Source organism: Bradysia coprophila (genome assembly GCF_014529535.1).
Source record: "Bradysia coprophila strain Holo2 chromosome IV unlocalized genomic scaffold, BU_Bcop_v1 contig_5, whole genome shotgun sequence".
In the NCBI taxonomy this organism is placed as follows: Eukaryota; Metazoa; Arthropoda; class Insecta; order Diptera; family Sciaridae; genus Bradysia; species Bradysia coprophila.
Window position 1 is genome coordinate 8,940 of NW_023503374.1, and position 72,089 is coordinate 81,028.

The following is a 72,089-nucleotide window of genomic DNA, read 5'->3' on the forward strand; positions in this document are numbered from 1 at the left end:
TACACAAACTAGGAATGGGTCAAATTTTAAATTTTATTCAAAAATGCAATTGTCTTTTCATTCTGCGCGACTACGGACTTCAAGTTAATACGTAATTTTGATGTTTACAGGATTACAGTGTTAAAGAAAGTTCAATTTTACGAAGCTAATTATGTTTTTCTTTCTTTCGTTTAACAATAATTTCTGCAATAAGTCACTACTAGTTATCTATTTACCTGCTTTGGACGATTTATTTTAATCAATTTTGCGAATTGTAGGCCGAACGAAAGGGCCTTAAATCAACCTTCGCAAACAGATTCACATGTAAGTTTTCATGCGACCGAAAACCCGAAAAAGTTTGAAAAATTTCCTTCATTTTCGGCCCCGAAACATTAAAATAAAAATTTATTAAATTTTTGTAGACGCCAAAAATAAATGGAATGTATGTGGAATGGGTGGAATGTGGGTTAATTTAAAATTCCTGATATTGGCTGGTATTTGACTGTTTAGATTCAGAACAGATCTGTTGATCCTTTGTTTCCATTCCCGGTCATCATGTAAATCATGGTAGCCTTCCTGTTGCCAATAGAAACCTGTCTAAGATGTCAGGTCCTATTGCAGCAATTTCCGAATGAACCACCTCGTAGTCTCCGAGCATCCTGCGTCTCAGTTGAAGAAATTTGGGGCAGTCACATATCAAGTGTGCACACGTTTCTTCTTCTAGATCGCAGGAACATCTCGGAGTGTCCGAGAGTCTCAACTTATTCATGGGCCGATTCAGCTCGCAATGTCCCGTAATCGATCCTACTACTCTTCTAATGCGATTTCGGTCCATTTTGAGCAAATCTTTGGCCCATTTTTTGTTAGGCTTAGGGAAGAAGCATTTCGTGTGAACGCCTCCATTATACGCTTCCCAGCGTTCTGCGTGTTTACGCTTAACCCAGTCTTCCAGTGCTCTTTTACACTCTGACTCGGGAATCGGAAGGTACGGTTCTGGCCCATTTGCCTGAGTCGCCGAGCCTTCTTTGGCCAGCTTATCTGCTTCCTCATTTCCCTCTACGCCGGAATGTCCTGGTACCCAGACCAAATTGATCCGATTGCTCAGACCAAGAAGGTTCAGGTATTCCTTACATTCCTTCACCAGCTTGGAGGTGACTACGGGCGATACGAGTGCCTTGATCATTCCTATATTGTCAAGACATATAAGGACCTCTTCGCCTTGCGTCCCTATAGGCAGAGTTTCATGTGCTCCCATGAGTGCCGCATAAAGCTCCGCCTGAGGTACGCTGGCGATCTCTCCCAGGTGGAAGGAATTGCCTAGCCCCGTTTCGGGGGCATACTCTCCAGCTCCTGTTCCATTTGGAGTTTTCGAACCGTCAGTGAATCTGACTTTACTTTCCCTTGATAGACCAGTAGGCCAGCCGTTAAGCCAGTCTGCTCTGCCTAAGAAAGTAGCGTCGAATCGCTTCGTGAAGTCAATCACCGGCGTCATCCGGTCTCTGGGCATACCGAAAACTGGGCTTTCTACCACGCCACATATTTTCCCATGCCCTGCCCGGAAGTTAGAGGTCCACAAGCCATTTTGCACCAACCGATCCGCCGTGGCGAAGGCTCTAGCCTGAATTATCAGGTCGAGCGGTGGTACATTCAGCAGTGTCTCCATGGCCGCGGTAGCTGTGGTCTTCATAGCTCCAGTTATGCAAATGCACACTAGCCTTTGAATTTCCCCTAGCTCTTTCCGCGCTCTCTCTATATCTAGTCGCGGCCACCACACCACCGACCCTTGACATATCATGGGTCTGATATGTCAAGCGAAACTGAAAACAAATTCAGAGGGTTTTTTAGCGTTACAATTTGGCAACGGGCTGAGGATACATACACAATGCTCAGGGACGAGGACAACAACGAATAAATAATCAAAAACTCCTTTTCATATTTTAATTTGGACATCATCTGAGACATTAAAACAAAATTGCTTTAGTCTTTATTGTATATTGAAGATCCTGTGTAGATCAAACGTTGCTTCCTTAACCAGGACGTTTAGGATTACTGAAAATACCTCCAGCTGAAATGCCTACAGACAAATTGCTAAAAAATCAGAAAAAATCAAAACAAACAGAGAAACCGATTCTCTTCCCTCCCACAGTTCACGTTAAGTGAATTTTGAGACAGAACTGCTGTTTCGACCTCAGGTGCTGACATAGGTCACTGGCCAGTGTGGTCTGACCATCTTTCGTTGCTATGTCAACACCCTTCACAAGACAGCATAAGATCGCAACGTTGAACAAGTTGTTGACGATTTTATTTAGAAAAAGTTGCCATTAAAAATGGAAATTCGGATTAAAGGGATGGCTGCTTTGAAAACTTAGCGAAACTGAAAACAAATTCAGACCAACCCCGTCCCCCGGCCACATGCCTGAAGAGTGTATATATTATTGGTCGGGGACGGGGTTGGTCTTTGTCCTCTTCAACGATGGAAGGGGACAAGTTTCATTTTATAAAGAGCTACAATCATTTAGCAGCTCATTACTGAGACTAGAAGCCTTATTTACGTCAAATCCTTTAAGCGCTGCCTCGACCTGCGCTGGAGTGAACTCAACCTCCGTCTCTCCAAGATCTGAACCTTGCTGATATACGAACGGATCAAAAATGATTTCTTCGGATCTGCTATCAATGACCGGGTTATACACAGAGTCAAAGTACTTTGCAAACAAATTACACACCGATAGCCTATCCGATGCCTCGTCTCCTAAATACTTCATGCAGTTAGGAAGTGAATTAGTCTTTCTCAATGACTTAGTAAAAGCGAAGAAGCACTTCGTATTGGTCTTCATCTTCTCTTCACAATTTTTTACGTAATCATCGAAACAACACTAGATGTCAGCTTTCACCGTCTTACGAAGCACTTCGAACTCTGATCTTAGTTTTACCTTAGCCGACGGACACTTCTCAGTTTTAATACTTAGCCTCAGTCTTTCCTTTCTCTTAATCATCGAAATGAGCTCATACGAATAATAAGCAGGGTAGTCACCAGCATGCACAAACGTTTTCGGGATGGTAACAATGAATGGCTCAAGAATGTCATAGAATCGGTTAACCGCTTCGTCAATGTCCAAGCCAGCAAACTCGCATCGCCAATCAACTAACATTAAGCCTGCATTAAGCCGATCATAGTCGGCCTTGTAGAAATTGACTTTAGGTGGACGCTCTTCGGCAAGGAATTTGCATCGCGACAGATCGAAACACATGTCAAGGGACTAGTGGATCCTTAGACCTTACAATACTCAGCTTGTCGGGTTGCAACGAAGTTACACAGAGGTCTAATGTCCTAGTAATTCCGTTACGAATTACGTTGCGCTGACTCAGATCGCACAAAGACAAAGTGTCTAGAAACTCGTTAGGGATCGAGCCACTCACATTCGAAGCATAATACTCACCACTGACTGTATCACAGCACCACGTTACACTATCTCCAAGATTGTAGTCTCCACACATAAAGAAGGTGTCGTTAAAGTTAGCAGATAATACAGTCTCAGCCATCTTTCTGAAATGATTTCTGTATTCGTCTAAAGACGTGCCGAGCTCAATGTACTTAACGTTGAAATACGTCTTGGCGCCATCAACGTGTTCAATCGATACCCAAAGATCATTTAAAAGTTCAAACTTTTCAACACGCTTCGAAAACAACTTCTTGTTCACCGCTATGAGACATCCACCACCATCTCGTTTATCTATGGCTACGTTATCGCGATTTTTCCTATATACAATTTATATATAATTTTTCGGTCTTTCGTTTTCGATCTTACAGTAATGCCACCATTTGATTGTGAATTCCACAACTTGGTTTTTCATTTGGTTTTTCAAGTAAAATTTATAAGCAAATCAGATTCTTTTACAAAATAATAGAAATGGAAAAGGTAATACCTGATCTTTCAGCAATTCATCCATAAATCCTTGCACTTAGTTCACTAAACAGGTTCGATGATCACAACAGCAGTTCAGATAGGGGATGGTAACCTTTGATCTATACACCGTATGGAAATCCGTTGAATGTAAAATTGAACGATATTAAATTGAGGTAATAACGACTCATTCGAACTGCGTTATATGGAACACCCGAGTAGAGTTTTCGTCGTGGCCTCAATTTAATTCAAATGCCAGTCGAATCGCAAACACATTAAAATTTTAGGTTATGTAGTGGGCTTCACAAATAAAACTTGAAGAAAAGTTGAGATCACTGACTATAATCCATGAAATTCACACATTATCAGTGACCACTAATTACAGTAATTCAGCTTATATCGAATTTTTATAACTTTAAATGAAATTAAATGAAAACAGTGAAAAATAATTATCAGAGCCAAAAATCGCGTGCGTGTTGCGTCACTGTCACTCCAAGGCCTCGTTGTAATAAGACACATTAATCTCGTCTGGGTTATAAATTGACAGAATATAAAGGACGAGTTGGCGAGTACTTGCTACTGATCATAATCAAGATGGAAGTCCAATGTCATTGACACTTCGTATGCCGATACCACCGTCTCTAATTGGAAGACTGCAAATTTGCCATTTCTTTTCATTGAATTCTATGTTCATTATTGATGACATGGTTTCTTTGGAATAAGCATCAAATTCAGAAACTATTTCTGGTGTCGTTCGAACTATGTAATTCAATTTCGGGATGCAAAAGCAGTTTTTAAGAGGAAATATGCAACGTGCGATTTCAGTGCTTTGAGTCTTTCAACCGAGCGTTTCAAAACATTGAGTTTTTGAAGAAGACTCTTCTCATATGCGTTTTCAATCAGAGGAGCACCAAGTAGCTCGACATAATCTCGAATGCCCGTATTACAGGGCAAATATCATTAAAATTCTCCAAATAATTGAGAGATTCGTTTCCGCAGAAAAATACATTTTGAAAACGCATTTTGATGGATTGATTGATAGACCGACTTTTGCACTCTTCTCGATTATGGTTTTGAAGTTTATTCAGATTACTACCTGTGATAGATAATCTTTCCCCAGGTAATGTAATTTCTCAGGCAAACGCCGTGCATTGTAGCATGTTAATTCCAAATCTATGTTTAAAAGTAGTCCAATGAAAATATTCGTCCATTTACGCGGTAGCCACACAATTATAAATTAATTTTACGACCATTTGATGGTGGAATAAAATGCATTTTTCCCACAAAGAAAAAAAATCGAACGCTTGCTTACATTATACACGGCTGCGTAACATCAAATAGCTTTTATCACCAACTTTATGATTATATTCTCTATGAAATTCGAAAGTTTCATGTGCTTCTTCCGATATATATTTTGGTTGATAGTTATACATACTCTTCAGTTCTACTTTCGTACTTCATTTATCTTTGGCTGACAAATTGAAAAGCTTGTGCAGCATAATTTTGTTGCCAATTTTGATTTGCATGTAAATAGACTTTTAAATAAAGTGACTTTGTAACTTTTACTTTTTGAGTTTGATGTGAGTATCGCAGAATGAAGTTCTTAACTTTTCCACTAATTAAATATAATTACGAGAGCTGAATTGTGCACATTTTGTATAGGTAGAAAATTACATGAAAAATTTATTAGAAGAAAAAAAAAACTAAATTCATCGACTTTTCCTGTAAGGTGCTGAAAAGTGTAAAAAGAAAAAAATTCGTCTGTGCGGAGTGAATGACATTATTTTCTCTTCTTAAATGCAGTGAGAAGATGGCGTTTATTGACACTCAATCTGTCTGTCTGATAACAGTTCAGGTGAGAATTTTCTATTATTTTCTCAAGTCTCGTTTCTCCCATGGGAGGTAATGGTAGGTGATGTTTGTTTCGTGAATAAAAACGGATATTTACGCCATGAATCGATGAAAAATAATGTATTCACCGCGGGGAGAAAATAGCAAATTCAAACTTGAACGAATGGCTTGCACTCGCCTTGCTCTGTGCGCAAACTTTTGCCTTGTTGGAAATTTTCTTATTTTCTCCCCTCGATACACAAATAACCATTTAAATAGAAGATAACGGCTGCTCACATTTTCTTACAAATTGCGTTTAAATTACAGCAGTTGAAACCTAAATTCGGCAATATATCAAAAAGGTTGCACATCAGATAAATTTTGAGAGTACGAGAAGAATTTTGTTACTATTATCTCTCATTCACCACCTTAAGGTATGTACAATCAAATTTACAGCCTTTCAGGTATACTTTCTATGGAACATTGAATCTCAATTCACGAAGCTGAAATGTAAACTGGACTCCCGAACTAGGAAAATATTTTAAGAACCTACGTTGGTTACTGAATTTGCATTTTCGACGTTGTCTTAATAGCGATATTGGGATCAGGTTTACGTATGATTCTGAGTTACCAACGGGTCTCCCACAAAGCATATGCTTTCTTTTATCAACAAATTTAAAATATTTTCTAATGTAAATGGAAAACGTTCCGAATGCCATAGGCATTTTTTCACTAATGCGAGTTTTTAAAATAAATTTTCTGCGCGTTCTACCGGAAATTAGGTCATGGAAGATAAATGTACAATGTAAGTTAAACAAACATGCACAAGATAAGAAAAAATAACAAAAATGTGAACATCTTCTTTAAAAGGTCACAAGAAGGTTCGTGATTTTGTTAACCGAGCTATGATCTAGATGCACGTGACAATTTCATCTTTTTTCATAAATTCAATTTGAATGTATCAAGGAAATGTAAACAGAATTATGTTTCAAAATACGTATTGTTTGAGAAAGCAGACATGTTATTCGCATCGAAAAGTATATTTGTTTGACACAGCGATAAGTACACAAAGCAGAAAGTCAATGAATAAATTGAAAAATTTAATTAATGAAACCGACGCTTTCATATCCGAAGAGTTCTGGAAATTCATTATTAGGAAAATATATATTTAGACTAAATGAGAGACATTTCTAACTTATTACACCTGAGGTACTGAGGCTAAAAAATCACCTTTAACACCAATTCTTTATATTAACAAGGCATCAGAACAGTCGGAGCGTTTGCTGCGACTTAGCCCCGTACGACCCGTAATCCTATTTCGTCCGTAACCATAATACGTCCGTAGCCCCTAATAAGCCCGTAACCCATATTCGTCCGTTACCAAAATGCTTCTGTAACCTTATTGCGTACTTGACATTATTGCCCATTTTTGAAAGTGTTCATCTTTAAAATTGCGCATAGCGCAATTACAAAAGCCCGTACGAAGTACTTCTCAAGTAAAACAAAAGTTTACGATGTAATTTTAGGAACCCGTATTTGCAACTTTTTTATCAACTTTCTTTCGGTATTGAATAATCTGACAAACGAAACAAAAAGTAGCAATATAACTCCTGTAGGTTCAGAGATAACCCCAAAACATAATTGAAACAGCCAATTCCAAATTCCCGACTTTTTCATGAATGCAGCCGTCTTCTACTCTCAAAACTCTAAGACTTTGCCGAAGAAACCAATATTCCATCTGTCATATGTCATGAGATAATTCTAAAAACCTGATTGAAACACCAATGTCCAACTTTTCGACATTTTCATGAATACAGCCGTCTTCTACTCTCAAAACTCTAAGACTTTGCCGAAGAAACCAATATTCCATCTGTCATATGTCATGAGATAATTCTAAAAACCTGATTGAAACACTAATGTCCAACTTTTCGACATTTTCATGAATACAGCCGTCTTCTACTCTCAAAACTCTAAGACTTTGCCGAAGAAACCAATATTCCATCTGTCATATGTCATGAGATAATTCTAAAAACCTGATTGAAACACCAATGTCCAACTTTTCGACATTTTCATGAATACAGCCGTCTTCTACTCTCAAAACTCTAAGACTTTGCCGAAGAAACCAATATTCCATCTGTCATATGTCATGAGATAATTCTAAAAACCTGATTGAAACACCAATGTCCAACTTTTCGACATTTTCATGAATACAGCCGTCTTCTACTCTCAAAACTCTAAGACTTTGCCGAAGAAACCAATATTCCATCTGTCATATGTCATGAGATAATTCTAAAAACCTGATTGAAACACCAATGTCCAACTTTTCGACATTTTCATGAATACAGCCGTCTTCTACTCTCAAAACTCTAAGACTTTGCCGAAGAAACCAATATTCCATCTGTCATATGTCATGAGATAATTCTAAAAACCTGATTGAAACACCAATGTCCAACTTTTCGACATTTTCATGAATACAGCCGTCTTCTACTCTCAAAACTCTAAGACTTTGCCGAAGAAACCAATATTCCATCTGTCATATGTCATGAGATAATTCTAAAAACCTGATTGAAACACCAATGTCCAACTTTTCGACATTTTCATGAATACAGCCGTCTTCTACTCTCAAAACTCTAAGACTTTGCCGAAGAAACCAATATTCCATCTGTCATATGTCATGAGATAATTCTAAAAACCTGATTGAAACACCAAGGTCCAACTTTTCGACATTTTCATGAATACAGCCGTCTTCTACTCTCAAAACTCTAAGACTTTGCCGAAGAAACCAATATTCCATCTGTCATATGTCATGAGATAATTTATAGTGAATCACTTAGGGCCGAGTAACGCCCTTTGAGCCCTCCCAGCAAGCCCACGTTGCATCCTACCCAAAAACAATGTTCAGCAACTTTGTTCTACTCGTCAATACCTTTCATTTGATATATCACAAGCAGCTACTGCGTGCGTATTTCTGTAGATATCGTCAAAAGACTGAAAAACACCTATAAGGCCCTAGCCCTGGAAGGGCCGGCCCTACCATGCCCATTTTCGAACTTGACCTTACTTTTGTCCATACCAATCAGGGAAAAAAAAAATTTTTAAGATCGGACACTTTTTACTCAAGTTATAGGGGTCACGGACGGACGGACGGACGGACATTTTTTTTATTGCGGATTCGTCATCTTTGAACATAACCAAATGCTTTGCCCTTACTGTCTGCTTCCAATTCGACGTGTTACAAACGGCATATTAATCTTATAAGCCCCCAGTACTTCGTACGGGGCTAAAAAAATTGCGTCACAAATGGCAGATGATTTCGGTTCTATTTCTGACGTAATTCTAATTTCGCCTCTACGAGAATTCAGTTTTCTCTATTTCTCTTCATTATTTATTTTCACTCATTTTGTTAAGTTTCATTCGATTTGGTTGGGTTTTCATATTCCGGTGGAGTAATCACCAAGCAAATACAAAATATACGAAAACTTTATGGTAAAAAGACGTCCACAACCAATGACTGTTGGCTCGACTATTGGTCACTAATATAAACGAACTAGTAGATTTCGTCAGTTTGGGCTGATCATCATTAAAATCTAGAAGCCCTTTTTAGGACCTAAACGAATTAAACTAATTATTTTCTTCACGCCATACTCGATCACTTATCCATTCATTAGATTCCTATGATCAAATTACATATTCCAACAATTTTAAGGAATGGAATGCTTTAACCTGTTGCTGAAAGATTAATTATGGTATACTTTTGTTTGTTCTTTAAACAAATTGAAATTATAAAGACTGAAGTTACACGATTTCAAGGAATCTCAATGGATATTCAAAGTCTTCGCTCTAAAATTCGAAGGAACCAACTCTCCATCTGTTACACCTACAGATGTAGCCTGCTAACATCTAAAAGTCTAATTGAAACACCAATGTCCAACTGCCCAACATTTTTGAGAGAAGCCGTCACTTTCTACTCTAAAAACTATGAGACTTGATATTTTCCACAAACAAACAAACAAACAAACAAAGGTTGGTAAAATTCATCATTTCAAAATGTGTAAAATCTAGATTTTGAACTGCAATATCTCGACCAAATCTTAACCAAAGGGATAAAGTCAACAAGTTGCTGTTCGTTAGTCCCTAATTTTTAGACCCGTACGAAGTACTGGGGTCTTATAGGTTTACGCATAAGTTTGTAACACGTCGAATTAGAATCCCTGAGTAAGGGGAAACCTATTGTGGTTGTCTAGAGATGCCAAATCCGCGAAAAAAAAATGTCCGTCTGTCCGTCTGTCTGTCTGCACGATAACTTGAGTAAAACGCATCCGATTTTGAAAATTCTTTTTTTTCCCGTTTGGTAATGTCAAAAGACAGGCTAAGTTCGAAGATGAGTGATTTTGGATCGACCCCTCCCGAGCTGTGGCCCAATAAGTGCTTTACGGTTTTTCGAAGATATCTCCGGACATTTAAACGTTAAACTTGTAAGTGATACGTCAAATAAAAGGTATTTACAATACCGATCGACAAAAAAAAAGTTTATGGAAATCGGATGACCGACTCGTGAGTTAGACCCCTTGGTGTGGAACAGGCACAGGGCGGCAAGCAGTTTTTGCTTGTAGGTCGGCCACATTTGAACATATTTCGTCTGTTTTAGCTTTATTAGATAGGTATTGACCGTACCAATCAGGGAAAAAAAAATTATGAAATTATGTTCTCCGGAGCGTGAGCTAGGTCTCTTGGAGTGAGCTCTTATCTGGCTACTCGGAAGTACAGTGAACGTGGTGTATTTTGACAATATCTCGAGTAAATTTTGACCGAATTTCATGAATTTTTTTTTGTTTGAAAGGTATTAACGAATGTAAAGCGTCGGTACTATTTCCGGTCTCCTAACAAAATGGCTGCCGGCGGCCATATTGGATTTTAGTAAAACGATATAAAGTGGGAAAAATGATGCTTAGAGAGTTTCTGTTAACATGGAAATAATGCGTTAAGTGTGAGGGGTTTCAGGGATTCCATATATGGACATCTATATATACCTATATACAGCTATATTGAGCTATATACAGGCATATAGAGCTATATAATAGCATATTCCTCTGTGAAATGTTTATTTACAGTGAAATATAGGTAAATATAGCGGTATATAGCTGTTTAAATAGGAATTTATGAAATTTGACTTCGTACGGGGCTGTCTATATTGCCTCCGGCAATTTAATTGTATATGATAACAAGGCAAAGAGTGGATAATGTAAGTGATTTAAAAGGAAGAATAGTTTTTCAGCAGAGAAGAAAATGAAGTAAGAGAAATGAAGAGTTTCACATTAAAGGCTTTTGATACGAATAGGTGTTTCGTACGGGTCGGCGTTAGCTATGTTTTTTATTATTTTTTGTAGTGTGGACTTGCGTCACTGCGCCTTATTAACGTGGCGCCATGATAACAACAGCCAGACACCACCGGATTTGGTATCTCTGGATAGCTCCCACAATAGGCTTCACCAAATTTTGGGACTCAAATTCACGTGATATTAAATCTATAGGACCGCTGTACTTCCGAAGTACTACTTCGTACAGGTCTGAACAAATTGATAATTGATTGGTAACGGACACAATAAAAAGGATTAAGCTCATCTATTCATGCTTATGCTACTAACGCTTCATAAAATATACATTTGTGCAACCAAATCGATCAACAAATAATTTCCTCTTTAAGCTCATCTGTTATGCTCATGTTTATTTTTGCATAATAGGCTGAAGAGAAATAACTAGTACAGAAAAATCTTATAGTTTTTGTCGATAATTTTATATGTATTCAACAGAGAACAGAATTTGTAGAGCGGGCATAAAAGTAATCAAATCATCATGGTTCATGGTTGATTTGCTAGATAATAAATGAGAAAATGTCAAATGTTTTAAAGAATTTAAAAATACAGAAAAGAAGATTTTTGAATTCATTGCTTTCACAGATGAACCCTTCGTCATAATTCAACTTTACTCGGATCCATAAAATTCAAAATGGAAAAATAATGAAAAAGAAATATTCTTATTGTTCTGAAGGAACCGGCTGAATACAAAGGTGGAAAGAAGCAGATCTTTAAATTTGTTACATGAAATGGAGAAACCTCGTTTTGGAAACACTCTCGAAGTCGACTGAAAGCAAATTGCTTAAAAAATGTATTCTCCAAAAAATTCTATTGAAGAGTGAGCAAGTAGAAAATGTTGATTATGAGTGGAATGTCAATAAAAAAAATGTCAATAGCGCCATCATTTAGATTTTCTCTGAAATACTGCTTCAGAAGCTTCTGAATGAACTTAACTTAGCGGAAGTCAAAACCACTGCATATAATTTACGAAAATGTATCTGGTGGACGTGATTTGCAACGCAGCTGGGATAAGTTAGTCGTATGTTTTGATGTGTTTTCAAAAGATCAAATTAAACTTGTCGTTTGTGTGTTATAGCATTTGACTTCACACTAAGGACTAAATTTCCACGAATTTTCACGAATTCCTCTCACATCTGAGAAATCACATTCTAGTACTTTCCTAGTACAAACCTAAAAATTTGCGACGAATCCTGCATGCTAGGATACTGAAGAATGTGTTTTGGGATTCAATGAAAAAATCACTGTGGCTGCTTTTCTAGACATAGAAAAAGCATTTGACACAATGTGGGTAGGATTGATTTATAAAATGATACGCATGGGATTCCCTAATTATCTGATAAGGATAACCTTTTCCTATCTCCAAAAAAGAGAATTTAGAGTTAAACGAGAGTCTCATCTATTAAATCCTGTCTCGGTGAATGATGGGGTCCCACAAGGGACAAATTATTAGACTAAAATAACAGAAATACACAAATTTTTATAAAACTTTTAAATTTCACCGCTTTTTCATTTTATGTACAGTTATCTGAACGCTCATTTGAGAATGTCACTATGTTCAAAGAAAAAACATATGATTTGACAGAGGCACTACATTTTTGCGTCGTTTTGAAAACAACAAAAAGAGCTGTGATTCAGAATTTTAAATACTTAAGATAGTCTTATTAATGACATTTCCCTTCGGTTTACAGGAAACAAAGGAAGCACAAATAGGCAGATGTGTGAACGTTTGTTTCAAAATCTTTATTAGTTGTGTCGGACATCACTAAAAACAACAATGTTGTGGCTTCTTGTACTAACACTGGCGGCTGTTGCCTTAGTATATCAGTATTTAACATTGAAACTTTCATATTGGGAGAATAAAAGTGTGCCTTACATTAAGCCACAGTTGCCATTTGGTAATATCGAAGGAATCGGACGGAAAATCCATTCATCACAACTGATGCGCAATTTCTACAACGAAATGAAGGGCAAAGGACCATTCGGTGGTATTTATTTCTTCATCAAACCTGTGGCTCTGGCATTAGACTTGGATTTTGTAAAAAATGTTCTGATCAAAGACTTTGCCTATTTTCATGATCGAGGTGTTTATTTCAACGAAAGGGACGATCCACTGTCGGCTCATTTATTTTCCCTGGAAGGAACGAAATGGAAGCATCTTCGATCGAGACTTACACCAACGTTTACGTTAACGAAAATGAAATTCATGTTTCCTACAATTGTGGAAGTAGCTGGCGAGTTTCAGAAGTGTTTGTCTGACATGGTAAATGATAGCAACGAGTTAGAAGTACAGGATATACTCGCCAGATTTACAACGGATGTAATTGGAACTTGTGCGTTTGGAATAAATTGCAACAGCTTGAAGGACTCCAATTCCGAGTTTCGACTAAAGGGAAAGAAAGTTTTCGAAGTTGGTCGGCAACGAGCTATTAAACAAATGTTTATGTCGTCCTTCAGAGACTTGGCTCGTTCGTTACGTATGAAACTGCTTCACGATGATGTATCCACTTTCTTTATGAACATCGTCGAGGAAACAGTCAAATATCGCGAGGAAAACAACGTGAAACGGAACGATTTCATGGATCTACTGATTCAGTTGAAAAACTCGGGCTACATCGATGGCGATAATGTTGGTCAGGTGACATTACAAGAAATCGCAGCTCAGGCATTCGTGTTCTTTCTCGCCGGTTTCGAAACATCGTCAACTACAATGGCTTATTGCTTGTACGAGTTGTCGCTAAGTCAGGATATTCAATCAAGGGCCAGAAAGGAGATTGATGATGTACTGACGAAATATAATGGAGAGTTCACCTACGATGCTATGAAAGAGATGCATTACGTCAATCAAATTATTAATGGTATTTAAAGGGAAATATTTTTTCACACAAAGCTTTTTTCTCACGACTTTATTTTGTCTTTTAGAATCTCTTCGGAAGTATCCTCCAGGTGCAGGTATTATTAGAGCTGTGACTAAGGACTATGCTGTACCTGGAACAAATCACTTACTTTCAAAAGGCACTCTCGTTTGGATACCAGTATATGCAATCCATCACGATCCAGACATTTACCCAGATCCAGATGTCTTTGATCCAGATCGGTTTCATCCCGAAGAAGTCCAAAGACGACATTCACAGTCATTTTTAGCTTTCGGTCAGGGACCTCGGAATTGTATTGGTCTTCATTTTGGAATGTTACAAACACGCATCGGTTTAGTAACTTTAATTCGCAATTTTGAGATTACTACCTGTGCGAAAACAGTTGTTCCGCTTAAATTTTCCACACGTAAATTTGTGCTGTCCCCTGAAGGGGGTTTATGGCTACGGTTGAAAAAAATTGAGAGATGAAATTGATAGAAATTGTGTTTAGGGAATATCTGGCTCTTATAAAATAAGAATTAAAACACCGACGTGTTAATTGTTCTACGTTATAATTTCAACTAAATTGCACAGTACAATGCTTGACACTTGTAATTTAGAAACTTAATTGACTGTGCCAACTATTATGATAAACAAAAGTTCAGATTGTTCTGAACATACTCCCGGCCAAGACATTGAAAAATCGTCTTCAAATAAAACTAACACAAAAAATTCAAATTGAAATGAAATTGGCTCGGAAGATAAAATGAATGAAACGGAAAAATTGACTCAAAAAATTCAAAACTAAAGTCCGACATCCAATTCATCGGAGCGCAAAAATGGCAACCTGCAGAGCTTATGAATCGGTCTAGTTAGAGTATGATGTTTGCATTTCAAACGAACTGTAACCGCTCGAACTAAATTGTCGCCTCCTGGATGCACCTCGATAACACGACCCATGAGCCATTTAGTTGGTGGTAAATCGTCCTCCTTCAAAATAACCAGCTCGCCAATCTTCAAATTGTCTTCGGTATCGAACCATTTCGAACGATCGCTCAAATTCGACAAATATTCCTTCGACCAGCTGCTCCAAAAGTTCTGATACATTTGCTGAAGCCGTTGCCATTTGGTTAAGCGATTCTCGTTGATATCGATGAAAGATTCTTCAGGCAAAGTGGTTGGGTTCCTCCCCATGGTAAAATGTCCTGGCGTCAAGAAATTCAAATCGTCTACATCATCGGTCAAGCTGCATATTGGTCTCGAATTCAATGCGCACTCGATTTGATATAACAGTGTTGTTAGCTCCTTAAACGTAAGATGTGCTGATCCAACAATCCGTTTGAGGTGGAACTTCATTGATTTCACTGCTGCTTCCCGAATTCCTCCGAAATGACTTGCTGTTGGAGGATTTAATTCCCATTCAATTCCATCATCAGCCAGTAACGCGGCTATTTCTCCCATCTGTTGACGCATTGCTCTTTCTTGTGCCTTCGTTAACTCAGTTGTACAACCAACAAAATTGGAACCATGGTCGCTGTGCATTTTCGAAGGCTTCGCCCGACGACTAACGAACCGCTTGTACGTTTCTATAAACTCGCGAGTTGACAAATCTTCAGCAGCTTCCAAATGGATGGCTTTTGTAGATAAGCAAATGAACACAGCTATGTAGACCTTCGACAACGATTGATTCTTTCCACGTCCCTTGTCTTTAATGTTAACGGGACCAGCGAAATCCACTCCAGTAAAAGTGAAAGATATCGACGGTTGAACTCTTGGACGCGGTAATGGAGCCATTTGTTGTTTTTGCTTCGTGCTTGGCCACTTCAGACACGTTTTGCATCGATTCTTAATAAATGACCGAACGATTCGTCGCGAATCAAAAATCCAGTAATGTTGCCTCAAATATTGTAACATCACCTGAACGTTACCATGCAACGTATGGGTATGAGCGTCGGCAATAAGTAACTGAGTCAAAGGACCATCATTCGGCAAAACAATCGGGAACTTTTGGTTGTATGAAATGTGAGCATTTGTTAAGCGGCCTCCGACTCTGATGACACCTTCTTGCTGATCGTATTTTGGATTTAACTTCCTCAGCTTCCCACGGCGAACGGGTTTGCTTGCTTGTAATCTCTTCAATTCTGCACCAAAAGCAGATTCTTGAACCACTCGGATCCAAATATTGAGTGCATTTCGCAACTCAACAGCGCGAGCGGTTAGGAATTGAACCGAATTCAGATCTGTGTTCGGGTGTCTGGACATGCATTTCCTCAGTCCCCCATGATGCAGGTTTTGTTTTCGCAGCCCCCAGACTGGCTGCGCTGATGATTGACACCCTCCAGATCTGTCAGAAATCCTTTGTCGTATGTTCATAACGAATCGCATACACCACGCTGTTATACGCACAAGTCGTCGCAATGATAAATATCGTTCCAATAATTGATTTCTCGGATCTACTGCAACCAAATTCATGATTGACTTCTGCTTCATGATATCAGTAGTTGACAATTGCAGTGGGTTAACTGTAGATGGCCATTGACACTTGGCTTCACTAAGCCAACTTGGTCCTTTCCACCACAACGGATGCGACACCAATTGACTTGGCATAATACCTCTCGACGCACATTCAGCAGGATTTTGACTCGATTCAACATATCCCCATTGGTGGAATGGTAAGATATCTAATATTTGAGCCGTTCTGTTACCGACGAACTGCTGCCAAGTTCCAGGACTTTTCTTTAACCAACCCAAGACAACTTCAGAGTCAGTCCCTCCATAAACCGAAACATCGGCAACCTTTAACGAAAGCAAAACTTTCTTTAACAAACGACTCACCAAAAGTGCGCCACAGAGTTCTCCACAATGAATCGTGATTCTTTTCACCGGAGCCACCTTCGTTTTTGCAGCCAACAATTGCACCTGTATTGTACCATCTGGATGCTGAACTCGTGTATAAACGACAACAGAATAAGCGAGACCTGACGCATCGGAAAACCCATGAAGCTCAAATGCACCATCACCTCAAATTTCATCCTGACTGCACACCCGCCCTGAACAGAAATAAAGTTTTACCGAAAATGCACCCAAAAATTGATCGCTGTTCTGAATAGAGGGACCCTAGAGGAGTTCAAAACGATGGTCCGTTAAGCTGGACCAGATGCTTCCCCACACCCATACAACTAAGGAAAAAATTGTATGGGCTGGGGAAGCATCTGGTCCAGCTTAACGGACCATCGTTTTGAACTCCTCTAGGGTCCCTCTATTCAGAACAGCGATCAATTTTTGGGTGCATTTTCGGTAAAACTTTATTTCTGTTCAGGGCGGGTGTGACTGAACTCGATTGGAGAGCTTTGACGATCCTCAGGCGATATTTCTGTCAAAACATCATCGAAATTCGACGACCATTTTCTCATATGCATACCACCAGACTTAAAGATGTTGTTGATGTCTCGAATTTGCTTTATACCAGATGAAATATCCTTGCTACCGGATACCAAATCGTCCATGAATAAATCCGTCATTATCGGCTCATACGCTAATGGAAAATTCTCTTTTTCGTCTTCCGCCAGTTGTCGAACTGTTCAAATTGCCAAAAACGGAGGTGATGACATACCATCTGTTACGACACGCATACACAGGCGTCCCACTAAATTTTGCCTTGTCCGAAATTCGGACATTTCGGACAATTCATAAAAATTTCGGACATTTTCTGCAAAAATTTCGGACATTTTTTTTCTAATTTCCACTAAAGTTACGCATTAGAAAAAGTCTGTAAGTCATTTAAGTCCATTCCACCAACAAATTCTAAGGCTTTATATGAGATGAGATTTTTTTTAAAGTATACTTTGACATGACCTGTAGCTGTACTGATCATAAACCTGAATAGAGGACTTGAAACCTTCACGAAAAGATAGTGTTAAAGATGTAGGTTAACTAATGCATCTCACCGGAAAGGTGAAAGGCTGAATACAGTCGCTGATCTGACATGTTTCTGAGGTAAGGGTTTGTAATAGATCCCATATAAATTTCGTCTAACAAACGAAAATCTAGATTTGGTATTTAAGTATAAAAATTCAGAAAACAGAAATCCAGATATTCATTTGTCAAACGAAATTCTTGTGAATTCAATTACAAACCACAACTCCCTAATCAGAAACATGTCGTATTTCAACCTAGCGAGACTGTATGTTTAAATAAAACCAGGTTGAATACGTTCCTCAAATTTTGGACAAATGCTGAGAAATACATTTTCCTCGCATAGAATAATTTCCTCAAATATGTGGTTTTTAGTCAATACACTTCCTTCGTCGACCTACATCATTTGCATGTATTTCATCGAAGGATGGAAGAAATAATGATCACGAGCAAGGTTAAAGTTTTGATTCTTTTTCCAGAATTTCGATGCGCCACAGGCGAATCTTGTAATTAGTTTCCATTCAACCTGTTGGAATTTTTGTCTACTTTTCCTACTATTACTTCAAAAATTCGATCATATTCTCCCTTCTATTCGAAATTTTTTAATGTCGACTTTACTGAAAAAATGCTTAAAAAAGATATTAGAGTCAGCAAATATGTGCTCACTCGTTATATTATTATTTTAATATTGATTTATTGATTTTCACTCGAAGGAAGAATTGTAACATTATGCCCCCGAGTACCATAATCAGAAAAACAGGAAATTTTTTTTTTGAGGAAATGCTTCTTTGAATGAAAACCAGGTCTAGAAAATTAGCTGAATTAGCTGAGTTAGTTATCGTGTTCCATAGGAAAAGAAACAATGAGCATATCGGTTTTTCGAGAACTACTCCCAGACCATTGAGCTGATAACGCCCATTTAAAAACTTGACCTGAGGAATTCAGTTCTCCTTCGAACAAATCGTTTTTGAAAATCGATTTAGATTTACTCAAGTTAAAACAAGGCATCAGAACAGTCGGAGCGTTTGCTGCGACTTAGCCCCGTACAACCCGTAATCCAATTTCGTCCGCAACCATTATACGTCCGTAGCCCTAATAAGCCCGGAACCCTAATACGTCTACAACCCTCTAATGCGTATGTTACCAATATGCAAGTCAAGTTGCGCATTGTCAAATTTACTGAAACTGTTCATTTTTAAAATTGCGCATAGCGCAATTACGAAAGCCCGTACGAAGTACCTTTCAAATAAAACCAACAATTTACGATATTATTTTAGAAACCCAAAATTTTTTGCCTTTATTCCATTCGGTATTCAATTATCTCTCAAATGAAACAGAAACTAGCAAAATCGGTTGAGATTTAGTCGATTTATGTACAAAAAGCACTTAGGGCCGAGTAGCGGCCTTAGTGCAAGGGCCCAAATTTGAAACTTTTTTTTCCATCATTCTATTCGTCATTCAATTATCTCTCAAATGAAACAAAAACTAGCAAAATCGGATGAGATTTACTCGATTTATGTGCAAAAAACACTTAGGGCCGAGTAGCGGCCTTAGTCCAAGGGCCCCAATTTGAAACTTTTTTCGCCACGTTCTTTTCGGTATTCAATTACCTTCTATAAAAAACTAAAACTAGCAAAATCGGATGAGATTTACTCGATTTATGTGCAAAAAACACTTAGGGCCGAGTAGCGGCCTTAGTCCAAGGGCCCAAATTTGAAACTTTTTTCGCCATCATTCTATTCGGCATTCAATTATCTCTCAAATGAAACAAAAACTAGCAAAATCGGATGAGATTTACTCGATTTATGTGCAAAAAACACTTAGGGCCGAGTAGCGGCCTTAGTCCAAGGGCCCTAATTTGAAACTTTTTTCGTCACGTTCTTTTCGGTATTCAATTACCTTCCATAAAAAACTAAAACTAGCAAAATCGGATGAGATTTACTCGATTTATGTGCAAAAAACACTTAGGGCCGAGTAGCGGCCTTAGTCCAAGGGCCCAAATTTAAAACTTTTTTTGCCACCATTCTATTCGGCATTCAATTACCTCTCAAATAAAGCAAAAATTAGCAAAATCGGATGATATTTACTCGATTTATGTGCAAAAAACACTTAGGGCCGAGTAGCGGCCTTAGTCCAAGGGCCCAAATTTAAAACTTTTTTTGCCACCATTCTATTCGGCATTCAATTTTCTCTCAAATGAAACAAAAACTAGCCAAATCGGATGAGATTTACTCGATTTATGTGCAAAAAAACACTTAGGGCCGAGTAGCGGCCTTAGTCCAAGGGCCCAAATTTAAAACTTTTTTTGCCAGCAGCTATTGCTTGCGTATTTCGGTAGATATAGTCGAAAGACTGAAAAACACCTATAGGGCCGTAGCTCTGGAGGGGCCGACCCTACCATGCCCATTTTCGAACTTGACCTTACTTTTGTCGATACCAATCGGGGAAAAAAAGAATTTTTAAAAAAGGTTGTGATTTACTCTAGCTAGAGGGGTCACGGACGGACGGACGGACGGACGGACGGACGGACGGACGGACATTTTTTTTATTGCGGATTCGTCATCTATGAACATAACCAAATGCTTTGCCCTTACTGTCTGCTTCCAATTCGACGTGTTACAAACGGCATATTAATCTTATAAGCCCCCAGTACTTCGTACGGGGCTAAAAATATTACACAAACACATTTAACGTTTCATATTTAACGTCATATTTCCACATAATTTTCAATTATAGTGATCGCGATACATTTTCCGGTATTTTCTGCCATAAAGACCCATATGACTTACAGTCAAGTGAATAAAAATTTAGGGACAAAGTATTGATAGACTGAAGTTCAATTAAAAATTCTGTGAAGCGCGCCGCAGGCAATTTTTTTGAAAATGAGACTTTTATAGGTTTATATATCTAATTCTGGTCAGCTCTTGAAGAATATTTCGGACATTTCGGACAATTTCGGACAAATGTGTAAAATTTCGGACATTTCGGACATTTCGGACAAGTGGGACGCCTGGCATACGATAAGTTTTTAGTGGCTGATTGACATCTTTACGCCATACAATGCGCTGATAATTATAATCCATGTCCTTCTTATGCACAAAAATTCGGCGATACATTTTCTCTACGTCGGCCATGTAACAAACTTTATGCTTTCTGTAACAGACAAGAATATCGAATAAATTAGACTGCAATTTGGGACGAGTGTGCAACAATTCATTAAGCGATACACCAGTGGACGACTTTTGAGACGCATTGAACACCACTCGTAGAGAGGTCATTGAACTTTCGCGTAGCACTGCGTGATGAGGCATGTAAAAACACTCGCTTGTTGACTTTTGTGAATCGGTTTCTGATACCAACTCCAAGTGTCCCAATCTGACTGAGTCATCCATAAACTTGTGGTATTTCTCTTTGAGCACTGGATTTTTCTCGAAACGATTCTCCATACGAATTTGACTAGAAACTGCTAGTCCTCTTGAGTAACCCAGTTCTTTGCTTTCTTTGACCAACTTGAATGGCAGCCGAACAACATAACGACCAGTACTTTTTCGGTGATGCGACTCTTCATAAAAATTTTCACAGGCCAATTCGTCAACCGACATTAAACTCCTTTCATCGGGTTGAAGCTCTTCAATTTCCCAAAATGAGCGTAGTAATTGCTCCAAAGTAAAACTCATTTGATGAATATTGATGCTTTATGATTCTCTGCGTTGTACTGACCAGACAAAATCCAGCCCAAACTCGTATTTTGAACCAAAATGCCACAGAATTTTTTCACACCGTCCAACACAACTTGACTGTACACATCTCCAGCCAATAAAACATCAATTCTACTCGAATCTTCACACTCGGGATCGGCCAATTCGATTTTTGGGAAAAGCTTGCAAGCTTCGGGAAAAGCGTCGTAATCGAGGGGTGGTTGAATGCTGATATCGAGTAACAGTGTCTACTAGCAGCGCTGTTGTTTGAAATTGCGAATCGTTGATCCTTGAGCCAAAACTAAATTCAGCGATTCCTCGTCTTGTTTAAATTTTTTCACCGCCTGCCGCAGTCAATGGAATTCCTTGATACACCTCTGCTTGTAACTTAATTCTCTTTGCAGCGAACGTTGATATCAAGGACATTTGTGAACCTTGATCAAGTAAAGCTTTCAAAAATACCTTTTTTCCGGAACCAAGATTAACAACAATGACAGCTGTCGCCAGTAAAATGTCTTTGTTTGTGTCAATGATGTGATCCACGAGATGGTTTGCAATCGATGCTGATGATGATGAACTTGACGATGATTCCAATGCTTGAGTCGAGGAATGATTCGCTTTTTTAACCGTTGATTCTCTCCTTGGGGCAGACTCCAAATGTAGAAGCAAATGATGAAGAAGCCCACATTTGAAACAGGTGAGCGTCGATGCACATTCATTCAACTTATGACTTGGAATAAGGCAATTCCCACATAGATTTGCTGATTCCACCATCTTTCGTCGCTCTTGAGGATTCTTCTTCTTGAATGTAAAACAGGACTTCGCTCTGTGGCCTCCCTTGCAATAATAGCATTTGACATTTGCCTTTTCAACACGCTTGTCTGACTTCGCGTGACTCTCTGATACGTGACACGATGTCCTTGCTAAATTCTGATGGGATGGTGTTCGTTTTGAGTCTGGTTCACCTCCTTCTAGTATCCTGAAGCGAGTATTCAAAAATTCTTCTAATTTTGTCCACTAAATTACCGCTCGTTCATCGCCTATTAGCTCGTTCCACTTTTCCAAGGATAAAGAATCCAACTTTTTCACAATGACGAACACCAGCCAATCGCTGTATTCGGCCGTCGGACGATTCAAATTATTTAACTCACGGATCGATTCCATTGTTGTATCTAAAATCAACTTGATGCCATCGGCGTTACCAGTAGCGTTCGGAATTGAATAAATGTTCTCCAGAAGCTCATGAACTACTAATCTGTCGTTTTCGAAGCGACCTTCTAGAAGATCCCATGCGGCTTGGTAATTGTCGTTCGTTATTTTGATGTTCTTTATCAACTTCGAAGTCTCACCGACAACAATCGTCTTTAAGTACTGTAGAGAGAGATTGTATGTCTATCTGCAATAAAACACTAGATGTGTCTTCGGCCGAAGCCGGGAATGGAATGAATTGTATTTCGAATGAACTCTGTATATAAAGGGAATGCAAAGGCAACATGATGCAAATCAATTCAATGGCAATCTTTGATGAATGCATATTGTGGAATCATCACAATACTTCCCCCGTTGGAAAAACTTTGAACGGTCCGTTTTGATTCTGATGGTCTGGTTCTGGTTCAATTCACTCGTGAGCATGAACATTTGTTTTGAGGGTTGAGCAGGATTTTCCATGGTATTGTGGTTGCAGCAACTTTTTGTCGTTTACTGTTCCAACAATTGATCTTGGATTGGCTGACCATACGTAGTAATGTGTGAATGATTTGAGCATTTTCTTGAAGTTCGAATTCTTAACGTCTAATGCTGGCAGGCACCGCAGCAGGGTGGTTTGATTGTTGAGTGCTCCAAATCGTATGGGTCCAAAACGATGTATGTAATGAATGTTTATTTGTTTGTTCCCACAGACTCAAGAAGTTGCTTTAAGCAAGTTCAAGTTTGAAAGAGAATATATTTGAATTTTAAAGAAATTCCCTTTAAGTTTTTAGCTAGTGTTGATGTGTTGTCAAGACTAGGAAAATACATAATTTTAATCTTGATTAGTGAGTTGACTGTAATTGAAGAGTCCTCACGTAAATGGACTAAGATATTGGAATGTTAGTCGATTTGTAATCTAGTTTTCAGTATGATGAAAAATAGGTTGACACGAATTTAGGGTGTTTGAAATTTTGATTTTGTTGGAAAATTAATTTGCAATACAGTTTGTGTAGAGTGATACGTAGTTCAGTCTACGAATTGTTCTTGAGTTGTTGTTTAAAATGGTTTAACAGTTTTGATATAATTTGACTGATCTGCAATTTTTGATTGGCTAGAGTGAATTGACTTAAAGGGTGAATCCACTGTAGGTTTTGGAATTTTTTTAGTTTGTGGAAAGAGATGTAAATGTTTCCAAGTTGTACTGCTCTGAGCAAGGCTCTGAGTTGCATAGAAGACACGTCTATGTGCGAAATAAAAGGTTTGCAGTAAAATACATTTTATTTCGACTGATATCGTGATGTTGGATCCGATGGTTGTGTGATATCAGATTCTTGTTGTTTGGCAACACTTTAGAGAATTTCTTCAGTGGTGACAAAGGTTTTTGTACAAGCATGTGAGACTTGTAATATGTTAAATCATTTATGATTTAAATGAACAATCGGATGGTAGGATTGTTGTTTTGTCAAGTGTATGATTATAACTTGAATTTCAAAAAACTATTGGCTATTCCTTTGTACAGTTCTGTGTCTAGAACTGGTAAGGATTAGTGAGCAATAGTTTTGAATGGAAAAGAAATGTCTAGTCAAACATGTCTAGTCATATAGAATTCTTTTAAAAAAATCCTCTACAAAATTTACTGTCCTGCGCAACGTGACGGGGTATAAGTTCTAACAGTACGTCGTTAGTGACTTTCCGAAATAATGTTAAACAGAGTGAAATTAAGTAGAGTAGCAGAGTGATCAAATGTTATGATAGCACCCGTTCTCGTTAGAAAACAATTGCCGACTAGTATTTGACTAGCGATTTTGACTAAAAGCTCTATACCTTAACTTTCCATGAATGACGCAAATCTTTTATGTTTGGTGATTCGAATTCGAAAGGTTGATTTGGTTGAGGCTTTGTTTGCTAAAGTAGTACTGAAATCTTGAAAAGGAACTACATAAAGTTCGTTTGAATAAATTTTGAAAATTTTACTGAAATCATCTGATTGAATTCCGAATGAATCGTTCCTACACAGCATTACCTGGAACTAGCGGAACTAGACAACCAATTTATTCAGTGAGTCGAATAAATTGGGGAAGGCAACCAAATAATTTAGTGTTAAAATTTAAAATACATTCTGAACGAAATGTAGTTGTAGAAAACAATGTGCAAGTATTTTTCAGATTTAAAATTTATATGAAGATTGACTTGTGGTCAAAACTTCAATTCCGAAATCATTTTTTGATTGGAAAGTAGCAATGAACTGTACGCGTGTAGTAAAGGTACTACAGGCGCAGTGACAACTTTTGTATTGGTCTGAATTGCTTAATCATAACTTAAAGATAAAACTTAAGTCTAAATATAGTTTTGTGCTTATCGTTATGTTTTTTCTTAAAAAGCGATTTAAATTTTGAGTTGTCAACAGTCAAGTGATCTACTTTGGGTTACAGCAAAGTGATTTGAGTGTAGAGTGAATGTGATGTACGTCATGTCTTAGACTAAGTGATTTGCACGTAGTCAGGTAGCGACGTTGAGATACTTCTGGTTAGACAAAATTCTGACAGCTAAGTGTACGTGTAAGTCTGGTTGCGAAGTATGTTTGGTGTTGAGAGTAAAAGTGTGAATGTATTGAATCACTTTGCTTTCAGTCCATTAACATTTATTTGGTTGGTTCAGGGCAATATATTGACATTGTTGACCAAAAAATGTAAATTTTATTTGTTTTTGCAAATAAAACTTAGTTGTGCCATGTGTGACGACTGTGGTTCTTTTCTTTAAAAAGCGAGTCCATGCAGTCCATGTTGAAACATGCAAATTATAACCTTGCTGATTAGCTAAAGTGTTTAATAATTTGGTCGTGGTATGGGCTTAATATGTGTAAAGGAATGTTCCTTTAAACAATATCAATAATTTTACCACGTTGGAATGTTCAAGATGGTTAAAATGTTAACAGACAAATGAAATTTATTTTGAGGCAATAAACCTGAAAATTAAAGTTCATGTTGGTTAAGTGATTGCCGGACTTGAAATTTGTTCAATGTCGGGGTCACCATTTTGTAGAGAGAGATTGTATGTCTATCTACAATAAAACACTAGATGTGTCTTCGGCCGAAGCCGGGAATGGAATGATGTGTATTTCGAATGAACTCTGTATATAAAGGGAATGCAAAGGCAACATGATGCAAATCAATTCAATGGCAATCTTTGATGAATGCATATTGTGGAATCACCACAGTACGATAACTTCTGAATGTTCGGTACTTTAGGATTATTACCAATCAGCGATAAGAATAAATCTCGAAATGACGGCCACTCCAAATAACTGCCGGTAAATTCAGGTACTTCCATGCGTGGAACTCTCAGACCAGAAAAATCATTTCTGTTTTGATTTAAATTGTCTCCTTGCGTGGAGGTTGCGGCTCTTGTTGTGGTTGAAGTGCCTTAATTGCTCGTTTCAGCTTTGCTTTCGAAGCGAGCACTAATGCCTCAGTGTCTGAGTATTCGATAATTTCGAAATCTTTTCCTTTCCAGTTATTTGTAATATCGACATGTGAACGTCTTCGAATTTTGTAAACAACTCGTTTAACCTGTCAAACGCGTTTTCAAGCTCAAATACATCAGCGCCATCTGGTACTTCGTTAGCGATCTTAGAAATCTTTATTATCGACGATTTAAGCACAGACCTTTTAGTGGCCAACGCCATTGTCTATTTTTGTACGTTTTTTATTGTCAATGAAAACAAGAAATTGTCTTATGTTAGGCCTTCTTCAACTAAACTTTCGTCAAAAAACGTTTCTCTCGACCATAAAACACGCATCAAAACAAAACCGATCGAACTTTGTTTATGCACACAATTTTGTGAAATTACAAAAGTTTCATTGTCTTTACGCGCGATTGTTCTCACTTTTGCAATTTAATAATTCACTGACCGACACTCCGATAATGAAAAAACAGTCGATTTCTCGCACAACTATAACGCGATACTATTACGATATCCCGGTTGAGCCCCAAATATTTAGGGAATATCTGGCTCTTACAAAATAAGAATTAAAACACCGGCGTGTTAATTGTTCTACGTTATAATTTCAACTAAATTGCACAGTACAATGCTTGACACTTGCAATTTAAAAACTTAATTGACTGTGCCAACTATTATGATAAACGAGCCATCAGAACAGTCGGAGCGTTTGCTGCGACTGAACAAACCCGTATATCTATTGCGTACGTGACCCTAGTGCGTCTGTCACCCTACTTTGACCGTAAGCCTATTGCGCCGGTTAATGTAGTTTAAGTAAAATTATTATGTAATGTGTACATCTTATAAATTGCGCATAGCGCAATTACGAAGCCCCGTACGACGTTCCTTTCAAATGAAACAAAAATTTCAAATCGCCCTAAAAATTTTATTTTTTTGAAGGGCCTAGTATCGGCCTCAGTCCGAGGACCCAAATTTAAAAATTTTTTCAACTACATTCTATTCGACCTTTGATTACCTTCCAAATGAAACAAAAATTACGAAAAACGGATGAAATTTGCTCGAGTTATATGTAAAATACACATAGGGCCCTAGTAGTGGCCTTAGTCCAAGGACCCAAATTTAATTTTTTTTCAACAACATTCTATTCGGCCTTTGATTACCTTCCAAATAAAACAAAGATTACGAAAAACGGATGAAATTTACTCGAGTTATATGTGAAATACACATAGGGCCCTAGTTGCGGCCTTAGGCCAAGGACCCAAATTTAATTTGTTTTCAACAACATTCTATTCAGCCTTCGATTACCTTCCAAATCAAACAAAAATTACGAAAAACGAATGAAACTTACTCGAGTTCTATGTAAAATACACATAGGGCCCTAGTAGCATTTCACTTCTAAGGCCCTAACTCACGGTCCACTCACCCGATTTTAAAAAACTTTGGAATGGTATTGACAATACCTATCATTTGCCGTGTCATTTACATTTCCATCGTTTATTTTGCCATAAATATCACCAAAAGACCTTAAATCACTTAGGTGGCCCTAACTCACGAAGGGCCGACCCGAATATGCCCATCTTCGAACTTAGCCTCACTATTTCGACTATCTTTCAGGGAAATTTTTTGAAATCGGATTTGATTTACTCAAGATATCGACGTGACGGACAGACGGACAGACAAAATTTTTATTCCCGTTACTCGTTAGAGGAACGGGTCAGTAAAAAAAAAATTGTCCGTGTACATCCGGTTCGAATGGGTCTGAAAATAAAATTTTGTCCGTGTACATCCGGTTCGAATGGGTCTGAAAAGAAAATTTTGTCCGTGTACATCCGGTTCGAATGGGTCCGAAAAGAAAAATTTGTCCGTGTACATCCGGTTCGAATGGGTCTGAAAAGAAAATTTTGTCCGTGTACATCCGGTTCGAATGGGTCAGAAAAGAAAATTTTGTCCGTGTACATCCGGTTCGAATGGGTTCGAAAAGAAAATTTTGTCCGTCTACATACGGTTCGAATGGGTCTGAAAAGAAAATCTTGTCCGTGTACATCCGGTTCGAATGGATCCGAAAAGAAAATTTTGTCCGTGTACATCCGGTTCGAATGGGTTCGAAAAGAAAATTTTGTCCGTCTACATCCGATTCGAATGGATCCGGAAAAAAAAAATTGTCCGTGTACATCCGGTTCGAATGGGTCCGAAAAGAAAATTTTGTCCGTGTACATCCGGTTCGAATGGGTCTGAAAAGAAAATTTTGTCCGTGTACATCCGGTTCGAATGGGTCAGAAAAGAAAAATTTGTCCGTGTACATCCGGTTCGAATGGGTCTGAAAAGAAAATTTTGTCCGTGTACATCCGGTTCGAATGGGTCAGAAAAGAAAATTTTGTCCGTGTACATCCGGTTCGAATGGGTCAGAAAAGAAAATTTTGTCCGTGTACATCCGGTTCGAATGGGTTCGAAAAGAAAATTTTGTCTGTCTACATCCGGTTCGAATGGGTCTGAAAAGAAAATCTTGTCCGTGTACATCCGGTTCGAATGGGTCCGAAAAAAAAATTTTGTCCGCGTACATCCGGTTCGAATGGGTCCGAAAATAAAATTTTGTCCGTGTGCATCCGGTTCGAATGGGTCCGAAAAGAAAATTTTGTCCGTGTACATCCGGTTCGAATGGGTTCGAAAAGAAAATTTTGTCCGTCTACATCCGGTTCGAATGGGTCTGAAAAGAAAATCTTGTCCGTGTACATCCGGTTCGAATGGGTCCGAAAATAAAATTGTCCGTGTACATCCGGTTTGAATGGGTCCGAAAAGAAAATTTTGTCCGTGTACATCCGGTTCGAATGGATCCTAAAAGAAAATTTTGTCCGTGTACATCCGGTTCGAATGGGTTCGAAAAGAAAATTTTGTCCGTCTACATCCGGTTCGAATGGGTCTGAAAAGAAAATCTTGTCCGTGTACATCCGGTTCGAATGGGTCCGAAAAAAAAAATGTCCGTGTACATCCGGTTTGAATGGGTCCGAAAAGAAAATTTTATCCGTGTACATCCGGTTCGAATGGGTCAGAAAAGAAAATTTTGTCCGTGTACATCCGGTTCGAATGGGTTTGAAAAGAAAATTTTGTCCGTGTACATCCGGTTCGAATGGGTCCTAAAAGAAAATTTTGTCCGTGTACATCCGGTTCGAATGGGTCAGAAAAGAAAATTTTGTCCATGTACATCCAGTTCGAATGGGTCTGAAAAGAAAATTTTGTCCGTGTGCATCCGGTTCGAATTGGTCCGAAAAGAAAATCTTGTCCGTGTACATCCGGTTCGAATGGGTCCGAAAAGAAAATCTTGTCCGTGTACACCCGGTTTGAATGAGTCCGAAAAGAAAATTTTGTCCGTGTTCACACCCGGCTCGAATGGGTTCTGACCCACAAAATTTTGTCGGTGTACAGCCGGTTTAAATGGGTCAGAAAAAAAAATTGGCTGGGTCAGATCCCTTAACTGTCTAAACTTCTCAATTGGTTTTGTTTAAGTAATGATTTATTAATTAAAAAATAAAACTATGCATAGCCGAACATTTTACTCTCTATATCACCGCAATACCTATTCCATCATTTTGTCGATTTTTACGACAAAACGAGTTATCATTCAACTAGATTGGTTCAAACTTACGGAAATACATCGGTTTGAAATTGGTCACTTTTCCTATTAAATATACCAAATTGACTATCTATTTGTCTATCTATCTATATATCGATGGTCGATTTCGGAAAAACCGCATGAAACTTCGCAGGAACCTAAGTCAGGTCATTAGAACTTAAGTTTCATTATCCAAAAAAACAGATTTTTTTGGAATTACAGTAAGTAACAGTCAAATACCCATTCCACCCATTCCACATACATTCCATTTATTTTTGGCAGTTGTCAAAAAGTAGTAGATTAATTCCTGGGCGGTTCATTTTGAAATACCACACAAATTTGTTTTTGTCTGTTTACACAAACTAGGAATGGGTCAAATTTTAAATTTTATTCAAAAATGCAATTGTCTTTTCATTCTGCGCGACTACGGACTTCAAGTTAATACGTAATTTTGATGTTTACAGGATTACAGTGTTAAAGAAAGTTCAATTTTACGAAGCTAATTATGTTTTTCTTTCTTTCGTTTAACAATAATTTCTGCAATAAGTCACTACTAGTTATCTATTTACCTGCTTTGGACGATTTATTTTAATCAATTTTGCGAATTGTAGGCCGAACGAAAGGGCCTTAAATCAACCTTCGCAAACAGATTCACATGTAAGTTTTCATGCGACCGAAAACCCGAAAAAGTTTGAAAAATTTCCTTCATTTTCGGCCCCGAAACATTAAAATAAAAATTTATTAAATTTTTGTAGACGCCAAAAATAAATGGAATGTATGTGGAATGGGTGGAATGTGGGTTAATTTAAAATTCCTGATATTGGCTGGTATTTGACTGTTTAGATTCAGAACAGATCTGTTGATCCTTTGTTTCCATTCCCGGTCATCATGTAAATCATGGTAGCCTTCCTGTTGCCAATAGAAACCTGTCTAAGATGTCAGGTCCTATTGCAGCAATTTCCGAATGAACCACCTCGTAGTCTCCGAGCATCCTGCGTCTCAGTTGAAGAAATTTGGGGCAGTCACATATCAAGTGTGCACACGTTTCTTCTTCTAGATCGCAGGAACATCTCGGAGTGTCCGAGAGTCTCAACTTATTCATGGGCCGATTCAGCTCGCAATGTCCCGTAATCGCTCCTACTACTCTTCTAATGCGATTTCGGTCCATTTTGAGCAAATCTTTGGCCCATTTTTTGTTAGGCTTAGGGAAGAAGCATTTCGTGTGAACGCCTCCATTATACGCTTCCCAGCGTTCTGCGTGTTTACGCTTAACCCAGTCTTCCAGTGCTCTTTTACACTCTGACTCGGGAATCGGAAGGTACGGTTCTGGCCCATTTGCCTGAGTCGCCGAGCCTTCTTTGGCCAGCTTATCTGCTTCCTCATTTCCCTCTACGCCGGAATGTCCTGGTACCCAGACCAAATTGATCCGATTGCTCAGACCAAGAAGGTTCAGGTATTCCTTACATTCCTTCACCAGCTTGGAGGTGACTACGGGCGATACGAGTGCCTTGATCATTCCTATATTGTCAAGACATATAAGGACCTCTTCGCCTTGCGTCCCTATAGGCAGAGTTTCATGTGCTCCCATGAGTGCCGCATAAAGCTCCGCCTGAGGTACGCTGGCGATCTCTCCCAGGTGGAAGGAATTGCCTAGCCCCGTTTCGGGGGCATACTCTCCAGCTCCTGTTCCATTTGGAGTTTTCGAACCGTCAGTGAATCTGACTTTACTTTCCCTTGATAGACCAGTAGGCCAGCCGTTAAGCCAGTCTGCTCTGCCTAAGAAAGTAGCGTCGAATCGCTTCGTGAAGTCAATCACCGGCGTCATCCGGTCTCTGGGCATACCGAAAACTGGGCTTTCTACCACGCCACATATTTTCCCATGCCCTGCCCGGAAGTTAGAGGTCCACAAGCCATTTTGCACCAACCGATCCGCCGTGGCGAAGGCTCTAGCCTGAATTATCAGGTCGAGCGGTGGTACATTCAGCAGTGTCTCCATGGCCGCGGTAGCTGTGGTCTTCATAGCTCCAGTTATGCAAATGCACACTAGCCTTTGAATTTCCCCTAGCTCTTTCCGCGCTCTCTCTATATCTAGTCGCGGCCACCACACCACCGACCCTTGACATATCATGGGTCTGATATGTCAAGCGAAACTGAAAACAAATTCAGAGGGTTTTTTAGCGTTACAATTTGGCAACGGGCTGAGGATACATACACAATGCTCAGGGACGAGGACAACAACGAATAAATAATCAAAAACTCCTTTTCATATTTTAATTTGGACATCATCTGAGACATTAAAACAAAATTGCTTTAGTCTTTATTGTATATTGAAGATCCTGTGTAGATCAAACGTTGCTTCCTTAACCAGGACGTTTAGGATTACTGAAAATACCTCCAGCTGAAATGCCTACAGACAAATTGCTAAAAAATCAGAAAAAATCAAAACAAACAGAGAAACCGATTCTCTTCCCTCCCACAGTTCACGTTAAGTGAATTTTGAGACAGAACTGCTGTTTCGACCTCAGGTGCTGACATAGGTCACTGGCCAGTGTGGTCTGACCATCTTTCGTTGCTATGTCAACACCCTTCACAAGACAGCATAAGATCGCAACGTTGAACAAGTTGTTGACGATTTTATTTAGAAAAAGTTGCCATTAAAAATGGAAATTCGGATTAAAGGGATGGCTGCTTTGAAAACTTAGCGAAACTGAAAACAAATTCAGACCAACCCCGTCCCCCGGCCACATGCCTGAAGAGTGTATATATTATTGGTCGGGGACGGGGTTGGTCTTTGTCCTCTTCAACGATGGAAGGGGACAAGTTTCATTTTATAAAGAGCTACAATCATTTAGTAGCTCATTACTGAGTGATTCGTCGGTGTGTGTACAACACACAAGTAGTTTATTCATTGTGGTGCAATCTTCTCACTTGACATAAAAGAGTTGAAAAATGAACACAAAAATATTGAAAAAAGAAAATCTGACAAAAAAATTGTTGAAAAAAAAAATTCTGACAAAAAAATATTGACAAAATAATTTTCTGTCAAAAAAATTTTTGAAAAAATAATTTTCTGAGAAAAAAGTCTCGAAAAATAATTTTCTAAAACACAAAAAGTGTTAAAGATAATGAAAGCTTCAACTACTAAAGACTGATGAGAATGACATTTGGTAACATATTCTTGTTTCCGGGGCACAAATATCTTGGTACAGGTAATGAATTGAATAATGGTGCTCCGGTTGATAGTGACGACTTAATTGCGAAAGAACACGATTTAGCTTACAAAACTGCCTGTACTAGTGATGACTAGAGATGTGCGGGCCGAGGTTTTTTTGAAGCCCGTCCGGCCCGAAGCCCGGCCCGAAATTCACTTTTAAAGCCCGATCCAAACTGGCCCGACCAATTTGTGGACCGGGCTTTTTCTGGGCCGTCCGAACAAGCCCGAATTTTTTCAATTGTTTGAAAAATACCTTGAAAAAGTAGACGTATCAAATATACCATCGTAGCACTTTCAAGTAGCATTAGACGTTAGTCGGATATGATTTGATTACATTCTACAAGTTCAAATGAGTTCAACTGACTGGTATGTATACAACTGAATGTTAACGAAACGTACGAAAAATTTCAAAGAAGTTGCAAATTTGTGAAAAGAAAAATTCTGCGGGTACGTTGCATTTTCCTTTTCACAAATTTACAATATTCGCAATGGTATAGAAAAAATAATACAAATTATGACAAATATCATATCAAACTGTACTAGTTATTCTAATAAGAACAAGAAGGAGTATTGTCAGTATTGTGTTATATGTCTGTTCCAAGGCCACATGAAGTGGCAGATTTCATCCACAGGACATAACAACCTAAACATTTTTTTAATGTCAAATGAGCCACCTAAATGAGCGCAAAGCGGCTTTAATTTGCAAAAATTGTTAATTTTGTCACAATTTTCGAAAAAAAAATTGAGGTTGGATGAAATCGTCGTCGTTTTTGTAGTCATAAATTTAGATATAGATTATTTTTACATTTTAAATTTTTTTTCGGGTGGCCCAATCTTTTTAGTTCAAAGCCCGTCCGGCCCGGTGCTCGGGCCGGATCTAATTAGAAAAGCCCGCACGAACAGAATATTTCTATTATCAAAGCCCGTCCAGCCCGAGCCCGGTCGGGCCGGATAAAAACTCGGACAGCCCGACATTTTCGGGCGGCCCGCACATCTGTAGTGATGACGTACACAATGCCGACAAAAAGGCCATCTTAGCGTTTCTCATTGATTGGATAAGAAACAAAAATTGGCATTCAGCCGTCGGATTGATAGGCCTGGGGTTGAAACATTTAACTGAACTCGTCTGTGCTAAAATATTTTACCCTAAGCTAGTGAAATCTCAGAGTAACACTAAATAGGGTTGCAAAAACCAAGTATCGCGGAGATTTGTCTATAAGTGAAATGTTACGGCTAGATATGGTTCAGTCAATGATAAGGTATGGTACAGTTGACACAGTAGCGAGAACGGATATTAATATAAATAAAAATCTTTACAAAATTGTAAAGATTATAGGACTTTGGGTTTTGTACCTGGCACAACGCTCCACGAAGAAAAATGAAGTGTCCAATATGCGGTGAAGAGTTTATAAGTCATTTCTACTTATATTCTCACCACTACGAGAAACACGTAAACGTAACTAAACCTGAAGTACAATATTTGTACGGTACTCCTGAAAACGTATGGATCGATCCTAGACCTCGAGCATCCCGCAATGTTAGACGTCTGGGTAGACCACCTTTGATTGTATATCCAGCGAATAACACTTTGAAAGTAAATGAAACAAAACAGTTCGAAACAGACTTGACAACTGGAAACGGGATATTACGTGATGGGACTCTTAGAGACCTCCAAAGTTATACATATAAAGAGCTTCGAGCAATTCTTCGGTTTCATAAGCATCGTTGTAATAAATAAGGAGTTCCAGAATAATACTACCTCAGTTTTACTCCAAACGGTGACGAGTAAAGATAAAGAATGGCTGTAACCTGTCCGCATTGCTCGAGCGCTCTTGCCACCACTTACAACTTAAAAAGGCATATTTCTAGAAAACATTCAGAATATATCCAAAACGATAGTGACAAAGAAGTTGAAGAATGCAATAGTGATCAAGAAAGCGACAATGTTGGTACTGAAAGTGATCAAGATGATGAGGATGCAGAAGAAGAAGTCAAAGGAGACAATAACTCAGGAGTACCAGAATCTACCGAAAGTCAAGCTACCGACTCAGCCGATGAAGATGGTACATACACATATGACGAAGTTGTAGCAGTACTAAGATTTTATCTGGAACAACACCAACAACTACAACAATGATTTTTTTAAATAATTTACTTGTCAGTGATTATGTAACAGTTAAGCTCTTTAATTAATTTCTTTGTTTTCATTTTAATAAAGTACAATTCTACCAGTAAATCAATATCCGATTTTTTATTGACACAGTTTTACCAATCAAATTTCTTGAATCAAATTTTTTCACTACTTAAAACTTAAAAAGGTATATTTTGGCTTACGACAAAACTTCATCATCTTTTTCCTTAAGTTTTTTTTCTTAATTGCTTGATCCTATTGCTATAATAATTGAAATTTTTATTAATGAAAATGTCATTAAGATGTAAATCTAAAGAAAACTTATCGATAAATGATTTCATTGAACCACCGTTTGACATATGTAGGACAAAACGCGCAGCATACATACCACAAACTTTTGATTCAAGTTGATGGAGCTGTTGCTCGTTTGATTCAAAAGCTGAACAATTTCTAATAAAAAAATCTGTCATGTCATAGATGTATGGGGGAAATCCAAAGCTGTCGCAAAATGAACCTTTACGATTTTTATCCACATAAAGTCCTGCCCAGTGAGTACCGGGTGAATACGATGACGAAAGGTTGATTATGAAGCCGTACTCATCCTTTTCCGACAGTATAACATTCTCTAATTTGTCCATTGTGCAGATTTTAAATTTCCGATTTTTTGCTGCATTATTGATTTCCAAGAAATGCTGCAGCACAATGGTATTGTATCTTTGACCAATTTCAACAAAGCGATTACAGTGGTTGACTCAGTAGTACGGTCAAAGTGTAGGTCTAGAAAGATGTTCATTCATCAGTAACCCCTTTTTACCGTTCTTCATAAGGTTTTACAACAGAAAATTTCTCCTTACCTTCCAAATTGTCACCTTGTTTTCACCACTGATATTTTTAGATTCGTAAAAATGCAAACAACCTGACTTTACGAACCCCCGAACAAAACTGTACTGATCTCACTACACAGGGTCGTTTCATATTCAAATATGTCTATTTTAAAGACAGTTTCTCACAGTTTGAAAAAAAGAACCATTATTTACTTGGAACTATGGACGATATCGGCGATGTGTACGAGTCACGACGTAGGAAAAATACGAAAGAAACTGATCCTACAAAAATTTTGCAACTAAATGTCACTCCGCAAACCTTGTCAACCTATTTTTATTGACCCTCCACTTCCACTTGTCACAAAAACATAACAAGACAACAGCACTTCTACAATCAAACGAGAAGGCAAGGACAGCATGCCACAACAGAAATAGACTGTGCTGGTCCTTCTACATAGAGTCCGTTTTATGTCAAAATATTGTCGAAACTGTGAGAAAGAACCATCGTTCCCATGGATGTATTCATAAACTCAATTTTCCTTCACAGAACACAGAAATAGGCTGTGCTGTTCATACTGGATCGTATCCTTTTTATACAGAAAATATCACAAAAAATCTAAGAAAGAACAGGCATTTTTTTCCTTCATCTGAGAATATGTACAGAATTAAAAAAAACTGAAATTCTCTCAAGAGTTATATTCAATACAAAAGACATTGAAGAAACACAGCTATGCAAAACAGGATCTTCACTGATCGTCTGTATAGTAGTGCAGTTATATAGTCTTTGCAATCAGAAAATTTGTCCTTACCTTCCAAATTGTCAGAATCGTACGCCTTGTTCTCACCACTGATTTTTTTTAGTTTGGTGAAAATGCAAACAGCCTGACTCTACGATCCCCAGAACAAAACTGTACCGATCTCACTACACAGAGTCGTTTTATATTCAAATATTTTTATTTTAAAGACTGTTTCTCACAGTTTCAGAAAAAGAACCATGGTTCTATGAACGATATCGGCGCTGTATACGAGTCACAATGATGTAGGAAAATACAATAGAAACTGATCCTACAAAATTTTTCCAACTAAATGTCACTTCTCCGCAAGCTTTGTCAGCTAATTTTTATTGGCTTTCCACTTGTCACAAAAAACATAACAATACAACAACATTTATGAAATCAAACGAAAAGGCAAGTACAAATTGCCGCAACAGAAAAGACATAGAGGCGAGAAGGGACCATCGTTCCCATGAAACTATTCATAAACCAAATTTTCCTTCACAGAACACATCTAGAAATAGGCCAAAGCCCCTAGCAGGGTAATAGAAAAAAATAAAGTAGTACTTTAATCGAAGTATGTGAATATTTCCATACCTTTTTTTCATAATGTCATTGCAAAATTACCATTAAGGCTGCTAATGGTATTATTGGTATCAAAAAACTACTCTACTTTTTCACATGAACGTATTCTACAGGCAATTTTTCCTTCTAAGACACATCTGAGAATATGCACCGACTTTTAAAGAAAAAACCGACATTCTCTCATGAGGCATATTCAATACTCCTTGTCAGGTATATATAGGCCAGTAGTAGGTGCACAATCGTAAAGGTTACTCAACCGCGCACCGGTCGAATCTACAGCTGCATTCGTATTTTCAACATTACCAGATTGGCCAGTACCGTATTGTATACCAGTACACGCGGTAGTACCCCCTACAGTACAACTTTCACCATCAATACACTGCACAGCACAATTTTCGCCCACAGGATAAGTTCATTCATGACACGACCCATTTCTTCATAATAGGCCCTCATGTCAGATTCTGATATAGACGAACATTCAGTCAAGTCAACCTCCAAGAATCAGTACTAATTGAACCAGTCTTCTCTCTCAGTGGGCGCATCGACCTCTTCACAAATAGGATGATCGTTCCGTGCATCCATTTTTTACACAGTCAGATGTTTCAACACAAATTAGTTTAAATAGTTTTCTGATGCGATTTTTTCTTTTCTTGTTAGAATCGTTTTGTGAGATTTTTTCCACCAAAATTTATCTTGAATGGATTTTTGTTTTGCTCACCCTAATGAGTCTTCTAATTAGTTTTTCTAACCCGATTTTTTCTCTCAACGAATTAGATTTTATATTTTCGTAAACCTTTTTCAGCTACCAGAAACTCTCAGCGCCAGGTGTCACTTAAATATAGACAAAAACAATTTGATGACAGCAAGACAACACCAACTACTTTTTTATCTTCGCAAAATATTCAAAAAATAATAATAACAACAAAAAAACCAAAACACAAGTTCAACCTATCGTACCTCTCTCCAGAAATAGACTGTGCTGTTCGTTCTGCACTGAGTCCTTTTTATACAGAAAATATCACCGAAAATATGAGAAAAAATCAACGTTCACACGGATCTAATCCATAGACAATTTTTCCTTCTAGGAACATATCTGAGAATATACACCGACTTAAAAAAGAAAAAAACCGATATTTTCACAAACTATTCAACACAAAGGACTTAAAAGAAACACCGTTTATACATGGAGTATATGCGCATAGTTCAGCGCATTGTCTTTGCAAAGGATATACACCGCCTATAGCAAAAGGTACTGTGACTATACCGCCTAGAATAAGTGAAAATAACACAAAAGGATGTGCGCCGCGTATATAAAGTGGTATCACTGTTATATAAATGAAATCCACCGCATATATAAAGTGGTGATATAATAGTACATTTTCTACCTTGGTGTATATTTCGAGAATAACTTCGTATGTACAATTGTATATAACGAGCGCCAGCGAGTGTATATACAATTGTACATAAGAAGTGATTCGAGAAATATACACCAAGGTAGAACAATGTTTTATCTCCTGCAAGCTGATATTTCATACATTAGCGAAATAACCACAAAAATTTGGATTTAAAATTAATTAATTAAGCGACAGTTGATTTAAAACGCATTCACAACAAAAAAAAAACATCATACAGAGAATCCTTTATTTACTTACTCACACACATATACTATCCACCTCAACATTTCGTTCAAATCACATCATTCCGACTACTCTGATTATTTGATCGATGTAGAAGTGACTAACGAACCACTACCGACACCAATTGCATCTCGTTATGTGATTTGTTGGCGTAGTGGTCAGCATGTTTGGTTGATATGCTGCTGGTCCCGTGTTCGCTTCCGCCGTTCGACGTTTTTCTTTTTTTTCAAATATGTAGATGGAAAGTAAATTTACCCTAGGTGGGTTATGTGTGAATTATCCAATCGTATAGGCTGTGGTTATGTATGTGTTTGTGTTTATATGTAGAAACGCGTGATGTATGAAATATCAGCTTGCAGGAGATAAAGGAAATTTACCGCTTATATAAAGTAATAAAGTAACTAATGAGCAATAAAAGGCGGCAACCCTTTAATTAAAAGTTTGACAGTTCGGGCATTATTCCCCATGGTACTCTTCTCTTGGACTAAGGCCGCTACTCGGCCCTAAGTGTTTTTTGCACATAAATCGAGTAAATCTCATCCGATTTTGCTAGTTTTTGTTTCATTTGAGAGATAATTGAATACCCAATAGAAAGTTTGCAAAACATTTTGGGTTTCTAAAATAATATCGTAAATTGTTGGTTTTATTTGAGAGGTACTTCGTACGGGCTTTCGTAATTGCGCTATGCGCAATTTAAAAAATGAACACTTTCAGTAAATTTGACCATGCCCAACTTGACTTGCATTTTGGTAACAGACGCATTAGAGGGTTGTAGACGTATTAGGGTTCCGGGCGTATTACGGCTACGGACGTATTATGGTTACGGACGAAATAGGATTACGGGTCGTACGAGGCTAGGTCGCAGCAAACGCTCCGACTGTTCTGATGCCTTGTTTTAAATCATTTTGTTGTTACTCAAATTTTAAAAAGCTGTTCCCAGAAAAATTGGAATTCAAACGGAAAAATAAGTAATTGACTTTCTGTTACACTTTATGTGAAAAGACCATCAAAATTCCACTAATTTCAAGTTCTCAAAATGCATACCGTACATAAAGCATCCGAGAAAGTCTAGATTTTCCAATCAGCTACATACCAGCCGAAACTCAAACTTATTTTGGCAGATTTTTCGAAACCTGCACTAGTTTCAAGCTTTTCAATGGTCAAGCAAGAAGAAAATTGAAAAATGTGACAGTAAAATTTGAGCCACTGTAAAACCACTCGCTGACGTTATTGGTTGTTGATATAGAACTACCAAAATATTATTTTCTCTTTTTATCAACGAAGGAGTTTACGTTTCACACGAGTCTATTTTTCACAATATACTTACTCAATTTTTTTTATTCAAAATTCTGTTGTTTTTTGATAAAAATTTATTTTTTCTCGTATTTGGTGAAACGAATTCATTCCTAGTTACCTCTACTTTGCGCCGAAAAATGAAGAAAAAATAAACCGGCGGCACAGCGGCGGCGCAGTGTTTTGTCTTTACCGGCGGCGGCGCGATCGGCTGAACGATTTAAAATATCGACCGGCGGCGGCTGACTTTTTAGTGAAATTTTCGGCGGCGATCGGCGCGACTGGCTCCGGCGCTCACCTCTAGTATCGATGTTGTATTGCTTGGCTGAGACACTTGTCTGAGCCAAGCAATACAACATCGATACAGAATTAAAGCAAAGACAAGCAATACAACATCCTATCAACTTGAAAATTTTTGTTAGTTGGCCGGTTTCTAGTACAATAACCCTAAACGGTAAAACGTTTCATTTGAAATGTAAACGGTAACACGCTTAATTTTTAATGTTGAAATAAAAAAAATTCAACATTGGTCGGAACAAAGCAAGCAATACAACAGCTTAGTAATTTTAAATATTGTACAAATTTATCATTGTAAATAAACACATTTGTAAAATTTAAAATATTTGGGACAAATATTGATATATTCGAACCAAATTTTCAACAGTAAATTTGGTTCGAATAATTGTATTTTTTTCCGTGCGTCACTACATCGCTTGACCAAACCTAATTTCACCTCCTCAGGTCGGTTTCGTCCTAGCTTGTCATCCATTAACTTTCCTGCAAAATTTCGGTGTTAACGGTCGCTGTACGTTGTGTTGTGAGACGCAACGTTAAAACACCCTCACGATTTTTTGTCGTCCGTTTTCCAACCGTTTTTGCAGGGCGGTTTACTTGACAATTGGAAATAAAACAATTCAAAAATCATCTAAACAATAAAAACGTAATAATTATCAAGAGAAAATTGTACTCATAGCAGGGTTAGTTTTCTTCAGTATTGCTCACGTAATGTCTATATTTTATTGACATTAGCAGATTTCCTTTTTTTGTATTTTTATGATTGCAAAAAGTATACGAATTCATTCGTGAAACCGTTTCTGGGCATAACGAGTCCCCGATGGTAATTCTAAAAGCACCCCACATATGCGAAGATGAAACCGACGACGCCAAAGGCAACATATATCCAGGGCCGTAGCTAGCAGGATTTCTCAGGGTGGGTCAAAGGTGTGCAAAATAACGACAAAAATATTTGTATACGGTAAAATTGAAGAAAAACCGGTTTTTCGCTCTAGTCAGAGTGGATAATGCCCACATTTGCCCGTTAGTAGCTACGAGCCTGCATATATCGAAACAACACAAGAATTTCACATATACAAACACATAATCCAATGGGACATATGAACTTCCATTTCGATCTTGGTCTTTATTTTCTTCCATCGCATTGCATGCAATAAAACTGAAAGTGCCAACACTTTCTCCACTGTGTATTTCGTAATGGTTTAGATATGTATGTACTCACATCCCCAACAAACAAAACAATTCGTTTTCCCTTTTTACACTTCCTTACTAGGAGGAATACTTTATAAATAAAATGCGGAAAAAGTGTGTTGGTAAATTTAGAGCCGTTGATTTATATTTTTTTGTGTTTTTATTGGATTTGTTTGAATAATATAAAAAAATATGTTTTAGTGTTTTAATCAAATCCTTTTTTAAGGCTGTATTTTCAGAAATCGCCAACATAGAAACGTTACAGAGTTTTTCCTGCAATAGAATTACCACTTTAAACCGACGCAAGTCGTTACATCTGTTCTTACAAAATAACTGATATCGCTGTAGGCGACGCATTTTAACAACAATAGTTATTTGCCGTGTGCGATAGTTGCTGCCCGCACCGAAGGCAAGGGCCACAACCGCACATGTTGAATTTCTTTACGTCGTTCCGTGTGATCCAAATAAATTTTTATCACGAGAACTACGAAAATTTGTAATTGAGGCACCTAAACTCGAAGAAATGCGTTATAGTATGATGAATGAAACCAAAATATGCTGACATTTGCGGAAGTCCTGGTAAAAGAAAATATTGTTTGTATGTTAACATTAACCAGAACACTGGCGCACTGTTTGTTCAATATTGATCGAAGTAAACATCTTGACAAGATTTGACTTTCGCATTATGTATTAACCGATATCGACACATAACTTGAATTTTTGTACTTTCGATTCCCGTTTGGGAACCGAAATAGTCATTTGTGTACTTGTTTTGGACGATCTTCTGCAGCTGTCATGCCCCTGTCCTTTTCAAAGTCTTCTACATTGGCTATCGCTCCCAAGGTTTCCTCAGCACCCAAGCTCATTTCACCTTCAGTACCATTTGTACTGGTGTCTGCCTCATCAGATACCTTTTGTAGGACGCAGCTATCGGCGATAGTTGATTTCCCAGCTTCATCAGCTTTCATTCCAGCATCATGTGGACCACAATCAATTTCCCACCGACTATCATTCTCGTGTATATAAGAATAATTACCTTCCTCGTCGTTATCAATCATTGATGAATATGCATTCTTGTTCAATCCATTCGTACCAGTCACCTCATTTTGCACTGTTCTGCTATTAACATCTTTCTTTATCGCTAGCTTACCATCTATCATATCTATCACGGCCCTTCCCCATAAAAAGTCTCTGCCAATTATGCCATCCTCGTTAAGACGTCCCAAATCTTTTAATACCTGAAATTCATGATTAAATTCTGTATCTTTCATTACCATATCGACGTTCCTTTTTCCTTGTACGCATATGCCTTCACCGGAAAGTGCATAAAGTGTTTTCGTATTCGATTCTACTCCCTTTTGCTATACGGCGTCCATTCTTACGACCGATCTACCAGCAATAATAAAATAATATTGCAATTTCGAGGATTGTAGGCCGAACGAAGTGAGGTCTACAAGCGAAAGTGTCTTAAATCAACCGTCCCAAACAGGTTGAGAGGACTTTCTTAAAAAGACTTGAAAAGAACAGAGCTGAAATGCCTGAAAAGAGGTACCGAAAGGAGCTGAAACGCCTATATATTTAAGAAGCTGAAATGCCTACAAATTTAAGCAACTTAAACTGAAATGCGTACACTTAACAAAATTAATGATATATCACATTTTTGTTTTATGTGGGATCTGATATTTCTAGTCCCAATGATTCTGACAGCTGTTATATTGAATGAAATATTTGAATTTTTTCCCAGTCTAAATTTTTGTCGCACACATGTAACAACCAGTTTACTGGGATACAAACCAAAAAACCATTCAATATCAAGACTGTCAAATCTGTGGATCTAGAAATTATGTAGAATCTGTTGAAAACGAAAATGTGATATACAGTGTGTTCAAACTAAATTCGAACACCGTAACTGTGGATTTACATAGCAACGTAAAAGTGACAGATGCAATGTTTTTTAAATACTGCAACCCGAAATTTCATTCATAAAATTAAAATTATGAATGAAATTTCGAGTTGCCGTATGAGAAAATTTTTGCATCTGTCACTTTTACGTTGCTATGTAAATCCACAGTAAGATTTTTCAGAGTTTCTAAACCGTGGATTTACATAGCAACGTAAAAGTGACAGATGCAACGTTTTTTAAATACTGCAACCCGAAATTTCATTCATAAAATTAAAATTATGAATGAAATTTCGAGTTGCCGTATGAGAAATTTTTTGCATCTGTCACTTTTACGTTGCTATGTAAATCCACAGAAAGTCATTAATGTCAAGTAGCAAAAATGCGTCCGTTTCAGCCTTTTTCTCAGGCGCACTTTTTATTTTGAATTTGAATTTTTCATCTTTTTCAATTTTTCGTTGTTTTGCTACAGAAAGTGTTCAATTTTAGGTTTTATTATTTTATTTTATAATTTGGAGGCTCAATACTGTAATTTACGTCCGGGCAAATAAAAGAATCAATAGAAATAAGTAACTTTTTTTAAAAGTTTTATCAGATTTTTGTCGTATAGTGGCCGACTTTTAATTTTTTGGTATAGTTGCCGCGCGACTTTCAATTTTGTGGACTATTTCGATTCAGCTGTTTGACAGTCTGGTCCATGTAAACAGGGAAAGTCAGTTAATTTTATAATCAGTTGTAGATGAAAGTAGCAACAGTGGTTTGTTTATTATCGTTAACAATACGACTAAAGATAGTGTATTCGTTGTTTTTAGAAGATATTTTTTTGCATGGAAAATATGTTTCGCATGGATAGCATGCTTCATATGGAAAACATATTTCAGATGGGAAACATATTTCAGATAGAAAACATGTTTCACATAGGAAACATATTTCAGATATTAAACAAATTTCAGATGGAAAGAATGTTTCAAATTGAAAACATGTTCCAAATGGAGAACATGTTTCAAACGGAAAACATTTTTCTGATAGTAAACATATTTCCAATAGAAAAATATTTTAGGTAGAAAACATGTTTCAGATAAGAACATGTTTTAGATAAGGAACATGTTTCAGACAAGGAACATGTTTAAGATAAGAACATGTTTCAGATAAGGAACGTGTTTCAGACAAGGAACATGTTTAAGATAAGGAACATGTTTCAGATAAGGAACATGTTTCAGATAAGGAACATGTTTCAGATAAGTAACATGTTCCAAATGGAAAACATGTTTAAAATGTCAAACATTTTTCAGATATAAAACATGTTTCAGATTCGAAACATGCTTCTGATGGGAAACATATTTCAGATAGAAAACATGTTTCAAATGGGAAACATGGTTCAGATAAGAAATGTGTTTCACATGGAAAAACATGTTCTGTGTGGAAAACATGTTTTGTGTCGAAATAGTATATTATCAGACGGAGAAAAAGTGCGATAAAGTCGCACTTTTTTGGTCCTAGGTATGAAAAGTTTTGTTTTTGACCCAGGTGGTGAAAACGTCCGAAAATGACATGAGCGGGTACGAAAATTGATGTCACTGGAAACGAAAAGTGATGCCACTGTAACGAAAAGTAGAAGAAAAGGTGAGAGAAAAAGTTGTTGTTTTGGCTCTCTACCTGGTGAGGGAATGTGAAGTTTTTTTCCGCCTGAATGAAAACTTTTTTTCTAATTTGAGCTGAATATTGGAACTTCATAAAGTACTTCATAAAACTTCGAACAGTTCTTTTTGTCTCTTTTACACATGTTTTTTCTTACAAATTACGGCATATTGGCTCTTCCTTTTCCTTTGAATTTCGATGAATCTAGAGCTTTTGTTTCATAACCCAGCTTTAGGCATTTCGTCAGAAAATTTTCGAATGTTTGTATTAACCTTTACGAAGATTTTTTTATGCGATATTCCAAAGTATTAGCATCTAAATTATTCTAATAAGACTTTCCTCTTCGTCTAAAATGATTTTAGTTTTAGTTGAAACAAATGTCAGAGTTTACCGCCATTGATAAACTTACCTTTCGCGATTAAATGTAATTCAAGAAACTTCTAAGCTAGGCTTTGATTTTCTTCCATAAATGGTCTCAATAGAAGCCACACACACTGTACGGTCCGTTATAGTCCGTAGAATAAGAATGTGTGTTCTTAGTATTGAATCGACAAATGTGTCGTAAATTCTTTGAATTACCAAATCTGAAAAATTTTAATCAGTAGGGTAAAGGTTAGTCGTGCTTCTACATTGACGCTGCCTTGTAACGTGTGTATAACCTTGAAAATGTCAATAAATGTTACGCGTTACCGAAGAACTATACTAATACTATTCATCTATGAAAAATTTACGACAAAAATCTGATAAAACTTCAAAATAAGTTATTTATATGAATTCTGTTATTCGCACAGTCTCAAATTAGAGTATCGAACCTCCAAATTATAAAGTAAAATATTAAAACCGGAAATTAAACACTTAAACAACAAAAAATTAAAATGACGAAAAATTCAAATTCAAAATAAAAAGTGCGCCTGCGAGAAAAATTGAAACGGACGCATCTTCTGTTATAGGCCGATGCCATGAAATCGATGACTTTTAAAACTCTAAAATATCTCAAATGTGTTCCGAAATAAAAAAAAACGGACTGTATGAGTAATTTTGTTAAGTGTAAGAATAAACTCTTAAGAATTCACAGCCAAAACGCTCACAAATAAAAAGTGAAACAGGTAAACAAGAATTCACAGGTAAAATGTCTACAAATCCAAAGGAAAAACGTCTCCAAACCCAAAGAGTCAACAGTTATTTTAACAAATCCAAAAACCAACAGAGCAAGAAAGCTCTTCCCTTACCCACACGGATCATGTAAAGTGCCGTGAGTCTGCAACGTTGAACGAGTTGCTGACAAACTCACTAAAAATTGAATTGTAAAATATTGCAAGATGAATACAATAAATTCTAAGTCTAAGAATTGTTGGGGTTCTCTCTGAAGTAATTTCATCATTTCGGTTGTAATCCTTAATCTGAAAAGCTTGTAAAATCTAAAGATTAATTCCCATTTTGAAAATTTGAGGCCTGAGCAAAATAAATATATCTCTTGACTTCTTAACGAAAAATGTATGGTCTTTTCAAAGGTATCAGCAAATGGATTTAACCTGTCAGGAATTGTATTTGAGGGCAATGAATCGTAGGAATCGGAAGTAAAAGTCGGTCACAATTGTATAATACTACTGAAATAAAGGAATTTATCGAATGAGAAGTTTGGGGGGTCGCAACCCAAAATGTTATCGTTTCTATAGATCAAGTCTGAGTAACTGTAAATCCGAACACTGACAGCTGCACCGTCATCTATAGAGAACCCTAATCTCAACTCGGAGGGAAAAAATGAAATTATTGAGATGCCGTCTAATTTTTTGTTTTGTCCGAATCTACAAAAACATTAAATTTAATAGATTTCCAGTGGTGAAATTATTATTTTTTCTTGTATGGCGTAAGTGTTTAAGCTCATTATTTTACAAGAAAACCATGAAAACCATTCAAACATTTGTTTCTATTTTCAAACATGAGCAAAGCGCCTGCTCATTTTCACTGCACATACGTTGAGGTTAGGGTTCTCTAAGGATGATTTTTGACAATTCGAATAACCTTGGACTTGACTATTGTAGATTTTAGAACGTAGAAGTTGTGACAAGTGGCGTAGTTCATAGGATCTATCTTTTATAAGATAGCAGTGCTCCAATCGCTTTGGAAGGGAAATATAAACAAATTTCAAAATTTCAACACAAACCTATTTCACTTAAAAGTACATGAAGGTACCAGTAAATATTGTCAGCGTTATACACTCGTGTATATAATACAAAACACGAGTGTGTGTGTAGTTCAAGAGAGTATTACGCGTACAATATTTGCTGGGAGTTGCGGGAAGTAGAACAACTACATGAGTAGTAAGACTTAAATTATTTGCTGCTGCATTTACGTGTACCGATTGTTCAATATTCAATTATATCCAAAATTCATACAACAGTACCGAATTGGGAATTTACTCACCGAAATGCGTCATTTTACCATAGCCAAAATAAGAAACATTTCTTCACGATCCCGAATACAGCGTGTAAATGAAAATCAGATCATCAAAAACATGACAAAGAGAACACTTTCGAGCACATCAACAATCTGAACAATTATAAATCAAAACTTGAAAGTAAAAAAAATATGAAGAAATGCTACTCAACGAAAACATTCCTCCATTTGAGCCGCCTGTGATCGTTGTAGTTGGCAACAAATGTGATCTTGAAAGCAATCGTACTGTGCAGCGAGATCTGGCCGAAAACATTGTTCAGATCGATTGGGATAATGGATTTATCGAATGTTCGGCAAAAAACAATATGAATATGACAGCTATCTTCAAAGAGATGCTCAAGCAAAGTAAGCTGCCGTTTGTGGTGAGCAATGCATTAGATAGTCAAAAGAATCGAAGGAGATCATTGCCAGCATATCCGAGTAATGGACTGCATATGAAGGAGCCAAACTTTAGAACAAAGCGAAACAGTTGTGCATTATCATGATTTGTTAACCTTTTTTTTGATGATATCTCAAGCATTTGAAAGACCCTTTTAAGTGTACTCTGAATTAACTTCATAAATGCAACACGTGTATATAGCAATCATTTGACTAACCATAATTGACACCTTCAAATACAGAGTCTGCATTACAGACAGCGATTTTTTCATCAATGACCTACTAGTTGTTTGATATATAGAGCGTGCTCTTTGCGTGGCACATTTTGTATATTTGAAAAAACAAAAAAGAATTCAAAAAATGCGATCATTAAAAAAAGAAGGCTTAATTAGGTAAATGAAACTGATAAATCTTATAAATCTTAAATTTCTGATGATCGGCGTGCTTGGCTTGACAAGAAATCAAATTATATCTCGTATGCAATGTCATCGACTGTTTTTGTAAACATCACAGACGAGCATGCATCATTAAAATGATGTTTTATAAAACATTTTTCAACCCTTTTTCAAATCTGTACAGCAGTTTAATTACCCATCAATTTTTGCTAAAGAATATACTCTAGTGCAAACGATATATTGTCGAAGATAAGCAGATTTTAATAGAATGATTTTATAAGATCTGTTAGGCTTATAAGCCTTGGTTTTACGAGTATTGAAAACATAGCGAACACGCACAAAATTAATCAATTGATCACATTGCTATGTACTAGATCATTTTTTCAGATTTAGAAATTTTGAATGTGACAAATTGCGACGGTAGAATCAAATACGTCGAATCACTTTATTAAACAAGATTTCAAAGCGATGTATTTGTGAATATTTGAATTTCTTTATTTTCAAGTCGAAGAGAGTATCGTTTTGCCTGAATTATTTTAATTGTTAAGAATTGAAATTTTTTTTTAAATTTTATTTTTTTTTAAACAAATCAACTTATAGAGGAATCATATGCTTGAATTAGATTTCAAATTTTATTCCTAAGAAAATATTTATTTCGACAAGAGATGTAGGGGCCTGCCGGTCTAAAGAGATTTTATTCTGTTTCCATCAAGATTCATTAGTGAAATTTGAAATTTTATTATTTTCATTCTTTTTGATTGACGATGTGCGAAACTCGATTGCAGTGTATCCTTTCAACTATTCAACTTATTAATGAGTACCAGCTCGAATGCAAAAGATTACAAATTTGATTAAATGAATACGACTTATAAATTGTGGATGAATAATTGTGAATTCTAGAGCCATTGTATTATACGAATCATCATAGACATCTAAAAAAACTCATACCGAATTCTATACAAAAATCTACTTCAATGTGTCTCGAGATACAATGTATGATCATTTCCCATAGTTGTTATACATCATCTCGTACAGATCAGCTCCTATACATCGCTGTATCATCCATCATCATGTGGAAAGAAGAAGAATAAAATAAAATGATAATTATTTTGAGTCTTTACCTCTTCGTCTGTTCATTGAATAGTCATCTATTTTCGATTCATTGTCAGCATAAACAATAGATACAAAATGGATTGTATTAATTTTCTATGAATTTTAGTATTCAAAATTTCTATCAACCTTGACACGAAAGAATACGCATTCATGCAAAGATCTTTAGATTCAGGGTACACTGTTGCAAACTCTGCAATAGAATTCTGGTACTCAAAACGATTTCAAATCTTATCATTAGACTGTTCACGAGAAAACCAAAATTAAGCTTCCAACAAAAGTTAGTTAGCAAAGATGCCTTTTGCCATGTTAGGCAATTGCGAATTTAAGTGTTCACGCGGTGCGTGACACGCACCGACAATGCACTTCCGGCCTAAAAAATATTTTGCTGTTTGATTTTTAGCGTAGAAAGGTATCTTGTCCTTTTGCCACAGTTCAATTTTAGTTTTTTCGTGACTTGTGTACTAAATTAGTACAAATCATAAAAATTCGATTCACCTTATATTTTCAATCGAGATATTAACAAATTACTGCAAATGTTGAGATCTTCAATGATGAGTTAGATGATCTAACAGAGATCAACCTGTTATCAATGAATCCTTTCAAAGGATTTCTTTGAAAGATCACTTTTTCTGTTTAGTTTGAAATTTAGATCGTGTGAACAAAATGACGATTATCGTAACAAAGAAGAAGAAAACTCTAATCAAACAAATTTTCTGTTTAATTATACTCGTGTTCTCATTTATCAATCACGAGGAATCAACAGCTGGTCCCATATTTCCATTTCTTATTCCATTCATCGAAGAGACGACTCAGTAGATTGAGGACTCGAACTGATGCACGGTTACGATCAACAAAGAGCAATGGTCGATAATGCATTCGCCGTGAGCGATTACGAATTGATTGCCTCTGGATCACCGGCCAATGCTGAAGATGGTAAGCAAAAGGTTATACTCGATCAGCGAGATACTCTGGCAAACTATGAAATCGATCGACTATCGCCATAATTTGCTCATTAAGTCAAATCTGTTTGCCAACAATCAAGTACTATAAAGAAATGATTCAGTTTCTACGACTCATAGCCTATGAGATCAATCTTCGGCAGTTTCGCTTAAAAAGTAAGCACTATGAGTGTCATTCAAGAGTGTTAAGAACTTCTGCATTCACTGCATTCCCAGCAATTTGTTATTACGAACTGATCGATCCGAAAGAAGACAAATTTTGTTGGGTTATAACTAGGGTTCCCATTCGTCCTCTTTTTTCGTCTCGTTCTTCTTTTTTACAAAAATTCTAAGAACATCGCTTTTTTGATGAAAACGTCCTCTATGTCCTCTTTTTTTCAGGTCTTCTTCTTTTTTAAGTAAATTTGATGCAACTCATACCTAAAGAACGAAAAATTTTCGCTGCGCGGTATTAACTATTAATCTTCTCTGTCAGAAAATCTCTGAAAGATAATATAGCGAAATCTTAATCTCAAAAAAAAAAAAAATCACACGCTCCGCTCGCATTAAAAGTATAAAATAGTGTAGCGTTGTGTGAGATACCAAAGATCACGCAAGGATAAGGTAAAACGAAGTCTGTGTTTAGGTAATATGTAGTGGATGTTATCACTGAGAAGGAATCCAAAAGAATATCAGGACGACTTCAGTGCATATTGCAAAGAGCATTTTTGAATATTTTTGTTTTCAGCATGAACTGTGGTGGAAGTTACGCATTAGTTACACAAAGTGCATGTACAGTCGTTGTCCTCTTTTTTGATGCCGAAATGTCCTCTTTTTCAAAATTCAAAAATGGGAACCCTAGTTATAATGTATAATGTATAATGATTATAAAAAAAACATACTCCACTTCGATGAATGTCAGATAATTTCTTTTAAAACCGCCTTTTTTACTAAGTATGACCCGACCAGACAGTATCAATTCAAATTTCAAATTAATTATCGGGTGGTGCTCAATGTTTTAAATTGTGAATTATTGTTGTGATGTCACGATACACCAATTACTAGTTTTCATATTTAGACCCGTACGAAGTACTGGGGTCTTATAGGTTTACGCATACGTTTGTAACACGTCGAATTGGACTCCATGAGTAAGGGGAAACCTATTGTGGTTGCAGGCGCGCCGACTTTTGGTTTGGGTGTTGGGTGCAATGCTCTAAGATAAATTTTCAATACAAAGCATTTTAGAAAGCAAAGAACGATGGTCAGTTGAAATTTCAACAGATACAGATAGGTCTTAGACTTAGTGTCTGAGTATTCCACATATTAAACGTCGATAAATTAGTGATATAAAATTGAATACTTTAGCGCAGCAGGCGAAATTTTTTACAATGGAAATCTAGAACTTTTTCTACTCGGACAACGGTGGCAAAAATTTAAATTTCATCTAGTGCTACTAGTTATGATCGTTTTCCTGGCCACCAGACCTATTCCAATTTTTTTGAGCTAGGAGTTATATATCCGTTCTTTGAAGGAGGAATTGTGAGGATGACAAAATCTTAGGTCGAGATTAACAAAATCTAAGATTTTCTTCTGCAGCTCTTGAAACGACTTTAGATGTTCCGTAGCAGATGATCATTTTTCCATTTACTAGCTCCTCGAGATATTTACAAAGAACATAAATGGACCAACTAGCGAAAAATTAAAATTCGCAAACCTGCGAGTCTGAGTATACTTTCCCTAATTCTAAAGTTGAGCACCCATCACTAGATTTAACGTTTATTTTCCTTCAGATCTGTAAGCATAGAAAAGATGATGAAGAGAAATAATGGGTTTGGCTGAGATTTCGTGTGCCAATTAAAATTCGCCAAGGTCTGACTTTCTATGTAGCTGAAGTTAGCACAACCAAGAAATTTTTCAATCTCGAGCTAACAGAAGATCACAAAGCATGAAATTCTTTCAAATTTTCCAGAAATAACCTAAAATTATTATGAGTTATACAGTGTGTTCATCTTTAAAAAACACAATTTTAGATTTACCAGAGTTTTAGAAGGCATCGATGTTCGCAGTCAAGTAAGTTCTTTCTTGTCTATTATATGATATTTTGGCGTGAAATCTGAAATAGCTGATGGATTTTCAAATTAAATACCAAAATATCATAACCTGGAAACACTTTGTTGATGATTTTTAAAAGTCTAAGAAATCTCAAATATGTTCCGAACTAAAAAAGGAACCCAGTGTATTGCTGGGAGCCCTAATAATGAGAAATTTTTAAGTCTGTTTCGTAGTTTTAGGCCACTAGAAACTTTTTCTGGGTGTGGTGATAACAAAAATCAACTACTCTTATATTTTGCCATTTCGAGATGCTTAGATTTTCGGATATATTCACTTATACTTTGGTACATAACTTTACCCTAAAATATAGATGTAAAACCACCATAGGTTAAACACTGAAATCACGTAAAACACTATTATTATACCCTAAGTCACACAAAAAAAATAATGTAATAAATCCACAATGGTACATCAATGGAAAAGGAATATTAGTGGAGAGTGAAGAGTGATGTTCCCGATTAATGAAAGTAAAACAAAATTTTATAATATAGCGGCCGTACAACAGGCCACCATTCTTAATGTGAATAAAGTTTTCACTGAAATTACATCAGGAATGGTGCCTCAAATGATTTTTGAGTTTGGCTATTTTTCAAGAATCGGGAACATAATCCGTCTTCTTTTCCACTGACATCTTTAGGTACGTTTTATAAAAGTTATGGAAAAAAGTGTAAGTGAACATTCCAAAAATCTCAGCATGGAAATAGATAGATATATTGATAAATATATGGGACATTCTCAAGTTAAATAGAAATATCGTACATTTTGAAGCACGCTGCGAAAGCTGTTGACTACGCCCGTTGTCTACATCTTCATATTTACATTGGCAGGAAAATATGAAGAAAAATAATAGAGTGATATGTTACCGCAATACATAGTCAACATCATTCACTGAATACTTCAATATGTACGAGATTTGTAATTCAACTAACTGTTCATTCTAGGAGTTTAAATTGTTCTACAGAAATCTAATTGTAGTCTGTACTCTTGGTTTTGATAGAGTAGAAGAAGCCATTTCAAAGAAAAAATGAATAGCCTCGATAGTGAGAAATACATAGAATTGCCTGAGATATAACATTTTTTTGAAAGTAGAATATAAGTTCTAGCTAAAGTCTAGCATTTTGTTGGGTGCTGCAGCACCCAACGCCACCTAGAAGTCGGCGCGCCTGTGTGGTTGTCTAGAGATGCCAAATCAGTGAAAAAAAATGTCCGTCTGTCTGTCTGTCTGTCCGTTCTCTAACTTGAGTAAAACACATCCGATTTCTAAAATTCTTTTTTTCCTCGTTTGGTAATGTCAAAAGACAGGCTAAGTTCGAAGATGGGTGATTTCGGATCGACCTCTCCGGAGCTGGGGCCCAATAAGTGCCTAAGTGTTTTTCGACGATATCTCCAAACATTTAAGCACTACACTTGTCAGTGATACATCAAATGAAAGGTTTTTACAATACAAATCGACAAAAAAGTTTATGGAAATCGGATGACCGACTCGTGAGTTAGACCCCTTGGTGTGAACCAGGCACAGGGCGGCAAGCAGTTTGTAGGTCGGCCAAATTTGAACATATTTCGTCTGTTTTAGCTTTATTAGATAGGTATTGACCGTACGAATCAGGGAAAAAAAGTTTTTGAAATTATGTTCTCCGGAGCGTGAGCTTGGTCTCTTGGAGTGAGCTCTTATCCGGCTACTCGGTCGTACAGTGAATGTGGAGTATTTTGTCAATATCTCGAGTAAATTTTGACCGAATTTCATGAATTTTTTTTTGTTTGAAAGGTTTTAACGAATGTAAAGCGTCGGTAAAATTTCCGGTCTCCTAACAAAATGGCTGCCGGTGGCCATATTGGATTTTAATAAAAGTGATATATCTTGGGAAAAATGGTACTTAGAGAGCTTCTGTTAGCGTGGAAATAATTTGTTATGTGTGTGAGGTGTTTCAGGCATTCCATATATGGACATCTATATATGTCTAAATTCACCTATATTGAGCTATATACAGGCATATAATAGCATATTCATCTGTGAAATGTTTATTTATAGGAAAATATAGGTAAATATAGCGGTATATAGTTGTTTAAATAGGAATTTATGAAAGTTGACTTCGTACGGGGCTGTCTATATTGCCTCCGGCAATTTATTTGTATATGCTAACAAGGCAAAGAAAGATAATGTAAGTGATTTTAAAGGGCGAATAGCTTTTCAGTAGAGAATGAAGTAAAAGAAATGAAGAGTTTCACAGTAAAGGCGTTTGATACGAATAGGTGTTTCGTACGGGTCGGCGTTAGCTATGTTTTATTTCGGATTTCACATACGATGAATTTGATTTTGTTTTGCTGTTCCGTAAATTTTTACATGCTTTTGTCAGATGCAAATTTCTGATTCAACAAATTTGAATTGAGAGGTCGGGTCATACTTGGTAAAAAAAGGCGGTTTTAATAGTAGATTATACAACTTTGGAATATAACGAACATTATGCTTCAGTACAGAATATACGAACGAGCGACAGCTACAGACAATGGAAGGCTTATGCAAATCTCTACAGTAACGCTTGCAATCAAATCATATTTAAATGTAGAGCCAAAAATAATCACTTTCAAAACTATAATAACCGTAGTTAGAGACAAACACTGAGCGCGAAGTCTACGGCACAAATATTTGATATTCTTTTCACATAAACAGAATTGATGATCAGTAGGTACTTGTTTATAAGAAACGTTTGAGTCTTTGACAGAAAAAGAGTCAAAATGTCAACATTATTATCACAGATAATGCAGTTCTATGTGATAACATAGCTTTTACAACTTTCGAGCTTTGCAACATTTTTAAAACTTGATGTCGGGTTGCATTTCGATCTGGCATGTGTGACGCTCTTGTTTTTCTTGAAGATAAGAAAAACTTTATGTGGGCAATATTCGTAATTGAATGAATTGAATATTTGCGTAATAAAGCAACAAAGCGTCACATCAAACTGATATCAATACTTTTGTAAGTAAAGGACTTGCGTCACCCTTCCTCTTCCAAGAGGTTTTTGTCTGTTATCATCTCTTTTGTAAGTTTGTAAGTTCAGGGTATTTGTATCAAGGCGAAACTGTTTTCTAGCTGCCCCACATTTTCCAAGAATGCCGCACTGTTCTTATACAAAGCTCTGATACTTTGTTAAAGAAACCAATACTCTTGCTGTGAAAGTACCCACAATAACCCAAAACCCTTAAGTTGAAACAAAAAAAGAGAAACTAAGACATTGTCGAAGAAACCAACTCTACTTCTGTTACACCTACATATGCCCTAAAACACCTAATAGCCTAATTGAAACACCAATATCCAACTGCCCAACATTTTCTCACCTTATACTATCTAACTCTGAGTCTTCTTCTTCTTCTTCTTTTTCAGCCTGTTTCTATCCACTGCTGGATGTAGGCCTCTCCAACTTCTTTCCATTTCGTACGATCCATTGCCATTTGCTGCCAGTTTGTACCTGCAATATTCTTAATTCCGTTTGTCCATCTCTCTGGTGGTCTACCTATAGCTCGTCTTTTATATGGTCGCCAGTTCATGATCTTTTTGGTCCAACGTTCGTCTGTCCTTCTTGCAATATGTCCCGCCCAGCTCCATTTCAGAGATGCTATTCTTTCCATGACATCAACGACCTTGGTTTGTTGTCGAATCCATTGATTCGTCATTCTGTCTCTGAGTGTTATTCCAAGCATACTCCGTTCCATGGCTCTTTGTGTCACTCTCAATTTATCTTCGGATGCTTTTGTTAAAGTTAACGTTTCCGCTCCATAAGTGAGCACTGGAAGGACACAAGTGTCGAAAACTTTGCGTTTCAGACTATTATTCATTTTGCTTTTGAAAATTAGTCTGAGTTTTCCGAACGCTGCCCATGCAAGACCAATCCTACGTCTTATTTCTGCAGTTTGGTTGTCCAGACCTAACTTCAGTTTATGTCCTAGATATACATAGCTGTCGACTCGTTCAATGACAGTGTCACCAATTTTGATTTCGCTATCGTCCCCGATGTTGGTCATGACTTTTGTTTTCGATAAGTTCATCTTGAGGCCAACTTTGCTCGCCTCTTCACTTAACTGTTGTAGCATAAGCTGAGCCTGACCTAGATTCGCTGCTATCGGTACAATGTCATCAGCGAAGCGGAGATTGCTCAGGTACTCTCCATTTATCTTTATTCCCATTTTACTCCAGTTTAACTTCCTAAAAATACTCTGCAGAATCGCCGTGAATAATTTCGGTGAAATGGTGTCACCCTGCCTTACACCTCGGCCAATTCTGAATTTCTCCGTGCTCTTATGAAGTTTTATACATGAAGTAGCATTTTTGTACACATATCGAATTGTGTTGGAGTACCTTGAGTCTACTCTACATTCGTCTAATGCGTCCAAATATCGACCATGTTTCCACTGAATCGAAAGCTTTTTCGAAGTCTATGAATAGCAAGACTATGTCGATGTTGTATTCACGACACTTCTCAATAAGCGTTCTCATCACCTGCAAATGGTCGTTTGTGCTGAAACCAGATCTGAAAGCAGCTTGTTCAACAGGTTGGTAGAAGTCGAACTTGTTAGTGTTCCTCTTCGTAATGATTTTCATAAACAACTTGTAGAGTGTTGACAATAGGCTTATGGGTCGGTAATTTTCCAGCTTTGTTATATCTCCTTTTTTATGCAGCAATGTAATTACCGCATTTTCCCAGGCTTCTGGTACTTCTTCCCATTGGAGACATTGATTAAACAAAGCCGTGATTGCCTTTAATAATGAGTCTCCACCTAGTTTAATGGCTTCCACTGGAACACCATCTTCTCCGGGAGACTTTTTGTTTTTCATCTCGGCTACTGCAGCTTTGACTTCATCAACAGTTATGTCGGGCATATCCTCCGATCCCACGTTTCTTATTATTGGTCTATCTTCGGTTTCTTCCGTTGGGCTCTGTCTTGCTGAAGAAAACAAATTCTCATAAAATTCTATTGCAATGTTTAATATCGCATTTCGATCCGTTTGGATCGTTCCTGTTTTGTCTCGTAATTTGAAGATTTCTTTTTTGGCGTTTGTCATTTTTCTCCGTAGGACTTTCATATTGCAGTTAGCTTCAATTATGTTTTGAGCCAATTGGACATTATATTTTCTTTCATCTGATCTCCTTGCTTTGTTGATACTTGTAGACAGGTTCCGGTATTCCACCGAATCTCGTCCTCCGTTTTTTACCAACTCTGCTCTGCTTGCGATCAGGTCTAATGTTTCTCTGCTGAGTTTTGATTCTTTCCCTTGGACGGATTTGCATTTGGATTTCATGAAACCCATTATTGTATCGACGATTTTGGTATTCAATTCGTCCAATGTTTCACATTGATTGTTGACGTTATCTAATTCGGCAGTCATTTTCGTAGCAAATTCTTCATTTTGTGTGTAAAGCCGTTGTACGTCAATCCTTTCACTTTTCTGAACTAGTTGTGATCTTTGAAATCTGGTATTTAACGTGACTCTTGCACGAACCATTCGGTGATCACTACCGGTTGAAAAATTGTTTAGGACCGTAACGTTCTTAACGGTTGACTTACAGCCAGTTATGATGTAATCGATCTCATTTTTCGTTACACCATCTGCACTAGCCCAAGTCCATTTCCGTTGAGGCTTTCCTGCAAAAAATGAATTCATTGCGTACAAATTGTGTTGCTGTAAGAAGTTGAGTAAAGTATTTCCACGCTCATTTCTTTGGTCGTTGCTAAAACTACCAACAGAAACTTCGGAGTCTTCTTCTCGTTTTCCCAGCTTCGCATTGAAATCACCGATTAGATATTGGTAATGTGAAGGGTTTTCGTCCAGAGCTTTCTCGACATCTTCATAGAATCTTTCTACTTCTTCGTCATCATGTGTGGACGTGGGTGCGTAAACCTGAATTAATTTGACACTGTATCTGTTATTTATCTTCAGGCTTACGTATATCACTCGATCGGATATGCTTTTCGTGTTAATTATGCGATCCGACCACCGCTTGTTTATGAACAATCCGACACCGTGCATCAGCATCTGACTGTCACTTCCTCGGTAGAAGAATGTATGCCCTGATTGTAATTTCAGGAATTCCTCTCCAGGTTTTCTCACTTCGCTCACTCCCACAACATCCCATTTTATCTTTTCTAGCTCTTCTTCCATTTCTTGCATTTTTTGTCTTGACGACAATGTTCTGGCATTATATGTGGCAATGTATAATTCGTTATGGCTTCGTTTGAAGGTTTTTAGCATTAAAACACCACGCTTGCTACTGCGGGTTGGTGAGTATGAAAGCTTTACTTTGCTCGCCCCCGGTAATCCTCGAGCTCTGACCCGCACATTTCTGCACGTTCCGGGACCACAGTGCCTATCAAAGTGCACAGTGCCCGACGGGGTAGTGTTACTCTCTTTGAACATTCTTTTCCATAAAGCTTTGCCCATTCTTTTGAACCTATCTGAGCAAAAGGTTATTCGTCCTTTAAAAGCTTAACCTAGTAGCTAATAAGAATTCTGGGATCGTTCTATCCTTTGGCTTCCTGATCGTGTTGTTTCACCTCAACGTTGGTCCCTTAACCCCAATTCTTTCGGCTTCCAGCTCACGATTCATTCAACCTTAAGATTGATCTATCTAATCCTATCTTATCTACTGCTACGTCCTCGTTAAACTTCATTCCCTCCACTCTTTTTCAAACTGGCTTGGGACAGTCTTTGGCGGTGTTCTGAGTCTTGAAAGCGATATATTCGTTAAAAGCAGTTAATTGTCGAAAGAGCTACATTTGCTTATAGCGCAACATTCGTCGAAAGCGCTACATTTGTCAAAACCGCTGCTAGATTTTGAAAAAGAAATTAATACTTTGTCGGCCTTAATCTAAAAGTACACAGTAAATTCCAACTGCCCAATGAGGGATTCTTTTGAAAAACAGCCTACCGAAATCGGGCGTGTTTTCTAGTGGAACTTTTTATAGGTACCTAGAAAGGACTTCGACCCTAGAAGCCAAAACCACTTTCAAAAAAATTCTTCGAAGCTTTTGTGACTGGTGAAAGGTGATCAAAAACCGAAAACTTGCACTTTTCTTACCAAAATTTCTCCGGGTACAGAAGCCGTACAGGGTCGTGTGGGGTGTCATTAGAAAGGTAATCACATGTACTATTGAGTTGAATAGATACTCATTGGTTTTAAAAATAATCCACACTGAAATATGTGCAGTTGAAGTTTTCAACAGAAAACTTGCACTTTTCTTACCAAAATTTCTCCAGGTACACGAGCCGTACAGGGTGGTGTGGGGTATCATTTGAAAGGTAATTTTATGTGCTTTTGGGCCAAATAGGGTTTTATGGGGTTTGGATGCATATGCGATGAAATATGGGCACTTAAACATTTCAACTTCTCATATTTCATCGTAGATGCTTTCAAACCCCCATAAGTCCTATTTGGCCCAAAAGCACATAAAATTACCTTTCAAATGATACCCCACACCACCATGTACGGCTGAATACGAATATCATAAGAGTGGTGGGAGCCAAGGGGGAAAAGTCAAAAAGTTGCTGTATATATGTTCCTTAGTCCCTAAAATTTTTTTTAAATTTTTTGTAGTGTGGACTTGCGTCACGCCTGCTTACTAACGTGCAGGCATGATGAGGAGAGTTCGGATTGTCATGAGGAGGGTTCGGATTTCGTTTGTGTGAATTTATCTCAAATTTCGTTTATTTTGAGTTTGCTTGAATTTGTTCGAAGTTTGCGTTTGCTCCGTGCTGTATTGGGGATTTTTCTAAGCACTGCAATTTCTATCACCTTCATCATCTGATGACAAAGTATCCAAATTTATAAAATAGTCAACAACCTGTTCAACGTTGCAAATATATGCTGTCTTGTAAATGAACCGGTGGAACAACTGATGATGGACAGTCCTATACTGTCCTAGGGCCAACACCGAACTCTGAGGCCGAAACAGTACTTCCGTTTCGATAGGAGTCTCTATCAAATTCATTGAACGTGATGATCGGTTGGGGAGGGAAGAGCTAATACTCTGTTAAGGTTTGATTGAGTTCAATGATTGAGTTCATTTTTGTGCAAATCTTGTCGTTATCATCGAAGTGTATCGTTGTTTGTAGAATGGAAAGTACCTTATGTTGATTGTAGTTTATTGTATAAGTGGTTTTTGTTTGATTTTTTAGTTTATTTTGCTTAGCTTTCGACAACTAGTTTGTTGCCATCTTCAGAGCTCACTAAAGAATGATTTGAAATTTTGAATTTTGTTAATTTTGGAAGGAATGGTTGCCATGAATTACTTAATCCACGCGTTTAGTAGTATGATTTGTAGCACTGCATAAAAAAGTGGTCAAATCCGATTGGGAGTTTTATCGATTGGCATACTCATTTATGTAAAATAATTAGAAGAAAATTTTTACTCAACATTCTGAACAAATGAGTATGCCAATCGATAAAACTCCAAAAAAGATGCCAACCTAGCAAAATCTGGCGCTTATTCTTTAAAAACAACGGAGATATCAACGTTTGAATGTGAATTCCCATACAAAAATTCAAAATAGCGGATTCGACCGCTTTTTTATGCAGCGCTACAAACCATACTACCACTAAACGCGAGGATTCATTGTTGGATTTGATGCTTGCTTTCTGAAGGAGTCAGTCTTTGATTTTTCGCAGTTTGTAATTACGTTTATGTGCGTCAATTCTTGAATTCGGCCATAACTTGAATTCGGTACCTTACAATGTTATATTGTATTGGCGCAAACGGCCAACTTATCGACATGTTAACGAAGGCTTATGAACTCTACGTAATTGATAAGGACGTCACGCATATAGCACACTATAGCAGAATTATGGTTCGGTATAATACTCCGAAAAACAGTGTTTGATGTCGGTATATTATACGGTATATACACGCCAATGCAATAAAACAATTTAGTCGTTTTCCGGTTGATGCAGGCAACAAATCAATTTCGTTATCTTACTTAATCTTACAAAATTAGCTACCACTGATATGTATATACACTGTCATATTGTGAAAATAGCCTAAAGTATGTTAGGTAAGATGTCAGATGTCGAGACGTCGAGGCTTCATATTGTTTATTTTGTAATTTGCTGGCAACAATTTATATGTCGAGACATCATAAAAAGTTGTTTTAAGTTCATAACCATAAAGTTTATGTATACTTTCTCGTGTAACTTAAACTTTTGCTTATGATATTTGTAGATTGAGTTAGAACTGGTAGTGAGAGTTGATTAAGGTAAGGAATTCTTTTTAAATACAATTCTATACATGTCAAAAATTCACCTCAATTTCTCGTAGGTTCGATTACACTAAAATATTAAATTGCCGAAACTTTAATAAATTTTAGTTATGGTTGAATAATTCTAATTCTAAATTGGTTCAAGTTTTGTAACAACTTACATTTTAACGTCTCAAAACCCATAAAAACCACAGTCATTTTGAAATTCTATCCATGACTTGCCTGTTACAAGACAACCTCTGAACACATAGTGACAAACACACCAAAATTTTAATATTCAAAGCACATACAAAATACCAATTAAAAATTTTAAACTTATACATAGACCAAAGGTAACTTTGCATAACTTCGAAATAATACACAGAGTTAATTCTTGATGATACAGGTACATCAATAAATTTGCGGATAAATGAGCTCACTTTTAAAATATACGTTGATGTGTACAGGGTTATTCTAAAGGTCGCATGATATTGTTTATATTTTTATAATAATTTTTATTAGGGCAATTCCCGACCCGAGTTTAATTTTTTATACTCGAGTATAAAAGTTTAAAGTTTAAGATTTTGACATTATCGTATAAATTTGATGATTGTTGACTGAAAAATAATTACCTTTTTAGTCGATGAATTTTGGCAATCAAACTGCCTGTGTGTAGCAAATGATCTCAGGACTCCGGTTAACTAATTAGTTTTTTAATTGGACAAATATCTTGCGAGCGATAAGAGTTTTTTATGTGCTTTTGGGCCAAATAGGGTCTTATGGGGGTTTGAAGGCATCTACGATGAAATATGAGAAGTTGAAATGTTAAAGTGCCCATATTTCATCGCATATGCATCCAAACCCCATAAGACCCTATTTGACCCAAAAGCACATAAAATTACCTTTCAAATGATACCCCACACCACCATGTACGGCTGGTGTAACTAGAGAAATATTGGTAAGAAAAGTGCAAGTTTTCTGTTGAAAACTTCAACTGCACATATTTCAGTGTGGATTAATTTTAAAACCAATGAGTCTCTATTCGGCTCAATAGTACATGTGACTACCTTTCTAATGACACCCCACACGACCCTGTACGGCTCGTGTACCTGGAGAAATTTTGGTAAGAAAAGTGCAGACCACAGAACGAATCATTCTGAATGAACTCATCTTCACGGACACGATCGACATTGCTCGCTTCAAAGCTCTCCAATGTAGCGAATCAAACGGTTGGTTGAATGTTATACCATCCAAACACATCGGCACATTCCTCGATAACAATTCCGTCAGAGTGTGTATGGCACTAAGAATCGGAGCCTATATTTGCCGTCCTCACATTTGTTCGTGCGGAACTTCAGTGAATGAGCTCGGAATTCATGGATTGAGCTGTCAAAAAAGCGTCGGCAGATCGTCAAGGCACTCGCAGTTGAATAGGATTTTATGTCAAGCGCTATCTGCACCACATGTTCACACCAGGCTAGAACCACCAGGCTTGTTCCGGGATGACGGTAAGAGGCCCGACGGTTTGACTTTGGTTCCTTGGTCGAACGGGCGCTATCTCGTTTGGGACGCCACCTGCTGGGACACTTTGGCTCCCAGCCATCGCGACATCTCGTCTAGACAAGCCAGACGCACCGCCGAGCTCGCCGCCAGAACAAAACACAACAAGTACACCGAACTAAAAGCCAACAATTACATCTTCAACGCCTTCGCCGTCGAAACTTTCGGCCCTTGGTCGTCCGAAGCAATAGACTTGATACACAAAATCGGTCCCATGCTCAACGAAGTGAGCGGCGACCCACGTTCTCACAGTTACTTAGTGCGGCGCATCTCCCTCGCCATTCAGAGAGCCAATGTTTCTTACGTTTTGGGCACGATTCCCCTGCCCGCGAGCCTTAATCACATTTTCTATTTATAGATTTTGTAAACACAACCCGTATGATTGTATATGAATGACCTTAAATAATAGTATTTTGCATAACAAGGGGCGAAAGTAAAAAAATTCAAACGTGTGAAGTTTGCAGCCCGCGCCGCAGGCAAGGGCGGCAATCACACGATTTGAATTTTTTTACTTTTGCTCCGAGTGATGCATACTATTTTTTATGCCAAATACTGCGGAAGATTTGTATTTTCGGTCCGAAACAAAACATAATTTTAATTAAACTGTTGAGTTATCAACAAAATTTGCTGTAGAAACACCAAAATGCCGAAAAGCGCGGGGGTCCAGGGGGCGGCAGCCCCCTGGTATAAAAATAAAAACAATTTAACAAATGAAATTACTGTAAACATACATTCACTTGCTCACAAAACATTTGGCTATCGTCAACACAACACTACACTCAATGCGTACTTTCAATCAAGTGAACATGTGTTTTCGAGACATATGAGGACCGAAAGTAAAATGATGACAGTGACATTTACTTTCGGCCCGCAAATACGCAAGCCCACGGGGCGAAAGTAAAATGATGACAGTGACATTTACTTTCGGCCCAAGGCCTGAATTTTTTTACTTTCGGTCACCATTTGAGGACCGAAAATACAAACTTTCGCAGTATTTGGCATAAAAAAATTTATTTTCATGTGTCGGGGCCGAAAATGAGGGAGTTTCGAGATTTTTCTCGGGTTTTCGACCCCTTACATGAAAATTTTTTTGAGTATCTGTTTTGGACGATTGATTTTAGGCACTTTCGCATGTAGCCCTCACTTCGTTCGGGCTACAACTCGCGAAATTGCCTAAAAACAATCGTCCAAAACAGATACACAAATAACTTTTTTTTTAAGTCCAAAAAAAAATCAAATTTTCGGCTTTCGATCACCTTTCGCCAGCCATAAAAGCTTCGAAGAATTTTTTTGAAAGTGGTTTTGGCTTCTAGGGTCGAAGTCCTTTCTAGATACCTATAAAAAGTTCTACTGTTTTTCAAAAGAATCCCTCATAATGATAATAAGAATCGTCAAGACTCGAGACACTTTACTTGCTGATCTAATGAGACTTTTTAGATCATGTTTCTGGACGAGGGGGAAACTACTCGGGTAATAGGTCTGTTCCAAGGCCTTACGAATTGTCAAATTTCATCCATAGAGACATAACCTCATCAACATTCATATGAAAACCGATCTCTGTGGATGAAATCGTGTTCGTTCGGCCAGTCAAAATTCGTGTTTACAGTTACTTGGAACAAACCTATTAATTACACACCCTCGAAGAAATTGCCGGAACATCCGGTAATGAATAGGAAAAGAAGGAAATACCAAAAAATGAAGGAATTGCAAGGAATTGACTGAAAATACGAGACATTGAACGTAAATGAAAGGCAATAGTGATAAGTATGATAAACGAAAGAACTAAGCGAATGCAAAAAAATGGATCTTCTCATTCGCTGCAGGTTTCCGGTCTGGGCTATTCGGTTTGTAAAATACAGTTCATTCGCTGGTTGTTTCCTTTCATTTACTTTCAATTTCTCGTATTTAGACGCCCATTTAGATTTTGATTTGCAGTTATTGGAATCCACTTCCATGCTCTGAGAATAGAGAAACTAAGAACATATTCTTAGTTGGATGGACCTCTCTAATAGAACTCTGGCAAACTGCATTGGAATTTTTTTGGAACGGGACCACCTTCCTCAGACGGACAAGCACTACTGACCATTTAATTCGAAAAGAAGAAAACACCGAGGAATTGCGCTGTGGGCCGTGCTAACACTTCTCCCAATGTTAGTGGAGTGCTTAGGTGATCTTCTCTTTGATTTTTGTTTTTCGTTAGTTCTAATGTTCCCTTTTTGTTTTTTCAGATTAGTGGCCATGGCTTTTGTTAGTGTTAGTGTCAGTATTTTCCGTTTGTTTAATTTTCAGTTTCAGTTTTAGTGAAAATATTTGTGAAGTTTACTGTTGTGAGTTTTTGTGCAAAAGTGAATGAATGGGTGAATGGATCTGTGCGTGAGCCGATGGATTGAGGTTTGACTTTGTTATTTCATTAAAATGTTGATTTTTGTTCTTCTTTTTGGTTTCATTTGTTTGCTTGATTTTGTTTACCCTCCCTACCGTAGAGCGCATACAATAACAAAACTCTCGACGCTGTCGTTCCTGACGAGTCCCCCAGTGTTCTGTTTCCACATAAAATTCACGGGAATTTTATGGAAGTGAACTAGTGAGTTTTGAGATTAGCTGGACGAAACGGTGTCTCTAGGTACTTTAGGGATAACGCGACTTAGACAATTTGATTTTGATCGGTTTAACGTAATTTTGACTTAACGACGACAGAGATTTGGCCTTTTTGCGTTGTTTTCTGATTTGTCGAAATACGTCAGACGAATGGCTCGCGATTAGTATAATAGCTTTGCGCTGTGGGATAGTGCTAATGTTAGAAATAGTCCGTTGCGCAATTGTAACGTTAAAAAGCACTTCGCATATGTCAGAGTCACGGATGTTTGCAAAATTTATGCAATCAACCTTAATGTGGTGAATCTGTTCATGATGTGTCTGAAATATTCTTGATTGCGAAATTGGATCCAGGAAGTTGCGGGAAATTGTAATAAGATGTCATGACTCTAAACAAATATTTTTATGATAAAATTATTCCTTTTCCTTTTCGTTCTATGATGTACTTTCAAATTATTAAAAATTCCAACATTTCCAGCTCTAACGTTTCCATCGTCGAATTTAGAATCGTAACATACGTTAAATTTTGTACTCCACGAACGAGCCGATCAATGCCGGGTAATCATTACGGAGCCAGAATAACACAACGAATTTCAAAATTAAGGAGACTTCTGAAATGGGAAAGTGAAAATAAAAAGTGTTTTCGTTCAAAAACATCGAAAAATTCAACAAAAAGCAAAAATTTCTCATAAAGATGTAATTAAGGCTCGGAACAGGTTCAGGTTGACCTGTTTCATTTCAGGTTGACCTGAACCTGATCTTGACCTGAATCGGAATTTCGATATTCAGGTTTGACCTGAACCTGAACCTGAACCTGAATGAAAATTTAAGACTCAACCTGAACCTGACCTGAACCTGAATGAAAATTTCAGGTTTGACCTGAACCTGACTTGTTGACCTGAATTAAATAATAATTAAAAAAGCGATAATATTTTGGATCGATCTGATTCAGAGTTCTTTATTCGGGTTTTATTCAATTCAGTTGAGTAAATCAAAATAATTCTGAAGATTTTGTTTGTGTTACAACGAATACCACGACTTCAATGACATGGCACCACGGATGGTACTCTTCAACATAGCACATCTGTCCGGTGTGACCAGTTTGCTTCCTTTCGAAAAATCCCGCTCTACACTTGTCGATGCCGCTTGAGCAGGAAGAATATCGCGAGCCATCATACTCAAGCGAGGAAACTGTTGTATTTGCGACTTCCAGTAGTCTATCGGATCTACATTGCGGGCAGCCAACGGCAAGTTCAAATACTTTAACAGTTCAGACGATGTTCTTTCTACGCGGGACCGTTTGAACATATGTGCACGCAGCTCATCATCGGAAGAAGGTTCAGGCTCATTGTCGTTTTCATCGGTTTCATAATGTTTGGTAAAGTATTCGGATACGGCTGTTTTTATTTCGCGAATTTCAACGGCGTTATAACGGTGCTCTTTAAAATAGCTTAATTTCAATGCTGGGTGGAGAACTGTAGCAATAAATGGAAGAATACTTTGGTGGACTCGGACTTCGTATTTCTTGAGTTTACTTAGAGCACCCTGAGCAGCAATACGTAATGTTCCAGTGTGTCGGCTCGCAAATTCACTAACAGCGTCGATTATCCAATTGAGGGTCGGAATGTAGGAGGGAATTGTCGAGTGTCGCTCCACACTCATGAACTTGGTAGCACGATCAAATTTTCGCAGTAATTCTTCGACAATATCTAAATATGACCATTCTTCGTCTGCGAGCTGCAGTGAAGTGAATGACGATTCGTGTACGTATAAAGCTCGCAATGCAACTTTCAATTCTTTCGCCCGCAAGATCATATAGTATGTTGAATTCCATCTCGTTTTGCAGTCAATAATGGGGACACGATACTCAAGCCCATAAATCCCACAGCATTTTTTTAGTTTTCGTCGCAATTTCAGCGACCTACGAATTTTTTTCACGATTTTTCGTAATTTGCCAATGATGACAGTGTCGTCGACAGCAACATCCGATTCCTCTTCCTCGTCGTTAACCTCCTCGTTCATGTCTACGTCCTCCAACACCTACAATATAAGAAAATTCAAACATCAATCATGGAGGTTTACAGCAACGACTGGTTAATTTCGCGCTACCTCATTTTCAAAGTCATAATCTTCGTCATCAACTTCATCGTTGTCGGGTACAGGAACTTTCAAAAGACTCAACAAATCCTGAACGGCCAAATTGAAGATATGGCAAAGGCAGCGTAGTTGATTTTCAAAGCTGTTCAATCCATGCTCCTCCAACCATTCAAAGAATGTATCGTTGTTGCTCGCATTATCACAAGTTACAGCCAATATTTTCGCCATTGGGATATTCAATCGTTCCAAGGCATCACGAAAGATACAGCTGTGTTTGAAGCCACTGTGTTTCCCGTGAATATATGGAAGTCTAACAAAACTGAATTGTAGGTCCAATCAACATCCAGCCAGTGTCCACGAATAGCCAAAAATGGTAAAACGTTTCGAGATGTCCATCCGTCTAACGATATTGACAGTTTTCCTGGTATTTTGGTAACCAGGTCCTTTACCGTTTCCAATTTTTCATCGTATTTCTCCATAATGTCAGCTCGGACCGTTTTATCAGAAATAAGAACCGCTTCTGGATTTAATGAACGTACAAGTGCGACGAAATCGGGTTGCTCGGGTTCGGTGAACGGCTGGTCACTCATAACGATCCATTTCACAAGCATTTTTCTGAAATTCTCTTGTGAGAACACCTAAAAACTTAATTTTTTAGCAATTTTATTTGACATACAGACTAGAGAAAAATCTTACAAAGACGCTATCGTCTGTTCTGAAAGCAGGCAGAACAATATCACCACCATGTTCTCTGGCTAAATGACGCGACATATTTCCAGTGCCAGACTTGCTCCCTCCTGACATAAGGTATCTGGTTACCCTTTAACGAAAGATGAAAGGTAAACAGACTACTTTAGTACACAATTTTTCACTTTTACTTCTCAACACAAAGTTTGCACCGAGCGTATCGAACGCCATTGTCCACGATTTCTTCAAAGTATTCCCATATCGGACTACGTTTCTTTGGTTTTTTACGGCGAGAAATCACAGTATTTCCGGTGGGATCATCGTCCAATTCCTCGTTGTCGCTATCAAGGACTGCAGCCATCGCCATTTCGTCCAAATCCGAGGTAGTCGACATTGTTAAAAGTCGATATTTATGTCTTAATATAAATGGCGTATGCCCTCCGTCTAAATACGAATTGTCAAACGTTATTGTATCCGCTTTCTATAGGTTTGTTCCAAATAACTGTAAAGGCGAACTTTTTGAGGCGCCGTATACTTATAGTGACAGCTTTCAAAAAAATTTACGTATTGAAGCTGCTTCGCGCCTATTTCGGCAGCTCATTTTTCATGAGCAGTTGTTTAGGTTATGTTGTCTATGGATCAAATTTGACAATTGATATGGCCTTGGAACAGACCTATTGCGCGCAATTTTGTATAATGCTCTCAGGAGACCCGACGAACTTTTTACATATGAACATTGCCACCACACAAACTAATTTTCGTTTAAATCTCTAAGTCTTCATTAGTAACTTTTGATTCCGTAAAACTAATGTATTTTAATGGTAAAGTGAATATCAAACGAAATTATCTCAATTTTATTACGTCTTAACAGCCTCACATAAATTAAACACCCCGGTTTCGATTTTCATTGTAAATACTTTAGTGCTTCCAACTTACAATAATCTACTATGAACGTGTTGTTTCGGGTACATAACCGTTACAGAGAGGAGCAGTACTTCACTTTGTGCAGCAAACGTTTCATAATGCGCTTGGTGCTATCATACACACACCTGTAAAAGTGAAGTAAAGAGAGAATGAACTGTGTGTCATTGTGACATCCGAATTCGAAGTAAATGGTTCTCCTCTTAGGCTTGATTTCCACTTACAAAAAAAACCACTCCGTTTAGCTAAACCTAAGCTAGCTTTAACATTTTTTTATCACTTCTGGGTTGATGCTTTGAACGATAATATTCTGCAATGCAATTAAACGCAAATATTGCAACGCATCTTTGCAGAAGTACACCTGGAGGCAATATATATTTACAGAATAGATTTTTCTGTTGTTTTATTTCAGTCGTAGTTATTATATTGTTAAAATACACATTTCAGGTCAATTCAGGTCAGGTTCAGGTTTGACCTGAAATTTTCATTTAGGTTCAGATCAGGTTCAGGTCAGACCCGAAGTGCAAAAATCAGGTTCAGGTTCAGGTCAGGTCAAACCTGAACCTGACCTGAATTAAATCAGGTTTCAGGAAAGCATTTAAAAGTTCACCACCTTTAAACCCGACAAAAAATTTCGTTCAAGTTGCCTAACCAACTTTTAAAAATTTGTGAAAAAACCGTCGTGCATACCCAAGTTCAAAGGGGGCGCCTAATGCCTTGGCCCTACTTTTTGTCAGGTTTATCGGTGTACTTTGGTGCACTTTGGAGCTCTTTCAGGATATACAAGCCGCAAAATTTTAAGTTTTGAAATGGCTTCAGAAATCGAGCGTGCGTTTTTGTGATTTTTGTGAATGCAAACATTACAAAATTATAAAAACGTTACAAAATTCCACTACACAAAAAACGCTGATTCGATTTGTGAAGCCATTAGGAAAGTGACAACTTTTTAATTGATGAACTTTGAAAGAGCATGAAAAAGTTCACCTTTGAACCCAAAAAAAAGTTTGTCCGTCCAGGTGAACTTGGTCTCTGAACCTTGCAAAAAACGTAATAAAACGATAAAATCGCAAGGTTCAGTGACCGAGTTCACCTAGAGGGACCAACTTTTTTTTGGGTTCAAAGGTGAACTTTTTCATGCTCTTTCAAAGTTCATCAATTAAAAAGTTGTCGCTTTCCTAATTGCTTCACAAATCGAAGATGCATTTTTTAATCTTGTGACATTACAAATGTAATCTTGTGACGTTTTTCGTTACAAAACATACCACGACATACGCACGATTTGTGAAGATATTTCGAAAGTGAAAATTTTGGGGCTAGTATATTCTGAAAGAGGATGAAAAAGTTCACCAAAGTTCACCATTCACTAGAAAAAAAATTGGTCCATGGCCTTAGGCTCACTCTGTGAATATTGAGGCTCTACAGTTATCCTAAGGCCATGGAGCATCTTTTTTTAAGTTTTTTGGGTTGTTTTAGTACATCTTTTCAAGCTCTTTCAAAGTACACCAAAATCACCGGTGTTTTTTAGAAATTATCAAAAAAATGTGAGTTTTTCGTTCACATTCAACAAAACTAGGGGACGGGATGGCTCAGTGGTTACGTACTAGCCTTCCACCAAAATGATCCGGGTTCGATTCCCGTGACAGACAAATTCCGCATGGAATTTTTCTAGCGATTATATCGCATTGGTAACGTCCTTAGTTCACTCAAGCTTCATAATTTGGGTAGTTGCGGTGTGTTTGGTGGCTGCAACGATGTACACACTGAATGAATCGTATGACGTAACCCAAATACGATGAATTTGTGTACATATGTCTAGCCTACATTAAGGCGAGATATCAATTTCGCACCTAACTTTCCTCAGAGAGTAATTACATACTTCGAGGCGTGGTTCGGAAGTCACGTAAAGCCGGTGGTCCAGACTGAACTTGTTATTGGCTGTAAAAGGCTGTTAGAACGGTCTCAAAACCAACAAATAAATAAATAAATAAACTGCTACTTATTTGCACATTTTACATTTTGTCAGTCTTTAATTTGGATTTGTTTCTGTTGCATTGGTGTTTTTTAATGTTTACCCGGCGTGGATCGGTTCATTGAGCAAAAAATTTGACATGCACATCCATATTAAGTTTGATGCTCTAAACGTAATGCATCGAATTTTTGATATTTTGGTAATTTTAAATTATATTAAAGAGTTCATCGTGAGAACTCGCAATATTTTCAACGTATAATTTCGGTAATATTATGACAATTTTTTGTAATTTCCCGCAACTTCCTAGCATGGCAACTGTTTTATAAGAAAATCAAAAAGGTGGACAAGGCATTGTTGG

The 72,089-nt window shown here is 37.4% G+C and overlaps 3 protein-coding genes and 1 long non-coding RNA gene across 5 annotated transcripts; 1 reads left to right on the plus strand and 3 right to left on the minus strand.

The window, feature by feature from the left end:
- Positions 1-541: 541 nt before the first annotated feature.
- On the minus strand, positions 542-1,666 carry LOC119071698. Its single transcript, XM_037176686.1, has one exon. It carries the CDS (start codon positions 1,664-1,666, stop codon positions 542-544), a length of 1,125 nt encoding a protein of 374 aa, XP_037032581.1.
- Positions 1,667-9,770: 8,104 nt separating this feature from the next.
- LOC119071709 lies at positions 9,771-30,540 on the minus strand. Its single transcript, XR_005086714.1, has 3 exons — positions 30,047-30,540; positions 17,830-17,836; positions 9,771-9,781 (listed from the first exon to the last, which is right to left on the minus strand). It is a non-coding gene; the product is annotated as an uncharacterized LOC119071709 (long non-coding RNA).
- LOC119071708 (probable cytochrome P450 6a14) lies at positions 12,671-14,676 on the plus strand. Of its 2 annotated transcripts, XM_037176702.1 has the most exons (3): positions 12,671-12,712; positions 12,775-13,941; positions 14,006-14,434. In XM_037176702.1, exons 2-3 carry the CDS (start codon positions 12,861-12,863, stop codon positions 14,425-14,427), a joined length of 1,503 nt encoding a protein of 500 aa, XP_037032597.1. In that variant the 5' UTR covers positions 12,671-12,712; positions 12,775-12,860; the 3' UTR covers positions 14,428-14,434. The 2 variants fall into 2 exon arrangements, with proteins under 2 accessions (XP_037032597.1, XP_037032596.1); XM_037176701.1 differs by having other exon boundaries at positions 12,683-13,941; positions 14,006-14,676.
- Positions 30,541-30,701: 161 nt separating the features above from the next.
- LOC119072002 lies at positions 30,702-31,826 on the minus strand. The gene has a single exon (XM_037177120.1). It carries the CDS (start codon positions 31,824-31,826, stop codon positions 30,702-30,704), a length of 1,125 nt encoding a protein of 374 aa, XP_037033015.1.
- Between the last annotated feature and the right edge of the window lie 40,263 nt (positions 31,827-72,089).

Coding starts and splice junctions, on each gene's coding strand:
- LOC119071698 (XM_037176686.1), bottom strand. CDS start 1,666: ATGAAGACCACAGCTACCGCGGCCATGGAGACACTGCTGAATGTACCA.
- LOC119071708 (XM_037176702.1), top strand. CDS start 12,861: ATGTTGTGGCTTCTTGTACTAACACTGGCGGCTGTTGCCTTAGTATAT. Junction 13,942..14,005: donor CGTCAATCAAATTATTAATG/GTATTTAAAGGG, acceptor TTTGTCTTTTAG/AATCTCTTCGGAAGTATCCT.
- LOC119072002 (XM_037177120.1), bottom strand. CDS start 31,826: ATGAAGACCACAGCTACCGCGGCCATGGAGACACTGCTGAATGTACCA.